The sequence below is a fragment of the Rhinoraja longicauda genome, unplaced genomic scaffold (genome assembly GCF_053455715.1).
Source record: "Rhinoraja longicauda isolate Sanriku21f unplaced genomic scaffold, sRhiLon1.1 Scf000452, whole genome shotgun sequence".
In the NCBI taxonomy this organism is placed as follows: Eukaryota; Metazoa; Chordata; class Chondrichthyes; order Rajiformes; family Arhynchobatidae; genus Rhinoraja; species Rhinoraja longicauda.
In genome coordinates, this window is record NW_027601669.1 from 1 (window position 1) to 72,089 (window position 72,089).

The following is a 72,089-nucleotide window of genomic DNA, read 5'->3' on the forward strand; positions in this document are numbered from 1 at the left end:
GACTGCCTGTAAACCTCTTCCCGGTGTCAGGGAGACTCCTCCGGGACCGGGTCCGTCTCACCCTCTTCCGATCCTCAGACACCTCGAGCTCCGGATGCGCTGTTTCCACATCCAGGGTGACGGAGACTGGGGGGAGAAGCAGAGAATCAGAGAGTCCCCGGGGGTCGGGGGGAGACTCGGGCAGCGCGGCCCCGTGACCGGGGGAGAGGCCGCTCGGCCTCAGGCACAGGCGGGCGGACAACTGAAACCCTGCCCGGGGTTTCACCCACAACCACATCGGGTGGACCACAGACATCTCCCCCGGAGTTTATAATCCAGAGATGGCGGGGGGGATTTCGTGAGGTGGGGGAGGGTGGACGGGGAGGACGAGTGTGGAGAGTGAGGAGGATTGCGAGATTGCGGTGGTGAAGGAGAAACGAAAGGGGGGGGGGTACTCATATATGGAGGCAGATCGGAGCAAGCGGATATTGAGGTTAGCGGTAATTTGAGGTTGTTAAAGAGGAGGTAGAGGCGCGTGGTGGGGTCGTCATGATCACAGTGAAAGGGGGCAGACACGAGGGGGCAGATGACCTGCCCCTGTTTCTTTGAGTGGATAATGAGAGAGAGGAAAGGGTGGCTTGGACCATGGAAGGAAGCAGAGGTTGAATGAGCGCGTGATGGACAGAATGGGTGGAGACTTGTGGTTGTGGGGTCGATGAAAGAGAGCGGATTCACGGGTGGATTTGATGGGTGTGTACAACTAACACACTGATCTCATTGTGAACCAACATATGAACTTCACTGAGGGACTTGACAATGTTCCGCGTGCAAGGCTGGTGCAGAAAGCGAAGGCAGGTGGGATGCAAGGCGAGCTGGTGAAATGGATCCAGAAGTGGCTTGGTGGTTGGAGGTAGCGGTAGAATGATGATTTTTCTGCTTGGAGGTCTGTGGCTGGTGGTGTGCAGCAGAGATCGCTGCAACCGTTGCTGTTTATGTTATATGATCATGGCTTGGATGTGAATGTGGGAGGTGTGATTAGTAAGTTTGGGGAGGTAGCAAAAATTGTGGATAGTGGGGAAGGTTGTCAAAATCTGCAGCAGGATGCAGGGTAATTATCTAAACCTTATTCGCATGCAGGGATATCAAATCACGATCGTGCAGGTTTATATTGAGAGCAAAGAATTTTAAAGTATATCTGAGATTTTTGTTTTACTAGACCAAGTGGACACGTTGCGCCCAAACCTCTCCTGCATTGGTGCAGCACTCTCTCCCCCCCTCTCTCCTACCCCCTCCCTCCTCCTCCTCCCTCTTTCAACCCCCCCCCCCTCTCTCCCTCCCTCCCCCCAACCTCCCTCGGAGATAGATTTAAACCTTAAAATGTGAATAACTTTAAAAATATAACACCGATTTCAATGAAACTTCTTCTATTAGCACCAAAGGGATGACGGTGAGTAAGGTGGGCATAAAATCGTCATGCTATCATGTACTATTTTGGCTGTAGTTCAGGAACAAACAAACAAACGAGAGGTTTAGTACATAGATTTACACTGAGAGTGGGTGATATCGGGAACATGCTACAGAGGAGGTGGTGGAGTGAGATATCATCAATATATTGGAGATACTTAAATAGGTGAAGTGGAGAAGAATGCCGATGGAATGTGGGCAAATCGATTAGTATAGCTGGGGAAAAGATGGTCATGGACACGATGGGCTGAAGGGCCAGACTCTGTAATGTACAACCACGGCTCTCAGCTCCAAGAGCACTGAATAACTGAGTCTCCATAGCCACCGGTGCAGGGTCGTTCCCCAGTCTCTGCGTGCAGTAATGTTTCCTTATCTCTGTGCTACACGGTGTAGCCCACATTCTGAGAGAGTGCCCGCTCTCCAGACCCCTCTGACAGGGGAACCATCCTCCCTGCATCCAGCCCACTGAGCCCTGTAAGAACTCTGGGTTTCACTGAGATCTCCTCTAATACACTGAAACACTCAAGTACACAGGCTTAGTAGACTCAATCTCACCCCGCACAACAAACTCATTGCCGCAGGGACAAGTATTGTTAATCTTTGCTGCATTCCCTCTGCGTCAAGTCTGTCAATTTATCGATGCACAGGAGGAAAGGAACACAAGAAAACAGGAGCAGGGTTAGGATCCGCTCCTCAGGCTTGCCCCTCCATTCAATGTGATCATGGCTGATCTAAGCTGGCACCAATTCCTCTTCTACGAGTTCCCCATAATCTTATATTTTCGATCTATCAACTATTTATTTGTAGCCAAGTTGCACATATCCAACAACTCAGCTTTTTACCACCACCCTGGGCACAACATGCCAGATATTCACTGCCCTCCAAGAGATGCAACTTCTACACACCGTATGGGAGGCCGCTCTGGAAGGTTGGATCTCATGGAATCCGGGGTGAACTAGTGGATGGAACACAACATTACCTGAAGGTCGCAGACAGAGGATGTTGGTAGAGGGTTGATTTTCAGACAGGAAACAGAGCCCACTGTTGTTCCTTGTTTATATACATGATTGAGTGTGTATGTAGGTTGCACGGTTAGTCAGTTTGCAGATGGAAGTAAAATTGGTGACATTGTGGAGAGTGAAGAATGTAACCTGAGAGTAAATGGGATCCCTGTGAACTGGGCCAATGGGTTCAGGAACGGCAGGTGGGATTTATTCATGTGAAGGTGAGGCGATGCACTTTGCTGAGACAAACCAGGGCAGGACATACACAGTAAATGGAGAGTCATAGAGTCATAGAGTCCGACAGCACAGAAAGAGGCCCTTCGGCCCATCGTGTCCGCGCCGCCCGTTACCAAACACAGTCTAATTTTAATCCCATTTTCCCGCATTTGGACCGTAGCCCTGAATGTTGTAGCATTTCAAGTGCCCATCCAAATGCCTCTTAAAGGTTGTGAGTGTTCCAGACTCCAACCACCCTCTGGGTGAAAAAGTTATTTCTCACATCCCCCCGAAACCTCCCTCCCCTTACCCTGTATCTATGTCCCCTCGTTGTTGAACCTTCCACCAGTGGAAGAAGTTCCCCGCCATCTACCTTATCTATGCCCCTCATGATCTTGTACACCTCGATCATGTCCCCTCTCAGCCTTCTCTGCTCCATGGAAAATAACCCCAGTCTGCTCAGTCTCTCCTCATAGCCGAGGCCCTTCATCCCTGGCAGCATCCTGGAGAATCTCCTCTGCACCCTCTCCAAAGCTATCACATCCTTTCTATAATGTGGTGACCAGAACTGTACACAATACTCCAGCTGTGGCCTCACCAGTGTTCTGTACAATTCCATCATTACCCCCCTACTTTTATATTCGATGCCCTGGCTAATGAAGGCCAGTAACCCATATGCCTTTTTGACCACCCTGTCCACCTGTCCTGCTGCCTTCAAGGACTTGTGTACCTGTACTCCAAGGTCCCTCTGTACCCCTGTCTTCCCTAGGGTCCTTCCATTCATGGTGTACTCCCCCTGCAAGTTATTTCTGCCAAAGTGCATCACCTCGCACTTTTCAGGATTAAATTCCATCTGCCACTGCTCTGCCCATCTGACCATCTCATCTATATCTTCCTGCAGCTTGCAGATCCCTTCCTCGCTATTCACCACCTCCCCTACCTTTGTGTCATCTGCAAACTTGCTGATCATGCCCTGTACGTTAACATCCAGATCATTTATGTAGATTACAAACAGTAAGGGACCCAACACCGATCCACCAGTCACAGAAGCACCCTTCTACCATCACCCTCTGCCTTCTGTCACTAAGCCAGTTTTTTTATCCCTTTTGCCAAGGTGCCCTGGATCCCATGGGTTCTTACCTTCTTGACTAGTCTCCTGTGTGGGACCTTGTCAAAAGCCTTACTGAAATCCATGTATACCACATCCACTGCACTACCCCCATCTACCTCCTTGGTCACCCCTTCAAAAAATTCAATCAAGTTAGTCAGACACGACCTTCCCTTAACAAAGCCATGTTGACTATCCTTAATTAACCCTCGATCCTCCAAGTGAAGACTGATTCTGTCCCTCAGAATCTTTTCTAGCAGCTTCCCCACCACCGATGTCAGACTCACCGGCCTGTAGTTCCCAGGTTTATCCCTACTGCCCTTTTTAAATAATGGCACTACATTAGCTATCCTCCAGTCCTCCGGTACATCACCTGTTGCAAGAGAGGCTCTGAAAATTTGTGCCAGAGCCCCCGCAATCTCCTCCCTTGCCTCTCTCAGCATCCTGGGATACATCTCGTCAGGGCCCGGAGACTTATCCACTTTTAAGCCTGCCAGAGCCTCCAGCACCGCCTCCCTGTCAATAGCAATATGCTCAAGAACATCACAACCCTCCTTCTCCATTTCTAAGTCCGCATCGCCCTCCTCCCTCGTAAAAACAGATGCAAAAAAATCATTTAAATCATCTCCTACATCCTCTGGCTCCACACACAGCTTTCCACTATGGTCCCTGATGGGCCCCACTCTTTCCCTCGTTATCCTCTTACCCTTGATATACTTATAGAACACTTTGTGATTTTATTTTATTTTGCCCGCTAGTGCTATCTCATGGCCCCTTTTTGCTCTCCTAATTTCTTTTTTAAGAACCGCCCTACACCTTCTGTATTCCTCTAATGATGTCTGTGCCTTAAGTTCTTTATGCCTTCCAAAAGCCCCCCCTTTTTTTTCGAATCAATCCTACTATATCGTTCGACATCCAAGGTTCTTTGGACTTGTTTGTCCCACCCTTAAACTTTAGAGGAACATGCTTCCTCTGTACTTTTTCAATTATTCCTTTGAATGACTCCCACTGTTCTGATGTGGTCCTCCCCACGAGAAGCTGATCCCAGTCCACCATGGCCAACTTCTGCCTTATCAGATTAAAATCGGCCTTGCCCCAATTTAGAAATTTTCCTCTTTCCTCTGGTCCCTCTTTATCCTTTTCCATTACCACCTTAAATATCACTGAATTGTGATCAGAGCTTTATAGAACGGAGAGATGTCGGGGTGCAGGTGCACAGTGCCATGGAAGATGCAACGGTGACAGGCAGGGAGGTGAAGAATGTGTTTGTCGCTCATGCGTTCATAGGTCAGGATATTAAATACAGCGTTTGACACAATGAGGTTGTTTGTAAATTGGAGAGGGTGCAAAAGGATCTACGACAATTTCATCAGGTCTGAAGGGAGACGTTGGACAGGCAGGGACATTTGTCTTTGGAGCCCATCAGGGTGCTTTAACAGTCGTGTATAAGATCTATATAAGGTGCACAGATGAGGTGAATAGCCACAGTATTTTACCCAAGGTAGGAGAGTCTAAACCTAGAGTGCATCAGTTCAAGGTGAGAATGGAAACAGTAAAAAGGAGCAGCTTTTTCAGTCAATGCGTTGTGTATGTACGGAACGAACTGACAGAGGAAATGGTGGAGGGAGGTACAATGACGACCTTTTACAGACAGTTGGGTGGATACGTGGATCAGAAAGACTTGGAAGAATATGTGTCAGACTCAGGCAAGTGGGACAAGCTCGGTTGGGCAACTTAGTTGGCATGGTCATGTCGAGTCAAAGGGCCTGTTTCTGTGTGTCACAGCTCTTTGGCTCTGTCATGCTTTTTTGCAGCTGTGTTTGGTGGAAGATCAAATCTTCAATTTCCCTTCAGTCCAAAATACCATTAATGCTTGTATCTACACATTACTTAAAGATGTCAGAAACAAGAACAATGGAAAAGGTATAAGCTTTACCTTGCTTGATGGCATCAGATGTTTCTGCCAATACCGTGTTGTACAAAAAAGGAGTTTCAAACTTTTCAATCAGCAAGTTACCATCTACCACCGACTGTGGTTTGGCTTCATCACCAACTCTGCAAATATTTAACAGCTGGTTATAAACTGAGCGTTAGAAATATATTGGGCTGTTCAACAAAACCTTACAATGTTTCTGTCAAGAGCATGTCCTACCTTCGCTTGCGACCAGCTTCACCCTGAAAGAAATAAAACACAAATCTCAATTGACTGAGATGGACCGTCCTCATCCCGACAGCAGGAATTTCTCCACATTTTTACAACCCTCCGATAATTACCATTTCCCAACTCTTATCGCCGCTGTCATGCAGATAGAAAGCGGATATTGCCATCGAGACGTAGAACGATGGGGAAAAGCACAAGGAATGTTCATGTGAATGACTCCATAACTGAGAGGATGGAACTCAATGCAAAGATTGGGCAGGTTGTGGGATTTTATCTGGAGAAGATGTCAGGAGTGAAGAGATAGGATTTAAGTTTATCGGTGGATTTAAATGGGTGAGGATGAAATAATATCTCTAATCAATGGGAGAGCAAAAATCAAAGCTGAAATGTAACGCGGTCTTCAACAAATACTGAAAGGAATGCAGTTATGAGAACATGGACCTCACTTGCATTGGAGGGACTGAAGCCAACAGCAGAGATAAATTGATGGGCGAGCGGGATAAACACGTGAGCACTCCTGGAATTCGGGGTATTGTTACCGGGTGTGGTGAGTAGATGGGAGGGATGTTGAGTGGAGCAGAAATCTTGAGTGGATACAATGGGCCAAATGGCCTGTCTATGATGTAGAATGGGATGTCATTCTATGGTGAACAAAGGTGGGTAAAACAAACGAAGCAAATTCCCCCAAGGTGACCGCCCACTGCTGATGGGAACCGGACATAGAAGATGATTCTGCTATGTGCGCCACGTTCTAGATTTCAATGTTAATCCCCACAATGTGGTCATGGCTGATCTAGCCCAGGACTAAACTCCTCCGCTTTGTCCCATTTCCTTTGATTTCAGTTCCCCGAATTTTCAAAAATGTATCTTCCTCTGGTATAAATACGTCTAACAGGTTAAACCTCTCAGAGTCTCTGGGTTGGAGAGTCCCAGAGATTTACTGCCATCTGTCCATTCGTGGCCCTTGGGATCAGATATAGGATCACCCGTCGTAGTTCTGAACTCCACAGAATAGAAACACCTCTCTACATTCCGGCCAGGCAGTCCTGAGATCCCATAGATTATGCGAGAGGCCAATTAGTTTGGGAACAACAACAACTGGATGAAACATTTACCCCATTCTGAATTACTGGTAAATACAGCATTCATTTCAGAAATGTCACCCACCATTTTGTGACTGCACTTTCACTTTGCCAGACTGTAGTGAAACCCCTCACCTTCAGAAACACCACACTGTCCTTTTGATCCATCTGTTGCTGCAATTTAAAGAGTTCCTCCTGAATGGAATTTAAATTCTCCTCAATTTCTTGAAGATTTTTCTCCATTACATTTAGAATCTTCTTCTCTTCCTCCCGGATATCTGCCAGTACGCGCTGCTCTTTCTCAGTGAGAATCTGGTGCAGTTCAACAAACTGGGATGTGATCTTAGACTGAAGGTTGTGTGACTGTTCCTGTGAAATGAAATGTGAAGATCAATATTTCCTCAATATCTCAAAGTGTGGAGTTGTGCATTTTTGGCGTAGGAATAAAGCATAGGTTATTTTCTAGATGGGGTGAGAATCCAGAAAACGGAGGTGCAAAGGGACTTGGGAGTGCTGGTGCTGGATTCCCAAAACGTTAATCTGAAAGTCGAATCGATAGTAAGGAAAGCAAACTCAGTGCCAGCATTTATTTCAAGAGGGCTTCTATACAAAAACCGGGATGTAATGTTGAGGCTCCATAAGGCGCTGGGAAGGCCGTATTTGTAATATTGTGAGCAATTTTGGGCACCATATCTGTGGAAAGATGTGCTGGCTCTGGAGAGGGTCCAGAAGAGGTTTACAAGAATGAGCCCAGGAATGAGTGGGTTAACCTATGATGACCGTTTGTCAGCACTGGGCCAGTACTCGCTGAAGTTTTGGAGAATGAGGAGGACCTAATTGAAACATACAGAATAGTGAAAGGCTTGGATAGAATGGATGTGGAGAGGATGTTTCCACTAGTGGGAGAATCCAGGACTCAAGTCATAGCCTCAGAATTAAAGGACGCTCTTTTGGGAAGATGAAGAGAAATTGCTTTGGTCAGAGCTTGGTGAATCTGTGGAATAGTTTGCCACACAAGGCCAAGTAGGGCTATGTAGGGCAGCACGGTAGCGCAGCGCACGGTAGCGCACGGTAGAGTTGCTGCTTTACAGCGAATGCAGCGCCGGAGACTCAGGTTCGATCCTGACTATGGGTGCTGTACTGTAAGGAGTTTGCACGTTCTCCCCTTGACCTGCGTGGGTTTTCTCCGAGATCTTCGGTTTCCTCCCACACTCCAAAGACGTACAGGTATGTAGGTTAATTGGCTGGGTTAATTAAATGTAAAAATTGTCCCTAGTGTGTGTAGGATAGTGCTAATGTGCAGGGATCACTGGGCGGCGCGGACCCGGTGGGCCGAAGGGCATGTTTCCGCGCTGTATCTCTAAAAAAAAAATTAACACTATCCCATACACACTAGGGATATTTCACGTTTCCACCAAGCCAATTAACCTACATACAATAGACAATAGGTGCAGGAGGAGGCCATTCGGCCCTTCGAGCCAGCATCGCCATTCACAATCAGTGATCATGGCTGACCATTCACAATCACTACCCCGTTCCTGCCTTCTCCCCATACCCCCTGACTCTGCTACCATTAAGAGCTCTATCCAGCTCTCTCTTGAAAGCTTCCAGAGAATTGGCCTCCACTGCCTTCTGCTGCAGGGAATTCAACAGATTCACAACTCTCTGAGTGAAAAAGTTTTTCCTCATCTCTGCTATAAATGGCCTACCGCTTATTCTTAAACTGTGGCCCCTGGTTCTGGACTCCAACATTGGGAACATGTTTCCTGCCTCAAGCGTGTCCAATCCCTTAATCATTTTTATATGTTTCAATAAGATCCCCTCTCATCCTTCTAAATTCCAGTGTATACAAGCCCAGTCGCTCCAGTCTTTCAACATTCGACAGTCCCGCCATTCCGGGAATTAACCTGGTGAACCGACGCTGCAGGCTCTCAATGGCAAGAATGTCTTTCCTAAAATTTGGAAAATTTGGTTACCTGTACGTCTTTGGAGTGTGGGAGGGTGGGAGTTATCAAATTAAAACATTGTTGGGCCGAAGAGCGTGTTTCCAGTGTTTCACTCAGTGTGTCACATGTGGCGCCGCCGTAATGGCTGCGGCTCGCTGGCTGTCTGTTTGTCCTTTTTCCTTTTTTTGTTTGTGTGTTGGTGTTGGGGTGGTTTGTTTTTGGCTGTGTATGTGTGGGGGGTGTGGGGGGTAGTGGGGTGGGGGAAATCTTTCTTTTTTTAGGTCTCTTCCTCGGGGCGAGGCTCGGCCGCGGGACTTAACAGCGCCCGGTGCAGCTCGGCCACGGGATTTTCCATCGCACGGTGTGGCTCGGCCGCGGGACTTAACAGCGCCCGGTGCGGCTCGGCCGCGGGGCCTTCCATCGCCTGGTGCAGCTCGGCTGCGGGATTTTCCATCGCCCGGTACGGCCGTAGGATATTCCATCGACGGTGCGGCTCGGCCGCGGGGCCTTCCTTCGCACGGTACGGCTCGGCCGCGGGACTTACCATCGACGGCGCGGCTCGGCCGCGGGGCCTTCCATCGCCCGGTGTGGCTCGGCCGCGGGGCCTTCCATCGCCCGGTACGGCCGCGGTATTTTCCAGCGCTCGGTGCGGCTCGGCCGCGGGACCTTCCATCTCCTTGCGAGTCGGTCGCCTCGGTATGCGTCGAGCTGTCTGTCCGTGGGTGGGGCATAGGGGAAGAGAGAGGAAGTTTTTTGGCCTCCATTACAGAGAGAGGGTGTTTGGAGTCACTGTGATGGATGTTTGTGTTGGGGTTGTGTGTCTTGTGTTCTTTGTTTTTTTTTGCTCTGTGACTGCTGGCAAATTAATTTTGATCAGTAAAACGAATGACAATAAAGCTATTCTGTATTCTGTATGACTCCATAACACATAGAGATTCATGTACCCCATTGCCGAGGAAGAAGCCCGATTTATATGAAAATTCAAGTCTCTCTCCCGCTATCAATACAATACAATATATCTTTATTGTCATTGTACAGGGGTACAACGAGATTGGGAATGCGCCTCCCATACGATGCAATAATTTAATTAGCTAGTCAGTATTAATTTAAACAACCCAATGAAACAAATTGTAACAGTTTTAAAACAGAATAAAGTGCAAGGAGATCTGTGCCGGTTCACTGTGCGATATGACCATCTGGCTCAGCAGGACCGGTTCATAGCAGCTATGGCCCTGGGGATGAAGCTGTTCCTGAGTCTGGAGGTGCGGGCGTATAAGGCCTTGTATCGTCTGCCCGATGGTAGAAGTGCGAACAGACTGTTACAGGGGTGTGAAGAGTCTTTGTGGATGCTGGTGGCTTTTCTGAGGCATCGTGTGTTGTAGATGCCCTCCAAGGCTGGTAGCTGTGTTCCGATGGTCCTCTGAGCTCTATGGACTACCCGCTGAAGAGCTCTCCTCTCTGCCTCCGTGCAGCTGAGATACCACACAGGGATCCCATGTGTTAGGATGCTCTCTATGGTGCAGCGGTAGAAGGTCACCAGGTGAGTCAGGACAGTGTGAAGAGCCAGGGAGATGGCTCATCACACTCCCAGGGAAGGAACAAAGGAGGATTCGGCGTGGGGGGGGGGGGGGGGGGGGGCGCCGTGAGGGGGGAGGGGGGGAAGAAAGGGGGACCTGGCGCAAGGGTAGCTTTGTAAACACCCTTTATGTGGTGACTACTTGCATACCTTGGTTATGCAAGCAAAGAATGTCACTGGCACTCGAGGTGAGAAGAAACTTTTTCCACCCAGAGGATTTGTCGTGAATTTGTGGAATTCTCTGCCACAGAGGGCAGTGTAGGCCAATTCACTGGACGAATTTAAGAGAGAGTTGGATAGAGCTTTGGGGGCTAGCGGAATAACGAGTATGGGGAGAAGGCGGGCACGGGTCACTGATTGTGGACGATCAGCCATGATCACAATGAATGGCGGTGCCGGCTCGAAGGGCCGAATAGCCTCCTCCTGCACCGATTTTCTATGTTTCCATATGTCAATAGAGTATTAATTAATTAATTCATTCATTAATGTGTTGCTGTTGTCAAATCAGGAAAACCAATCTAACTTGAGGAGGAATTCCCACTGATGATGAAAGTCGCTGGAAATAGTGACGGTTTTACTTTCTAAAGACCTTTTGTCACAAGCTCTGCATTTCTCTTTAATCTGCCACATCTTTGTCATAGATTCATAGAGTCGTGGAGTGGTACAGCGGGGAAACAGGCCCTTTGGCCCATCTTGCCCACACCGGCCTTTATCCCCCTTGTTCCCACTCGACTTTCAAAACCCTTTACCCCTGACATTCCTCACCACTGCTTCTGTCTCACTCGGCTCATTCAGACCACCCCAGTCCCCCACTTCTCTCATTCATTTATGTGACCCTCTCACTCTCTAAGCCTCTCGCTTGCACATTATCACCTCTCTCTCCCTCCCTCCCCTCTCTCTCTCTCTCTCTCCCTCTACCTCTCCCACCCTCTCTCTCTCTCTCCCTCTTCCTCTCCCTCTCTCTCTCTCTCCCCCTCTCCCTCCCCCTCCCCTCTCCCTCTCGCTCCCTCCTCCTCTCTCTCTCACTCCCTTTCCCCTTTCTCTCTCTCTCCCTCTCTTTTTCTCTCTCTCTCCCTCTTCCCCTCTCTCTCCCTCTTCCTCTCCCTGTCTCTCCCTCTTCCTTCCTCTCTCTCTCTCTCTCCCTCCCTCCTTCCCTCATGCCCTCCTTCCCTCCCTCCCTCCTTCCCTCTCTCTCTCTCTCTCTCACTACCCCTCTCTCACTACCCCCGTCTCTCTCCCTCCCTCTCTCTTTCCCCACTGTTGCTTGTACATGCCTCTCGAGGCCTGGGTAGAGTAGATGTGGAGAGGATGTTTCCACTAGTGGGAGAGTCAAGGATTAGAGGCCATAGCCTCAGAATTAAAGGACGTTCCTTTAGGAAGCAAATGAGGAGGAACCTGTGGAATTCTTTGCCACAGAAGGCTATGAAGGCTGCCAATGGATATTTTTAAGGCAGGGTTAGATAGATTCTTGATTGGTGTGGGTGTCAGGGGTTATGGGGAGAAGGCAGGAGAATTGGGTTAGGAGGGAGAGATAGATCAGCCATGATTGAATGGCAGAGTAGACTTAATGGGCCGAATGGCCTAATTCTACTCCTATCACTTATGACCTTTTGAGCCAACCACAGCAATATGGGCTGACGGGATTTTTCTCCAGCTGTTTTAATGCTGCCTAAAGGTGGCATGTTACTGCATGTGAGAATCACCCTTTGCAAGCAGGATAGCCTGGGGTCTTGTGAATCAGTGAGTCACCCAGCTGCACAGAGTTGTTTATGTTGAATTCTAATATTAGATATCCAATAAATAAATGCAAAGTCAGTTGTGCAATCAATGCAGGATATGACCAACCCATCATCTAAAACGCTGTCTAAAGTCAGGAACAAGACCAGTTGCAGTTGTCCTGCAATGGAGAAGCATTTCTCAAGATAAAAGTGACACAAACAGTGGTTGGAAATAAAAACTCCTAGTGCTAGTTGGCATCTTGCTCAAGCAAGCATTGCTACTGGTAACCACGAGACCAAACGCAGGATCGGCGATCGTTTCGCTCAACGCCCTCGCTCAGTCTGCCTTAGCCAACCTGATCTCCCGGTGGCTGAGCACTTCAACTCCCCCTCCCACTCCCAGTCTGGCCTTTCTGTCCTGGGCCTCCTCCATTGTCAGAGTGAGGCCCAGCGCAAATTGGAGGAACAGCATCTCATATTTCGTTTGCAGCCCAGTGGTGTGAACATTGATTTCTCTAACTTCAGATAGTTCCTCTGTCCCTCTCTTCCCCCCCCCCCCCCTCCTCCTTCCCAGTTCTCCCACTAGTCTTCCTGTCTCCAACTACATCCTATCTTTGTCCCTCCACCTCCCCTGACATCAGTCTGAAGAACGGTCTCGACCCAAAACGTCACCCGTTCCTCCTCTCCTGAGATGCTGCCTGACCCGCTGAGTTGCTCCAGCGTTTTGTGATTGCTACTGGTACTAAGCTTGCTGGAGCGTTACACTGTGGTTCGTGTGGTCCCATGTGGTGCTGTCTCTTCTGCAAACTCAGCGGGCTGCGAAACCTCGCAAAGACGCATTGATCAGGCACCTGGTGCCATTTAGTGTCATCGAGTCATACAGCACGGAAACAGGCCCTTCAGCCCAACTTCCCCATGCCGACCAAGAAGCCCCACCTACGCTTGTCTCAGCTGCCCGCGTTTGGCCGACACCCTTCCAAACCTTTCCTATCCATGGGCATAGAGTCATACAGCACGGAAACGGGCCTTTCAGCCCAACTTCCCCATGCCATAGAGTCAGACAGTTATAGTGTCATACAACACAGAAACAACTTCCCCATGCCAACCATGACGCCCCATCTACGCTAGTCCCACCTTCCATCATCAATTTTCTCCTGGTAGGAACATCTTCTTGGGCAAGTCCTGCCCTTCCTCAATGTTCAATGGTTCAATGGTCTCCATCTTATCTTGTGCGCCAAGGTACCGCGAGACTATTTTCTGCGTGCAGATCAGTGAGATCATTCATAGTCACAGAGTCATACAATGTGCAAACAGGCCCTTCAGCCCAAGTTGCCCATGCTGACCAACATGCTCCATCGAGCGGCACGGTGGCGCAGCGGTAGAGTTTTAAAAAAAAAATTTTTTAAGATACAGCGCGGAAACAGGCCCTTCGGCCCACCGTCAGGGGTCAGGGAAGAGTGGGGGGAGGGAGGAAAAGGTGGGTGAGGGGGAAGGGGACAGTGAGAGTGAAAGGAAGGTAATTTAAAAGAGTGTTAGGGGGAGAGGCGGAGAAGAGAGGTAGATCACATGCACCAAGGCAAACATTCAGTGTCTCTGTAGGAAAATAAACTGCAGGTACTGGTTAAAATGGAAGGTAGACACAAAATGCTGGAGTAACTCAGCGGGTCAGGCAGCATCTCGGGAGAGAAGGAACGGGGTGAGACCCTTCTTCACACTGAAGTGCAGACACAAAATGGTAGACATTCAGTACCAGCTCACCAACAGGAAGCTATGGTCTTTAAGATGTGGTGGAGACGTTCTTGATCCTCTGCTCTGATGGTAAAGGCGAGGCGGAGGCGAAAGAACTGCAGAAAAGTTGCAAGACCGCACTGCATCTAGGGCACTTCAGAAAAACCTCATCTTTCTGCACTTTTGCTGTGTAATAATTAGCTTTGCAACAAGCGGGTGTCAATATTACACGGTTGATTTAGGCAACTACTCAGCCCCTTTGTCCCTTGTTCACTGGGGAAGAGGTGGTAACGAAGGGGTACAAGGATGTAAACAGAGGAAATACAAGGGCGGCTGGAGTGGGGGGGGGGGGGGGGGGGGGGGGAAGGGGGGGCAGAGGAAAGGAATCCAAGGGGCCACCTGAAATCTGAAAAATCAACGTTCATACTGCTGGGGTATGAGCTGCCCAAACGAAATATGAGGTGTTGTTCCTCCAATTTGCGTGTTGCCCCACTCTGAGAGTGGAAGGACGAGACCCAGGACAGAAAGGTCAGTCGGGGAATGGGAAGGGGAGTTAAAATGTTTGGCAACCGGCTAAAACTGAGCGAGACAACCTTGGTTCTCCTGACTGGGGAGACTGACTTTCAGTCTGAGGAAGGGTCTCGACCCGAAAAAGTTCACCTATTCCCTTTCTCCAGGGAGGCAGTCTGACCCGCTGAGTTACTCCAGCCTTCTCTCCACTGGCTCCCAATACAGTACAGAATCAACTTCAAGATCCTCCTATTCACATACAAAGCCCTAAATGGGCTTGCCCCCCCCCCCCCCCCCCAATATCAAATATCTTCTAACCCATCACTCTATCTCCAGGTCCCTCAGGTCGGCCGACTTGGGGCTACTGACTATCCCACGGTCTAGGCTTAAGCTCAGGGGTGATCGCGCTTTTGCGGTTGCAGCTCTTAGACTGTGGAACAGCATCCCTCTCCCCATCAGAACTCCCCCCCCCCATCGACTCCTTTAAGTCCAGGCTCAAAACCTACTTCTATTCCCTAGCGTTTGAGGCCCTCTGAAGGGGCGTTGTGAACTGTAAACTGTTTATGTATGTGTTGTTAGGTTCGTGTGCTGTTGTATGTTCTTTTTTTAGTAGCAGCTGCATTGATGTACAGCACTTTGGTCGACGTGGGTTGTGTTTAAATGTGCTACACTAATAAAATTGACTTGACTTGACTTTTGTGTCTGTCTTCTGAACTGTCCTTCTGAACTAGTTGCTGTTGGGACCCTGCCACCAGATTGAAAAAAAACCTCATGAAGATGTAGAAATGGTGTGATCCGAGTGGGGGCATTTGTGTCGGCTCATACAGAAAGTATCATTATTCACTTCCGTGTGACAGCTCGAGGACATTTTCCCTTTCCCACAGCAAGCAGTTGCATTTGGGAAACTCCTTCTCAGTTGCACTTCTATGCTCCTGGGTTCGATTCTGTTGCCTTTTTGTTTTTTTAAGTACTTTATCGAAACTAAATTTGTCCAATTGTTCACAATAATAATATTTATGAAACATTAATAATGACAGCCCACCGCCACAATACCAAAATCACCAAGTAATCTTATTACTAAACGAAACCAAGTGGACCTGTTGGGCCCAAACCCCTCCTGCATTGGCGTAGCACCCTCTCCTCGCCCCCCCTCCTTCATTAAAATGTGAATAACATAAAAAATATAACACCGATTTCAATTAAACTTCTTCCATTAGCACCAAAGGGACGACGGTGAGTAAGGTGGGCCTAAAATTGTCGTGCTATTGTGTACCATTTTGGCTGTAGTTCAGGAACAAACAAACAAACAAACGAGAGTTTTGGTATACAAGTGACTATTTGAAAAGGTCGGCATGGCGGCGCAGCGGTAGAGTTGCTGCGTTAGAGCGCCAGAGACCCGGGTTTGATCTTGACTATGGGTGCCAGTCTGTACGGAGTTTGTACGTTCTCCCCGTGACCTGCGTGGGTTTTCTCCATGTCTTCGGTTTCCTCCCACACTCCAAAGACATACAGGTTTGTTGGCTAATTGGCTTTGTAAAATTGTAAATTGTCCCTCGTGTGTGTAGGATAGTGCTAGTGTGTGGGGATCGATGGTCGGCACGGACTCGGTGGGCCGAAGGGCCTGTTTCCGTGCTGTATCTCAAAGCTAAACTTCGGAGATGCTGCCTGACTCGCCGAGTTACTCCAGCTCCTAGCAGGCATCTGCAGTTCCTTGTTGCTACCTGATCCTTTCTCAAAGGTTTAGAGGGATAAGGGTCAGAGGCAGTCAAATAGCTCAGATCGGCTGCTGAATTAGCATGGAACATTGGGCCTGAAGACCTGTTTCCATGTTCTATCACGCTAATACTCACTTTTTATCCGTCCGATAGACACCACGTAAACTAGAATCACCGTTTCGCAACATCAGTGTCTAAGGGCTTGTGAGTCATGGACCAGTTGTGAAATGTGTTTGTGTTGCATTTTAGGCAATTAGCTAACCAATAAACAATGCAGGATATGACCAATTCATCATCTGTCACCTTCTAAGGATAGGAAAAAGACCAGGACCAGTGACTGACTAACAAGACCTCTTGCGAAGGGTTCCCACCCAAAACATCACCCATCCTTTTTCACCAGAGATGGGACAGGTTTGGAGGGATATGGGCCAAATGCAGGCAGGTGGGACTAGTGCAGCCGGGACACGTTGGCCCAGTGTTGGCGAGTTGGGATGAAGGGCCTGTTTCCACGCTGTATCAAGAGGGATATGGGCCAAACGCAGGCAGGTGGGACTAGCGTAGATGGGGCATCATGGTTGGCATGGGGAGGTTGGGCCAAAAGGCCTGTTTCTGTGCTGTATGAATCTATGCCCGTGGGTAGGAAAGGCTTGGTGGGATATGGGCCAAAAGCGGGCAGGTGGGACTAGCGTAGATGGGGCGTCATGGTTGGCATGGGGAGGTTGGGCCGAAAGGCCTGTTTCTGTGCTGTATGAATCTATGCTCATGGGTAGGAAAGGCTTGGTGGGATATGGGCCAAACGTGGGCAGGTGGGACTAGCGTAGATGGGGCACCATGGTTGGCATGGGGAGGTTGGGTCAAAAGGCCTGTTTCTGTGCTGTATGAATCTATGCCCGTGGGTAGGAAAGGCTTGGTGGGATATGGGCCAAACGCGGGCAGGTGAGACTAGCGTAGATGGGGCATCATGGTTGACATGGGGAAGTTGTTTCTGTGTTGTATGACACTATAACTCTATGACTCTATGGCATGGGGAAGTTGGACTGAAAGGCCTGTTTCCGTGCTGTATGACTCTATGCCCATGGATAGGAAAGGTTCGGAAGGGTGTCAGCCAAACGCGGGCAGCTGAGACATGCGTAGGTGGGGCTTCTTGGTCGGCATGGGGAAGTTGGGCCGAAGGGCCTGTTTCCGTGCTGTATGACTCGATGACACTAAATGGCACCAGGTGCCTGATCAATGCGTCTTTGCGAGGTTTCGCAGCCCGCTGAGTTTGCAGAAGAGACAGCACCACATGGGACCACACGAACCACAGTGTAACGCTCCAGCAAGCTTAGTACCAGTAGCAATCACAAAACGCTGGAGCAACTCAGCGGGTCAGGCAGCATCTCAGGAGAGGAAGAACGGTGACGTTTCGGGTCGAGACCGTTCTTCAGACTGATGTCAGGGGAGGTGGAGGGACAAAGATAGGATGTAGTTGGAGACAGGAAGATTAGTGGGAGAACTGGGAAGGAGGAGGAGGGGGGGGAAGAGAGGGACCGAGGAACTATCTGAAGTTAGAGAAATCAATGTTCATACCGCTGGGCTGCAAGATGCCCAAACGAAATGTGAGGTGCTGTTCCTCCAATTTGCGCTGGGCCTCACTCTGACAATGGAGGAGGCCCAGGACAGAAAGGCCAGACTGGGGGTGGGAGGGGGAGTTGAAGTGCTCAGCCACTGGGAGATCAGGTTGGCTAAGGCGGACTGAGCGAGGGCATTGAGCGAAACGATCGCCGATCCTGCGTTTGGTCTCGTGGTTACCAGTAGCAATGCTTGTTTGAGCAAGATGCCAACTAGCACGAGGAGTTTTTATTTCCAACCACTGTTTGTGTCACTTTTATCTTGAGAAATGCTTCTCCATTGCACGACAACTGCAACTGGTCTTGTTCCTGACTTTAGACAGCGTTTTAGATGATGGATTGCTCATATCCTGCATTGATTGCACAACTGACTTTGCATTTATTTATTGGATATCTAATATTAGAATTCAACATAAACAACTCTGTGTAGCTGGGTGACTCACTGATTCACAAGACCCCAGGCTATCCTGCTTGCAAAGGGTGATTCTCACATGCAGTAACATGCCACCTTTAGGCAGCAGTAAAACAGCTGGAGAAAAAGCCAGATGGGGAGAGAGAGAGAGAAAGAGAAAGAGAGAAAGAGAGAAAGAGAGAGAGAGAGAGAGAGAGAGAGAGAGAGAGAGAGAGAGAGAGAGAGGGAGAGGTGTAGAGAGAGGTGTCGAGAGAGGTGTAGAGAGAGGTAGAGAGAGAGGTAGAGAGAGAGGTAGAGAGAGAGGTAGAGAGGCAGAGAGAGAGGTAGAGAGGTAGAGAGAGAGAGGTAGAGAGAGAGGTAGAGAGAGAGAGGTAGAGCGAGAGAGGTAGAGAGAGAGAGGTAGAGAGAGAGAGGTAGAGAGAGAGGTAGAGAGAGAGAGAGAGAGAGAGAGGTAGAGAGAGAGAGGTCGAGAGAGAGAGGTAGAGAGAGAGAGGTAGAGAGAGGTAGAGAGAGAGAGGTAGAGGGAGAGAGGTAGAGAGAGAGAGGTAGAGAGAGAGAGAGAGAGAGAGAGAGAGAGAGAGAGAGAGAGAGAGAGAGAGAGAGAGAGAGAGAGAGAGAGTAATGAGTTGCGAGAGAGAGAGAGAGAGAGAGAGAGAGAGAGAGAGAGAGAGAGAGAGAGAGAGAGAGAGAGAGAGAGAGAGAGAGAGAGAGAGAGTAATGAGTTGCAAGCGAGAGGGAGAGAGAGAGAGTAATGAGTTGCAAGCGAGAGGCTTAGAGAGTGAGAGGGTCACATAAATGAATAGGAGAAGTGGGGGACTGGGGTGGTCTGAATGAGCCGAGTGAGACAGAAGCAGTGGTGAGGAATGTCAGGACAGGGGTAAAGGGTGGGGAGAGTCGAGTGGGAACAAATGGGAAAAAGGCCGGTGTGGGCAAGATGGGCCGAAGGGTCTGTTTCCATGCTGTACCACTCCACGACTCTATGAATCTATGACAAAGATGTGGCAGATTAAAGAGAAATGCAGAGCTTGTGACAAAAGGTCTTTAGAAAGTAAGACCGTCACTATTTACAGCGACTTTCATCATCAGTGGGAATTTCTCCCCTGACTACTTCTTCCTCAAGTTAGATTGGTTTTCCTGATTTCACAACAGCAACACATTAATGAATGAATGAATGAATTAATTAATACTCTATTGACATATGGAAACATAGAAAATAGGTGCAGGAGGCCATTTATAGCGGAGATGAGGAAAAAAGTTTTCACTCAGAGAGTTGTAAATCTGTGGAATTCTCTGCCCCAGAAGGCAGTGGAGGCCAATTCTCTGAATGCATTCAAGAGAGAGTTAGATAGAGCTCTTAATGATAGCGGAGTCAGGGGGTATGGGGATAGGGCAGGAACGGGGTACTGATTATGAATGGTCAGCCATGATCACATTAAATGGCGATGCTGGCTCGAAGGGCCGAATGGTCTATTCCTGCACCTATTGTCTACTGTCTATTGTATGTAGGTTAATTGGCTTAGTGGAAACGTAAATTGTCCCCAGTGTGTGCAGGATAGTGTTAATGTGCGGGGATCGCTGGTCGGTGCGGACTCGGTGGGCCGAAGGGCTTGTTTCCGCGCTGTATCTCCAAACTGAACCAAACAGCTTGATTGTAAAGTGCCAAATGGCAGTCTTGATTTTGTTACTACTCTGTATTTGTGTATAATTGAAATAAAGCATTTTGGATGATATTTTTTTTAAACACAGGGCAAGGGTTAGATGAAGAATGAAGTTCCCTCTGCACTGACCTGTTACACACTCCCTGGTAGACACGGAGAGAAGCCCCCTCTACCCAGTCCCATCACCCCCTCAGCAAGCAGCAAACAGCTTTGCAAGGCAAGGCGGCTGACCTAAGATAGACACCAAATGCTGGAGTAACTCAGCAAGACAGGCAGCATCTCTGTCTGGACAGAAGGAATGGGTGACATTTGCGGGTCGAGACCCTTCATCAGAGTCTTCTCCTTCTCTCCAGAGATGCTGCCTGGCCCGCTGAGTCACTCCAGCATTTTGTGCCTATTCTCCGATTTAACGCAGCACCTGCAGTTGTTTCCTGCCCATGTGACTGACCTAGTTTGCGTCTCGGTTTCCTGTTCGTTTTGGGACTAAGGTAAACCACAATCGAGTAAGGGAGGAAGATACCACAGGTTTTGCTTTTCCTGCTGAAACCGTTACATCTCAGAGCTGTGCTGAAGGTTGAGGACAATAGACAATAGGTGCAGGAGTAGGCCATTCGGCCCTTCGAGCCAGCACCGCCATTCAATGTGGTCATGGCTGATCATTCTCAATCAGTACCCCGTTCCCGCCTTCTCCCCGTACCCCCTGACTCCGCTATCCTTAAGAGCTCCATCTAGCTCTCTCTTGAATGCATTCAGAGAACTGGCCTCCATTGCCTTCTGAGGGGGGTCGGGGAAGGGGGTCAATGAGAGAGGGAGTCACTGAGATGGGAGGGGGGGGGGCAGTTTCGGAAGGGGGTCTGTGAGAGGGAGAGTAGGTTTGGGGGAAGCTCGGAGAGTGGGAAAGAGGTTCACAGGGTCACAGGAAGCACGTACAAACTCCGAACAGACAGCACCGGTGGTCAGGATCGAACCCGGGAACAGCTCTGCCCAGGACAGGAAGGCTCTGCGGAGAGTAGTGCGTTCGGCTGAACGCACTATGGGAACTACACTCGCTCCCCTGCAGGACCTATACATCAGGAGGTGCAGATCCAGAGCCAGCAACATTATGGGGGACCCCTACCACCCCAGCAACGGACTGTTCCAGCTGCTACGGTCAGGCAAACGCCTCCGCTGTCACGCTGTGAAAACAGAGAGGATGAGACGGAGTTTCTTCCCACAGGCCATCAGGACTGTTAACTCTCATATCACCAGGGACTAATTTAATTTACTGTTTTAATTTATTTTTTATGTTAAATTTTTTTTTTCTATTGTGTTTTGTAGTTTAGCACAATCCGCAGGCGTTGCCACTTTCATTTCACTGCACATCTTGTATATGTGTGACAAATAAACTTGACTTGACTCTCCGTGACCCGCGTGGGTTTTCTGCGGGTGCTCATGTTTCCTCCCACATTCCAAAGACGACAGGTTTGCAGGTTAATTAGCCTCGGTAAAATTGTAAATTGTCCCGAGTGCGTGTGTAGGGTCGTGTTAATGTGCGGGGATCGCTGGTCGGTGCGGACTAGGTGGGCCAAAGAGCCTGCTTCCGCGCTGTATCTCGAAACTAAACTAAACTTGTTACTCCTTGACTGACTGCCCGAATTAATTCCCGGAATGGTGGGACTGTCGTCTGTTGAAAGACTGGAGCGACTGGGCTTGTGTACGCTGCAATTTAGAAGGATGAGAGGGGATCTTATTGAAACATGTAAGAGTATTAAGGGACTGGACACGCTAGAGGCAGGAACGGGGTACTGATTGAGAATGATCAGCCGTGATCACATTGAATGGCGGTGCTGGCTCGAGGGGCCGAATGGCCTACTCCTGCACCTATTGTCTATTGAAATGTAAGGTCTGTTTCACCTTGCAGATGCTCCCTGACCTGCTGAGTTTTGCGGGCAATTTCTGCTTTTATTCCACATTTTAAGCCATGCATGTGGTTTTGGTCGCAGGTATGGTAGCAGGTGAGAAATGTCACTTATTAAATCAGATTCCAGCTGTTGTCAAAGTTAATACTCAAAGTTACAGCTGGTCTGTGGTCGCACCGCGTGACGTTGCTGCCATCTAGTGGCGGGACCAAGAAGTGACGTGGTTAACGTGTTGAAATGAACAGATCGACAGCTCTGATTCCACTTGCTGTTTATTTCTCTCTTCCCACATTTACATTCCCCCTGGTTTTATTTCCGCGCTCACTGGGGTTTTTTTACGACGCGGAATTTGGGGATTAAATGGGAGCCGTTCAGCGCCGACCTGTTGTCCACCGGGTTTCTGCCCCACAGCCCCTGAGCCCCGCTCCTGACGCCGGTCCCGGGACCCGACCCTTTTACACACCCGGAGCGGAACCGGAGCAGATTCTCAGCCACTGGCCATCGCAAGGCCAGAAGAAAGGATAAAGTTTCTCCGTGAATTTATTCCCAGTGAAGGTGTGGAGATGGGACGTGGTGTCCGCGTCGTAAAATGAAACTGTCCCGGACTCGTAACTGAGATAAACCCCCACCCTCCCGGGGATGGGACGGGCGGGGAGAGGGGATGGAGGGTCGGTCTCTGCATCAAACTGGTCCTCCCACCAACTGATGCTCCAGAATCCAGTCTCCGGGGTCAGTGTGATCTCTCCCTTCCTCTCCACAGACTCTGCGGCGACTCCCAGACTCCAGCCCTCACTCCCCGCCACCTCCACCTCCCAGTAATGTCTCCCCGATGTGAATCCCTCCGATCCCAGCACACACGGCCAGTCTGTAAACCTCTTCCCGGTGTCAGGGAGACTCCTCCAGGTCCGGGTCCATCTCACCCTCTTCCGATCCTCAGACACCTCGAGCTGCGCATGCGCTGTTTCCACATCCAGGGTGACGGAGACTGGGGGGAGAAGCAGAGAATCAGAGAGTCCCCGGGGGTCGGGGGGAGACTCGGGCAGCGCGGCCCCGAGACCGGGGGAGAGGCCGCTCGGCCTCAGGCACAGGCGGGCGGACAACTGAAACCCTGCCCGGGGTTTCACCCACAACCATATCGGGTGGACAACAGACATCTTTACCGGCGTTTTTAACCGGGTTGTAGAGGGAAAATCCCGCGGGTTATCGGGAATGGGAGGGAGTGGTGCATGCGGACGGGGAAAACAAATGCGGAAAGTGAGAATGAACGAGAAATTGCGGGTGGGGATGGAGAAATAAGGCGGGCAGTCAAATATCTTGCCAGTAGATGGCGAGGGAGAGGCAGATCGGAAGATGAGGAGACTGGTGTGAGGGGTAATTAGAGGTGGTTAAAGAGGAGGTAGAGATGTGGGGTGGAGTTGCGGTGATCACACTGAACGAGAGTGGACTGGACGGGCGAGGCAATCTGCTACTGGTTACTTGCTTTATTTATTGGAGGGTGGATTTAATGCGTCTGTGCAACCAAGAACACTCTGGTCTCGTTGTGAACCAATATATGAACTTCACTGAGGGACTTGACAATGTTCCGCATGTAAGGCTGGTCCAGAAAGCGAAGTCAGGTGGGATCCAAGACGAGTTGGTAAAATGGACCCGTAATTGGTTTGGTGGTTAGAGGTAGAAGGTGTGATTACTAAGTTTGTGGAGAACGGGTATTGTTGTGGACAGCAAGGAAGTCTGTCAAAGTCTGCAGCAGAATATAGGCTAGATCACCGATACTTTATTGTCATGAAGTAGGTGGTGGAATCAGATGTCATCACGACATTTCAGAGGCATTGCAATTTAGCCATCAAGGTGTAAAATAACACGGTTCTAATGCGAGCAAATGGGATTTGTTTGGCCGGGACAAAAGATGGAGATGGGCACGATGGGCTGAAGGGCCTGACCCTGTAATGTACAACCATGGCACTCTGGCTCCAAGAGTACTGAAAGACTGAGTCTTCTCAGCCACCAGTGCAGGGAATTCCTAAGGTTCCCCAGACTTTGCGTGCAGCAATGACTCCTTATCTCTGTCCTAAATGGTCCAGCCCACATTCTGAGAGGGTGGCTGCTGGCTTCAGACCCCTCAGACATGGGAGAAATCCTCCCTACACCCAGCCCACTGAACAGTCAGATCTCCCCAAATACAACTGAACTCTCGAGTACACAGGCCAAGTCTACTCAACACAGGCCCGCACAACACATATCATTACAGAAACAAGTATTGTCTATCGTTGCTGCATTCCCTCTGCGCAGAGCTTATCTTTGTTTAAGTAGGAAAAAAATAAGACAGAACGAAAGTAGATACGGGAGTAGGCGCCGCCCCTCAGGCACATCCTCTGTTCAATGTGATCATGGCTGATCTAAGCTGGCTCCAATTCCTCTTCAGTGTGACTTCACCATAACCCTCAGTTTAATGATCTTCCCAATATCCAACTATTTTCCCTTCACATATATCCAAAAATCTGGCCTGTCGCCATTAATCAGGTCACACAATTCCAGATATTTACTGCTATGCTGGAGAAACAACTTCAACCCTCTGCGTGGTACGCGGGCTGGATGTTTGGATCTGAGCGAATACAGGGCGAGTTACACAATGGAGCAGAGCCGTGGCCTGAAGTCAGAAGACAGCGGGTTGGTGGAGGGATGCACACTGGAGTCTCTCAAAAGGTGTGCCACAGACCTTGATGCTCTGTCCATTGTTGGTCGTTATTTATATGGGCGCTTTGTATGAGTATGTGGGTGGCATGGTTAGTAGTTTTGTGGAGGACATTAACATTGATGGCGTCATGGACAGGGAAGAAGGTTATCTGAGATGAAGAGTGATCTTAATTAGCGGGTGTAATGGGCTGAAGAATGAAAGACGGAATTTTCTGAAGTCTAAAGATTGAGGGCATCAATTTAAGGTGAGATGGTAAAATTGGGAAAGGCAGTGAAGGTCAATGTTTTCAGACGGTGAATGGTCGAGAGATAGAACGAGATGCCAGAGGCGGAGGCGGGTACAATTACTGCGTAATGCTTACATTTGTGGTGTAAACAATAAGAAGAATGGAAACTGAACATGTTTTACCTCGTTGAATGACACAGGTTTCTCTCCACAACGTGTTCAACACAAAGTGGTTATGAATCTTTTCAATCGGCAAGGCCCTGTCTGTCACTGACAATGTATTAACCTCATCACGAACCCTGCAAATATTTAACAGCTGGTTAGAATCTGACCTTCAACAATTTCGGAGCTGTTCTACGAAAACATCACCGTTTTAATCAAGAGTGTATCCTACCTCCTTTTCCGACCAGCTGCCTCCTGAAAGAAACAAAACACAAATCTGAATAACTGGGCCAGAATATCTGCATCCCAACAACCGAAATGGCAAGCAAATTGACACAAGATTCGTATTTACCAACTCTTATTGCGGCAGGCACACATAAAGTGGATACAGTATTTCTGTAGGGACAAAGAACACACGGAAAGCACATGAAAATTATGCCATAATTGAGAGGGGGCATGTTACGGGGAAGAATGCGAAGATGGTGGGGTGTTATCTGAAGAAGATGGCAGGGAATGAAGGGGTGGAATGATTTAAGATTATCTGTGGATTTAAATGGGTGGGGCGAATAATAGTATTCCTACTTTTAGGGAGAACAAAATTCAAAGATGAAATATGGGATGGCCTTTAATAAATCCCATTAGTAATGCAGCAAAGGGAACGTGGAACTCAATCGCACAAAAGTGGCTGAAGCCATTACTGGAGATACATTGAAGGGGAAGCTGGATAAGCACAAGAGTTTTCCCCCTGTGTGCCCCATTCCCTTCAGATCCAATTCATGGATGACAGATGACAAACGATGATGTGTGTGCCACATTCTAGATTTCAATGCTAACCCCCACAATGTGGCCATGGCTAATCTTGCCCAGGACAGAACTCCCCCTTTTCCCCCATTCCCCTCATGTTCATTTCCTGGAAGTTTCAACAACAAAAAAAGTCTCTCCTCCTGGTTCAAATACTGCCAACAGTTTAAATCCCCAAATGTCTCTGGGTTAGAGAATTCCAGAGATTCACTGCCCTCTGTCCAGTCGTGGACCTTGGAGACAATGGTAAAACGACTGTTCATCCTTTTAAACTGCAAGGAATATCGATCCAACCTCGATAAGGACAGCTGATGAGACCAGCCCCTCATCCTGCAATGATCCCGATGATTCACTTTTGTGTTGCCTCCATTACTGTAACATCATTTCATGGTTAACGTCATGAAATCTCTGCAAGGTGCTCATGATGTAGGTCGGATAATTGTGACAACCTCCTCGACAAGATTCTACGAGTGTATTACCAGCAAAAGAATAACCGGCGGAGAACATTCCCCTTTAAGAGCAGAAGGATAACTAGGGATAGGACAGGTCCAATTAAGTGCTGTTGAGGAGGTCAGATTCCAATGTGTATCCCAGACTAAAATCATTAGACTGCCTTCACGGGGATGCTCTAACGCCACAAACTCCTTTTCCTCTAATGCTGACCATACAAAAGACTTTCCCCTTGGTCTTATGATCCCTGCAGATTTTCCTTCTTTTCGGGGAAATATTACACGTTCACTAACTCAGTGACAAGGTCACAGCGACTCTTTCTCAAGGAGTTTGCAGGCCGTGTTGAGATCACACAGTTTAATCAGGAGGTCCTTTCATTTGGGAAGAACAGCGGCACGGCGCTGGAACAGACGGAACATTGACCCAGCTCTGAATTACGGGTGAATGATGCATTAATTTCAGAAATGTCACCCACCATGTTGTGACTGTGCAGTTTCACTTCGCCTAACAGCAGGGTAACCCCTCACCTTCAGAAATATCCCGTTGTCTTTTTGATCCATCTGTTTCTGCAACGTTGAGAGTTCCTTTTGGATGGAATTTAAATTCGCTTGAATCTCTTGAAGACTTTTCTCCATTGGGTGTCGAATCTTCTCCTCTTCTTCCCGGATATCCGCCAGCACGCGCCGCTCTTTCTCAGTGAGAATCTGGTGCAGGTCAGCAAAATGGGATGTCATCTGTGACTGAAGGTCGTGTGACTGTTCCTGTGAAAGGGAAGGTGACGATCAATATGTAATATTACTCTATTGTGTTTCCTAACGATATGGGAGGGGGTAGTTGGTAAATCACCCTTGTGGCATGGAGCACAATAATAATCTATTTGGCCCACCATGTCCATGCTGCCCTTTGTAGACATCTACGATAGTCCCATTCACTTGGGTTTAATCCGTGTGTTTAATTACCGTGGCAATTCAAAAGCTTGTCTTAATGCTTATTCCATTTCGCCTGCCCGTTCATTCCCACTCATTCGCCCACCGCCCACTTTCACGAGCATAACATGCAGTTGCCATCTGGTCATCTAACCCATCTGACTTTGGGATGTGATTTGAATCCCTCGCTGTCACAGGGAGAATGCATGAATAACACGGACAGCACCGAGATCAGACTAGAACCATGTCACCAGAAGAAGGAGACACCAGCAAATCGTAGAGTCACATAGGTGACTGTGTGGAAACAAGTCAATAGACAATAGGTGCAGGAGGAGGCCATTCGGCCCTTTGAGCCAGCACCACCATTCAATGTGATCATGGCTGATCATTCTCAATCAGTACCCCGTTCCTGCCTTCTCCCCATACCCCCTGACTCTGCTATCCTTAAGAGCTCTATCTAGCTCTCTCTTGAATGCATTCAGAGAATTGGCCTCCACTGCCTTCTGAGGCAGAGAATTCCACAGATTCACAACTCTCTGACTGAAAAACGTTTTCCTCATCTCAGTTCTAAATGGCCTCCCCCTTATTCTTAAACTGTGGCCCCTTGTTCTGGACTCCCCAACATTGGGAACATGTTTCCTGCCTCTAACGTGTCCAACCCCTTAATAATCTTATACGTTTTGATAAGATCTCCTCTCATCCATCTAAATTCCAGTGTATACAAGCCTAGTCGCTCCAGTCTTTCAACATATGACAGTCCCTCCATTCCGGGAATTAACCTAGTAAACCTACGCTGCACGCCCTCAATAGCAGTCCAACTTGCCCAAGGTGACTCACCTACTCTGGTTCCACCTGCCCGCTTTTGGTCCCAGTCATTCTAAACCTTTCTAATCCATATCGCGGTCCAAATCTATATATTACTAAACCTCTCATCTTGTATATATACATATTTGTACCCGAAATTGAGCCAAAACAGTACCCGATCGCACAACAATAAGGCACATCTTACTCACCATTGCCGTCTGGTTCAAATGTTTGTTATATTTTAAAAGTTATTCACTTTTTAAACTTAAATATCACTTTTTAAACTTTAATAAATGCCTTTTCCACCCTCCCTGCGCGTCAGCCGCCCCTGCGCAGTAATACCTCCGTCCGATGTCACAATGGGAAGCTCGGGTCCGCGCCTGCGCAGTTGGGGCCCGTTGATGTTAAGGGGGTCGGAGTGGGTGAGTTGGGGGGGGAGGGGGGAGCGGGAGAGGGGACGATGCTACACAAATGCAGGAGATGTTTTGACCCAACGGGTCCACAGCAGCTTGTGTATTGTATATGTTGTTATACCTGACTCAACCACCTCCTCTGGCAGTCTGTCCCATACCCCCACCATATGCTGTGTGAAAAATATTCGTAGTAAATCTTTCCCCTCACACATTAAGCATATGTCCCCTGGTTATTGATTCTGCTAGTAGGGATAAAAGGGGAAAGTTGACAGGAGTGGAATTGGGCCATTCGGCTGATCAAGTCTACACCGCCGCTCATTCATGGTCTAATCCCATATTCCTGCCTTCACCCCATAACAATTGACACCGTTCCAATAGGGAATTTGTCTCTCTCTGCCTCAAAAATATCCGCTGGCCTCTACAGCCCTCCACGCAGTGAGTTACACAGATTAACTCCCCTCTTCCTCACTGCCTTCTCTGCCTCAGAAGGCAGTGGAGGCCAATTCTCCGAATGCATTCAAGAGAGAGCTAGATAGAGCTCTTAAGGATAGTGGAGTCAGGGGGTATGGGGAGAAGGCAGGAACGGGGTACTGATTGAGAATGATCAGCCATACGAAGGGGAAATCATGCTTGACAAATCTACTGGAATTTTTTGAGGATGTAACTAGGAAAATTGACAGGGGAGAGTCAGTGGATGTGGTGTACCTCGACTTTCAGAAAGCCTTCGACAAGGTCCCACATAGGAGATTAGTGGGCAAAATTAGAGCACATGGTATTGGGGGTAGGGTACTGACATGGATAGAAAATTGGTTGACAGACAGAAAGCAAAGAGTGGGGATAAACGGGCCCCTTTCGGAATGGCAGGCAGAGACCAGTGGGGTACCGCAAGGTTCGGTGCTGGGACCCCAGCTATTTACGATATACATTAATGACTTATATGAAGGCATTAAAAGTACCATTAGCAAATTTGCAGAAGATACTAAACTGGGGGGTAGTGTGAAATGTGAGGAAGATGCAATAATGCTGCAGGGTGACTTGGACAGGTTGTGTGAGTGGGCGGGTACATGGCAGAAGCAGTTTAATGTAGATAAGTGTGAGGTTATTCACTTTGGAAGTAAGAATAGAAAGGCAGATTATTATCTGAATGGTGTCAAGTTAGGTAGAGGGGATGTTCAACGAGATCTGGGTGTCCTAGTGCATCAGTCACTGAAAGGAAGCATGCAGGTACAGCAGGCAGTGAAGAAAGCCAATGGAATGTTGGCCTTCATAACAAGAGGAGTTGAGTATAGGAGCAAAGAGGTCCTTCTACAGTTGTACCGGGCACTGGTGAGACCGCACCTGGAGTACTGTGTGCAGTTTTGGTCTCCAAATTTGAGGAAGGATATTCTTGCTATTGAGGGCGTGCAGCGTAGGTTCACTAGGTTAATTACCGGAATGGCGGGACTGTCGTATGTTGAAAGGCTGGAGCAATTAGGCTTGTATACACTGGAATATAGAAGGATGAGGGGGGATCTTATTGAAACATATAAGATAATTAGGGGATTGGACACATTAGAGGCAGGAAACATGTTCCCAATGTTGGGGGAGTCCAGAACAAGGGGCCACAGTTTAAGAATAAGGGGTAGGCAATTTAGAATGGAGATGAGGAAGAACTTTTTCAGTCCGTGAGTGGTGAAGGTGTGGAATTCTCTGCCTCAGAAGGCAGTGGAGGCCAGTTCGTTGGATGCTTTCAAGAGAGAGCTGGATAGAGCTCTTAAGGATAGCGGAGTGAGGGGGTATGGGGAGAAGGCATGAAAGGGGTACTGATTGAGAGTGATCAGTCATGATCGCATTGAATGGTGGTGCTGGCTCGAAGGGCTGAATGGCCTACTCCTGCACCTATTGTCTATTGTCTATCAATTGAATAGTGGTGCTGGCTCGAAGGGGCCGAATTGCCTACTCCTGCATCTATTATCTATTTTCTATATTGTCTGACTAAAGAAGTTCCTCCTCACCTCCTTTATGAAAGAGCGCACTTTAGTGCAGTGGCAATGATCTCTGGGCCTGGACTGTCCCACCAGTGGAAACATCCTTTCCACATCCACTCCATCTCAGTGCCTTCCCACCCAGTGTCTCTCCATAGCCCCAACCCTCGACTCCTGAACTGTAGAGAGGTGCCCTCACGTGACACACACATCACGTTGACGAAAACTGCACAAGATGTGGTAATCGAAATTGGAAAACCTCACCAGAACTCCAGAAATCTTCTCTTGCTGTTGCTGCTCCATTTGCTGCATCTCTGATTTCTTTTTTGTGAGAGATTCGAAGGATGATTTCACCTGATTCTGGCATTGGGTGTGAGATCAGAGAAGAAATTTGTTAGCCAATAAAGAAGAGATCACACAATGATGCGATCAAAATCGGTTTGCTTTTACCTTGTAGATTCCAACAGCTTCTTCTATCGGTAAGAAGCTGTGAGTCTTGTGTTCCATCGCATCTCGACAGATCACACAGATCAGTTTCTTATCAGTCTCACAAAACAGCTTCAGTTCTTCCTGATGTTTCTCGCAGTGAAGTTTACTTTCCTTCTCTGTCCGATTCAGGCTCAGTGCTCGAGCTTTCTCAGCCAGTCTAACTAAGGCCCGATTTACTTTGAGGGTGCGGTCTGCAAACTGCTCTCTACATTCCGGGCAGGAGTTTCTCTCCTCCCTGTCCCAACTCTGTGTGATACAGGGGCGGCAGAAGTTGTGCCCGCACTCCAGTATAACCGGATCGGTGAAGAAATCGAGGCAGATGGAACAAACTGCCTCCTCTGTCCAACTCTCGACCTGGTCTTTCGCAGCCATTGTAACTCCGCCTCTTCCTGGTTCAGTGTTTTCCACTGCGCGCGCTGCCGTCTCGGGCAATGACGTTATTTGGCTGCAAATGTTCAGTGTGAAGGTGTCCTGGCCACTTCCAACTAATCACTCGAGGGAGGGTCACTTAGACATTAAACCGGCCTGAATATAAATTAGATGAAAGCGGAGAGATTGTCCTGGGATTGTCCAAGGCAGGACAGAAGTCAAGTCAAGTCAATTTTATTTGTATAGCACATTTAAAAACAACCCACGTTGACCAAAGTGCTGAACATCAGTCCAGGTACTAAGAAAAGAACGTACAATGGCACACAAACATAACAGCCCATACATAAACAGTTCACAGCGCCCCCTCAGAGGGCCTCAAACGCTAGGGAGTAGAAATAGGTTTTGAGCCTGGACTTAAAGGAGTCGATGGAGGGGGCAGTTCTGATGGGGAGAGGTATGCTGTTCCACAGTCTCGGAGCTGCAACCGCAAAGGCGCGGTCACCGCTGAGCTTAAGCCTAGACCGCGGGATAGTGAGTAGCCCCAAGTCGGCCGACCGGAGAGACCTGGAGTTAGAGTGGTGGGTTAGAAGATTTTTGATAGGGGGGGGGGGGGGGGGCAAGCCCGTTTAGGGCTTTGTATGTGAATAGTAGGAGCTTGAAGTTGATTCTGTACTGTACTGGGAGCCAGTGGGGAGAGGCCAGAATCGGGGTGATGTGGTCCCTTTTACGGGTACAGGAACAATAGACAATAGACAATAGACAATAGACAATAGGTGCAGGAGTAGGCCATTCAGCCCTTCGAGCCAGCACCGCCATTCAATGCGATCATGGCTGATCACTCTCAATCAGTACCCCGTTCCTGCCTTCTCCCCATACCCCCTAACTGCACTATCCTTAAGAGCTCTATCCAGCTCTCTCTTGAAAGCATCCAACGAACTGGCCTCCACTGCCTTCTGAGGCAGAGAATTCCATACCTTCACCACCCTCTGACTGAAAAAGTTCTTCCTCATCTCCGTTCTAAATGGCCTACCCCTTATTCTCAAACTGTGGCCCCTTGTTCTGGACTCCCCCAACATTGGGAACATGTTATCTGCCTCTAATGTGTCCAATCCCCTAATTATCTTATATGTTTCAATAAGAGGCAGTCAATTCCACAGATTCACAACTCTCTGACTGAAAGGGTTTTTCCTCGTCTCCGTTCTAAATGGCCTACCCCTTATTCTTAAACTGCCCGCCCCGAGCAGGTGGACTACGGAATGACCGGCTCGGGTAAGTCTTTGACTATGTTGGTTGCTTTGCCGAGTTGGCGTGAAGCCCAGGTGAAGTCAATGGTGGGATTTTGGTCTGTCTGATGGACTTGGGTTACGCCCACAACTTCCTGCAATTTTGTGTGGTCCTGGGCATTCTTAAACTGTGGCCCCTTGTTCTGGACTCCCCCAACATTGGGAACATGTTATCTGCCTCTAATGTGTCCAATCCCCTAATTATCTTATATGTTTCAATAAGATCCCCCCTCATCCTTCTAAATTCCAGTGTATACAAGCCCAATCGCTCCAGCCTTTCAACATACGACAGTCCCGCCATTCCGGGAATTAACCTAGTGAACCTACGCTGCACGCCCTCCATAGCAAGAATATCCTTCCTCAAATTTGGAGACCAAAACTGCACACAGTACTCCAGATGCGGTCTCACCAGGGCCCGGTACAACTGTAGAAGGACCTCTTTGCTCCTATACTCAACTCCTCTTGTTACGAAGGCCAACATTCCATTGGCTTTCTTCACTGCCTGCTGTACCTGCATGCTTCCTTTCATTGACTGATGCACTAGGACACCCAGATCTCGTTGAACTCCCCCTCCTCCTAACTTGACACCATTCAGATAATAATCTGCCTTTCTATTCTTGCTTCCAAAGTGAATAACCTCACACTTATCTACATTAAACTGCATCTGCCATGTATCCGCCCACTCACACAACCTGTCCAAGTCACCCTGCAGCCTTATTGTATCTTCCTCACAATTCACACTACCCCCCAACTTAGTATCATCTGCAAATTTGCTAATGGTACTTTTAATCCCTTCGTCTAAGTCATTAATGTATATTGTAAATAGCTGGGGTCCCAGCACCGAACCTTGCGGTACCCCACTGGTCACTGCCTGCCATTCCGAAAGGGACCCATTTATCCCCGCTCTTTGCTTTCTGTCTGTCAACCAATTTTCTATCCATGTCAGTACCCTACCCCCAATACCATGTGCCCTAATTTTGCCCACTAATCTCCTATGTGGGACCTTGTCGAAGGCTTTCTGAAAGTCGAGGTACACCACATCCACTGACTCTCCCTTGTCAATTTTCCTAGTTACATCCTCAAAAAATTCCAGTAGATTTGTCAAGCATGATTTCCCCTTCGTAAATCCATGCTGACTCGGAATGATCCCGTTACTGCTATCCAAATGCTCAGCAATTTCGTCTTTTATAATTGACTCCAGCATCTTCCCCACCACTGATGTCAGACTAACTGGTCTATAATTACCCGTTTTCTCTCTCCCTCCTTTCTTAAAAAGTGGGATAACATTTGCTATCCTCCAATCCACAGGAACTGATCCTGAATCTATAGAACATTGAAAAATGATCTCCAATGCTTCCACTATTTCTAGAGCCACCTCCTTAAGTACTCTGGGATGCAGACCATCAGGCCCTGGGGATTTATCAGCCTTCAGTCCCATCAGTCTACCCAAAACCATTTCCTGCCTAATGTGGATTTCCTTCAGTTCCTCCATCACCCTAGGTTCTCCGGCCCCTAGAACATTTGGGAGATTGTGTGTATCTTCCTCAGTGAAGACAGATCCAAAGTAACGGTTTAACTCGTCTGCCATTTCTTTGTTCCCCATAATAAATTCCCCTGCTTCTGTCTTCAAGGGACCCACATTTGCCTTGACTATTTTTTTCCTCTTCACGTACCTAAAAAAACTTTTGCTATCCTCCTTTATATTATTGGCTAGTTTACCCTCGTACCTCATCTTTTCTCCCCGTATTGCCTTTTTAGTTAACTTGTGTTGCTCTTTAAAAGAGTCCCAGGGACAGGGACAGGGACCAGCGCTCAGGAGGTGTAACTGAGGGCAGTGGAACCCGCCGCCCGCATCTCCGTTCACAGCCCGGGATCAGGATGGAAGTCAACACATTTTCATCCACATCAGTACACTCGTCTCTCACGCTCCACTCTTCAGGTCCATCTATATTTGGAGAAACCGTGCATCATTTCATATAAGGATGGCCAGTGTGGACCAATGTGTTCAGCTTTGTTCACTCTGCTGTATGAAGAATGTGGATACATTGGAAAGGGTGTAGATATACTTATGAGGACGTTGCCAGGGCCTGAGGGCCTCACTGTAGGGAGAGATTGGGCAGACCTTATTTCTTGGAGGATGAGGGGTGATTTTATAGAGGTGTGTGAGATCGTGACGGGAATAATCCCGGTTTTGGACATGGTTATTAACTGACGGGCCGCAATCCCACAGGAACTGGTGAACTGCTGAGAGCGGCGCGGTCACTCTGCAAACCAGCGGGACAGACCGGCTTCCGTCTTTCTTTCTCTCTTTCTTACTTTCGTCCTTCCCTAAACTCAAATTAACACATTTACCATGCGGGAGATCGTGCACATACAAGCCGGCCAATGTGGCAACCAGATCGGAGCCAAGGTAATTATTGTATCCGAGGCTTCTATTGTTGTAATTTTTTTTAATCCCCGGAGAAAGACGGAAGCCGGACTGCATATTAGGCTACTAAATTACATATTAGGCAACTAAATTTAAGGCAGCTCTTCGTCTCCAAGGAGCCCTTCTTGCTTAAGTCCATACTACGCCACCTCCAGTTTAAATTCCATTTGGAATATTTTGGAGGACAATAGACAATAGACAATAGGTGCAGGAGGAGGCCATTCAGCCCTTCGAGCCAGCACCGCCATTCAATGCGATCATGGCTGATCACTCTCAATCAGTACCCCGTTCCTGCCTTCTCCCCATACCCCCTCACTCCTCTATCCTTAAGAGCTCTATCCAGCTCTCTCTTGAAAGCATCCAACGAACTGGCCTCCACTGCCTTCTGAGGCAGAGAATTCCACACCTTTACCACTCTCTGACTGAAAAAGTTCTTTCTCATCTCCGTTCTAAATGGCCTACCCCTTATTCTTAAACTGTGGCCCCTTGTTCTGGACTCCCCCAACATTGGGAACATGTTTCCTGCCTCTAATGTGTCCAATCCCCTAATTATCTTATATAGGACCAAGAAACAAGAACTCGAGGCATCAACTAGAGGTTGGAGTGCGGTGGCGAGGCACCGATTTAATTATCGAACGAGGAATCCAGTGGCACAATCCAGGGACACAATGTAAATTATTTTTCCGCACCTTAAATACAGTTAATCGCCTCGAATACTTGAAAAAAATAAACTGTCTGAAAAACGATGAGCGCAACACTCTTATTTTGTTAAAGATCCAACTCGGTCAAAGTGGTTGAAGATCAAATGTCCTTGGAAATGGCCGAGCGATCTACTCAGAGGGCAATTAGTGATATGAAATAAATGCTTTTTGTGCCGCGACATCTACGTCCTGAGAAATTGACCACCGACTTACATTAATTCCTTAATAAGAAGGTTAAGTTTTGTTTATTAAGAACAGCATTGTATTAACTCACGAAGCTGATGAAAAACAATGCAAATAATAGCACAATGTATTACTCAAGTTATAGAAACATAGAAACATAGAAAATAGGTGCAGGAATAGGCCATTCGGCCCTTCGAGCCTGCTGTCTCTTCTGTTCATTTCTCTCGTCATACCGGAGTGTGTTTCAGTCACCGCCACTCCTCCCACGTCGATGCCGGCCTCCAGCATCGGAATCTGTTCATTCTCGCAGCCCCAGATCCACTTTCCCCGCGGGTAACGGGTTAATATATCGGCCGATACCGCAGTACCTGATTTTACCTCTGTCTTCTGTGGCAGAGAATTCCACAAATAGCGGAGTCAGGGGGTATGGGGAGAAGGCAGGAACGGGGTACTGATTGGGAATGATCAGCCATGATCACATTGAATGGCGGTGCTGGCTCGAAGGGCCGAATGGCCTCCTCCTGCACCTATTGTCTATTGTCTATTGAATTGACTGGACATTCTTTTTAAAATCACAACAGCAGGAATGCCATGCAAAGTACTACAAGCCTCTGGCGCCACACAGACAGAACGTGCATATGGTTCTGGGGACAGAGAACCAGGTTTGAAAGCACCAGCAATGTTCACGAAAATCATGCCCCAACTGAGAGGAAGCATCTTACAGGAAAGACTGAGCAGGTCTGGAGAATATGTCAGGGAGGATGGGATGATGCCGGAATGCGAGATTAGCCATTTATTAAAAGAGGTGGGGGTGTAGAAATAGTACTTATGGGAAGTCCAAAACTCGAAGATGAAATTTAACATAGATCCCAGAGTAAATCCAGTAAATATAATGTCAGGCTAAACCATGATTGTAACAATATCGAGAGCAGGGCAGACCCAAGTGGACTGAGGACACAAGACTCAGGAGTGGGTCAAAACTCAAAGAGCTTTTATTAAAATCCTGGTCGAGAAAACAGGCCGCAGATTCGAAATCCGCAAATGCAAAGGCGGAGGAATCGAGGTCGAGCGTTTAGAAAAAAAAGGTCGAAAACACGAGTGAAGCGAACAAGAGCACAAGTCAGTGCACGAGAAACTCCTAGACTGCACAACGATAGAGACAAACATCAGAAATTAAACGGGGAACTCAATTGGTAGCACAAATTACAGTGATACACAGATGGAAATAAACATAACTAGACCAAATGGGGGACAAACGTCTCCTGTATTGGTGCAGCACCCTCCCCTCACTCCCCCTTCACCACTCCCCTCCGCCCCTCCCCCTCCTCCTTCCTCTCCTTTCCCTCCCCCCTCCCCCCCACTCCATCCCTCTCAACCCCCCTTATCCCCCCTGCCTCCACACCCCTTCCTCCCTCCCTCCCCCTCCCTCCCTAGGAGATAGATTTAAACATTAAAATGTGAATAACTAAAAATATAACACCGATTTCAATAAACAATAGACAATAGGTGCAGGAGGAGGCCATTCGGCACTTCGAGCCAGCACCGCCATTCAATGTGATCATGGCTGATAATTCTCAATCAGTACCCCGTTCCTGCCTTCTCCCCATACCCCCTGACTCCACTATCCTTAAGAGCTCTATCTAGCTCTCTCTTGAATGCATTCAGAGAATTGGCCTCCACTGCCTTCTGAGGCAGAGAATTCCACAGATTCACAACTCTCTGACCGAAAAAGTTTTTCCTCATCTCAGTTCTAAATGGCCTACCCCTTATTCTTAAACTGTGGCCCCTTGTTCTGGACTCCCCCAACATTGGGAACATGTTTCCTGCCTCTAACGTGTCCAACCCCTTAATAATCTTATACGTTTCGATAAGATCTCCTCTCATCCTTCTAAATTCCAGTGTATACAAGCCTAGTCGCTCCAGTCTTTCAGCATATGACAGTCCCGCCATTCTGGGAATTAACCTAGTAAACCTACGCTGCACGTCGCCAATAGCAAATAATATCCTTCCTCAAATTTGGAGACCAAAACTGCTTCCATTAACACCAAAATGGACGGCGGTGTGTAAGGTGGGCCTAAAATTGTCGCGCTATCGTGTACTGTTTTGGCTGTAGTTCAGGAACAAACAAACAAACAAACGAGAGTTTTAGCATAGAGATGAACACAAAAGAAGACACTGACTACACCGCCCTCAAGCGGTCAGAAGTGGAAGCAGCAGGCACCGTGACAAATATCTGGGAATACTTTCAGAGAAAGCGGGATAAACACATTTGGAATTCGGGGCATTGTGGCAATTAGATGAGAGGGATGTTTAGTGGAACAGAAGAATTGACAGAAGGTGATGGGCCGAATGGCCTGTCAATGATTAGAATGGGATGTCATTCGACGTTGAGCGCATATAGACAAAACAAACAGAGCAAATACCCCCACGGTGAGCACCCACTGCTGATATGAACTGGATACAGATGATAATTCTGCTGTGTGTAACATTTCAATGTTAATGCCCACAATGTGGTCGTGGCTGATCCAGCTCTGGTCTGAACTCTTCCTCTTTGCCATATTCCCTAAGTCTTCGGTTTCCCTGAATTTTTGGGAAAAAAATGTCTCGCACTAGTTTAAGTACCTCCAACATGTGAAACCTCCCAAAGTGTCTGAGTTGGAGATTTCCAGAAATTCGTTGACCTCTGTCCGGTCGTGGACTTAAGGGTCTGGTTTTGGACCACTCTTCATTCATCTAAACTCCAAAGAATACAAATACAAGAAGGGCCTCGACCCGAAACATCACCCATCCCTTCTATCCAGAGATGATGCTTAGCCCGCCGAGTTACTCCAGCATTTTAGTGACTATTTACGTTTTTACCTTCACCTGACAAGACAATACCTTGATCCCAGGAATTGGGAACGTGCGTGCTGCCTTCAATGCTATCACATACGTTCTTAGTTAGCACAATGCTGGAGTATCCCACATTCCCTCCTGTCCCTCTCTCCCCTCCCCTCCACTAGTCGCCCTACCAGTTCCACTGTTTGCATCCTTATATCCTTCTCGTTAGCACTCCTTTCCCAGCCAACAATGGGCCATTATGAGCTCTACCCTCCCTGAGGTCATTCTGGTATGTTATGGTCTTTTCTTCTCTAATATCTACATTCCAGCCCTTTAACAAAAATGGTCAAAGCGCCATTTTCTCTTTTGCTCATCTTTTGTGATTCGAGCACAAGAACGCATAGACAAGCCCGCCTTCCATTCATCAGACGGTCTCTTTCCATTTCAATAATGATCTCGTGTTTGGTTTATATTTACTGAAGTGCATAATTTTACACTTTCCGACATTGAAAATATACTTGCATGCTCGCTGAAAATGTCATATGCTATTCCTATGTCACAATGATTTCCTGATAACGTGCCGCATATTTTGCCCCTTTCCTCTGCTCATGAACATAAGTTGCAAATAGCCCAGAATTGAATATTCCTGTGAGAGTGAAGGGCAAGGCTGGAAGGATGAGGGAACCACAAAGGGAGCGAGGCACTGGTCGGGCAAAGGCTGCTATCATCAAGCTATTTGTTTAGGAGTATAAAAACCTGCAGGAGCAAATTAAAAGGAAAATCAGTGGAACAAAACAGTCACGAGTCACGACAAACAAGAGAATCCCCAGAGATACGACAAGCATATTAATAGCAAAATAATAACTCGGGGGAGAATGGCTCCCTCGGATGCCAACAACTAGAGAGAGAATAACTGTGTAGGAAAGAACTGCAGATGCTGGTTTAAATCGAAGGTAGACACAAAACGCTGAAGCAACTCAATGGAATTTAGTTTTTTCTTGAATCTCTTGAAGATTTTTCTCCAGGGTATTTAGAATCTTCTCTTCCTCTAAGACAGGACGGAAAGGGACAGGGCCCATTAATTCCCACTCGTTTGCCCTCCACTCACATTCACAGTGATAATTTATAGTTCACGATTCACTATCCAACCAGCGTGTTTTGGGGAGGTGGAAGGGCTCCACAGGGTCAACACGCAACACAAGTAAAACACCCGAGGTCAAGTTCGAAGTAGGTCACCAGAACACGCCAGAGACCAGGGTGGTTGAATCTGTGGAGTTCATTGCCACCGAAGGCTGTGGAGGCCAGGTTAATGGATATCTTTTAAGTCAGAGATAAATAGATTTTTGATGAGTTTACGTGGAGAAGGCAGGAGAATGGGGATCAGGGGAAAGGATGGCGAATGGCGAAGACGATGGCCCGAATGGCCTAATTCTGCTCCTATCACTTATGAAATTGTGAATTGTGTCCTATTTGTCCATGCCGACCAAGGTGCACCATCTCTGCCAGATCCACCAGCCTGAATTTGGCCCAGTTTGCTCCAAACCCATGTCTGGCCAAATGTCTTGCATGTTGTTATCGTATTTATTTAAACTACCTACTCTGGCAATTTCTTCCACATACCGATAACACTCTGTTGAAAATACTGCCGACTAGTTTCCCTGAAATCCTTCCACTCTCACTATAAAACGATGTCCTAACAAACAGTCAACAATGAAAATAACTGCAGATGCTGGTACAAATCGAAGGTATTTATTCACATGGAGTTACACCAGCATTTTGTGAATAAATAGCTTCGATTTGTACCAGCATCTGCAGTTATTTTCTTACACTAGAGAGATAAATGTCAATGAATGAAAGATATGCACAAAAGTAACGATGATAAAGGAAACAGGCCATTGTTGACTGTTTGTTGGGTGAAAACGAGAAGCTGGTGCGACTTGGGTAAAGAAGGGATTGAGAAAGAGGGAATGCCGGGGCTACCTGAAGTTAGAAAAATCAATATATTGTTACCACTGGGCTGTCGGCTGTAAACACGATGCGTTGCCCCCTGGAACCCGCCGCCCGCATCTCGGTTCACAGACAGGGCTCAGGGTGGATGGAGATCTCCCTCCGGCCTCATTTTAGGCCACAACAATGCAATGGCCACTGGTCAATCTATAATCGGAGGCACGGCGTATCGTTTGATAAAGGATGTTATGGGATGCTCTGCCTTTTATCCCAGTATTTTAAGCAAGATGCGTTGCTCCAGTCTTACCATGGACCCCAAACGCTTCGTCCCCGAAACCATCCCAGTAAATATCTGCATCCTCCAGAAGATCCATTTCTATTCCTTATATTTGGTGACTAGAAAATGACACATGCTTCTCCATTTGCCACATGCGGACACGGTCGGGGAGATGGGTTAAAGGCCGGGCGAAACACTGGGGACTTCTCCGGCAGACCCTAGTGACTCGGGTGTGACTCGCTTCCACTCCAGTTCAGTTGAGGTGGTTGATTGGGCCAGTTGCAGACGCGCAGTGGAACGCGTAATGTCGAGTGGCATCCCAGCTTGGTTTGGGAACATTAGTGCCCAGGACCACACAAAAATGCAGGAAGTTGTGGGCGTAACCCAAGTCCATCACACAGACCAAAATCCCACCATTGACTTCACCTGGGCTTCACGCCAACTCGGCAAAGCAACCAACATAGTCAAAGACTTACCCGAGCCGGTCATTTCGTGGTCCACCTGCTCGGGGCAGGCAGTTTAAGAATAAGGGGTAGGCCATTTAGAACGGAGACGAGGAAAAACCCTTTCAGTCAGAGAGTTGTGAATCTGTGGAATTGACTGCCTCTCATTGAAACATATAAGATAATTAGGGGATTGGACACATTAGAGGCAGATAACATGTTCCCAATGTTGGGGGAGTCCAGAACAAGGGGCCACAGTTTGAGAATAAGGGGTAGGCCATTTAGAACGGAGATGAGGAAGAACTTTTTCAGTCAGAGGGTGGTGAAGGTGTGGAATTCTCTGCCTCAGAAGGCAGTGGAGGCCAGTTCGTTGGATGCTTTCAAGAGAGAGCTGGATAGAGCTCTTAAGGATAGCGGAGTGAGGGGGTATGGGGAGAAGGCAGGGACGGGGTACTGATTGAGAGTGATCAGCCATGATCGCATTGAATGGCGGTGCTGGCTCGAAGGGCTGAATGGCCTACTCCTGCACCTATTGTCTATTATTGTCTATTGGAAGGCGGTGGAGGCCAAGTCTCTGAATGCATTCAAAAGAGAGCTAGATATAGCTCTTAAGGATAGCGGAGTCAGGGGGTATGGGGAGAAGGCAGGAACGGGGTACTGATTGAGGATGATCAGCCATGATCACATTGATTGGTGGTGCTGGCTCGAAGTGCCGAATGGCCTCCTCCTGCACCTATTGTCTATTGTCTAAAATACAGAAGCTTGAAAGCGCGCACCCCCCAGACTCTGGAACAGCTTCTTCCTCCCTGATGAACAGTCCTTCCATAAGTAAGGATGCAGTCCAATTCCCGTCTATCTAATTGGGGTATATTGGACGTTGCCTTTGAAACCGTTACGCTGCAATGCTGGGAACTATATTCTGCACATTGTATCGTTCCCCCCACTCTATCGCTGGGGTCACTTCAAGCAGCCAATTAAACAAAAACTCCAAAAAACGCGCGCCTGGAGGAAGTAGCAGGAAACCGAGGCACCTGGGGGGAGGAAATCGCGTGATCGTGGGAGAATGAACAACCTCCACACAGGCCGAAACCGGAGGTCAGGATCGAACCCATGTCGCTGGAGCTGGCAATAGACCATAGACAATAGGTGCAGGAGTAGGCCATTCGGCCCTTCGAGCCAGCACCGCCATTCAATGTGATCATGGCTGATCATTCTCAATCAGTACCCCGTTCTAGCCTTCTCCCCATACCCCCTGACTCCGCTATCCTTAAGAGCTCTATCTTGCTCTCTCGTGAATGCATTCAGAGAAGTGGCCTCCACTGCCTTCTGAGGCAGAGAATTCCAGAGATTCACAACTCTCTGACTGAAAAAGTTTTTCCTCATCTCCGTTCTAAATGTCCTACCCGTTATTCTTAAACTGTGGCCCCTTGTTCTGGACTCCCCCCAACATTGGGAACATGTTTCCTGCCTCTAACGTGTCCAACCCCTTAATAATCTTATACGTTTCGATAAGATCCCCTCTCATCCTTCTAAATTCCAGTGTATACAAGCCTAGTCGCTCCAGTCTTTCAACATATGACAGTCCCGCCATTCCGGGAATTAACCTAGTAAACCTACGCTGCGCGCCCTCAAAAGCAAGAATATCCTTCCTCAAATTTGGAGACCAAATTTTGTGGCAGGTGCAACCACTGGAACACTCTGCGAGCCACAGCGGCGCTTGTCTTGGGGGGCAGTGCAGCAAATTTGCCAATTAAATAAGATGCACGACACCCAGGTAAGTCATTCTCCCTTTTTATTCCAGATATGCAACTTTAATCACAGAATTTCCAAAGGTCTGCGTGATGCTGTTGATGGCAAGGTTTTTTTTAAAATCGCAGCTATTCCTTACAGTCCTTGTGCAATTGACAATTAATTCGACTTGAATTAATTCTAAATCTATTTTAGACAATAGACAATAGGTGCAGGAGGAGGCCATTCGGCCCTTCGAGCCAGCACAGCCATTCAAATGTGATCATGACTGATCATTCTCAATCAGTACCCCGTTTCTGCCTTCTCCCCATACCCCCTGACTCCGCTATCCTTAAGAGCTCTATCTAGCTCTCTCTTGAATGCATTCAGAGAATTGGCCTCCACTGCCTTCTGAGGCAGAGAATTCCACAGATTCACAACTCTCAGACTGAAAAGGTTTTTCCTCATCTCAGTTCTAAATGGCCTACCCCTTATTCTTAAACTGTGGGCACTTGTTCTGGACTCCCCCAACATTGGGAACATGTTTCCTGCCTCTAACGTGTCCAACCCCTTAATAATCTTATACGTTTCGATAAGATCTCCTCTCATCCTCCTTTTTAACCATCGTTTTACACCCAGGTCAGTCTCCTTTTAGGTCTCCGCCCCGCTCCGGACAGTCTTCAGCGCATTCTCTGCACCTTCACGCTGAACAATTGCAGCGGAATTTCCCGTTATACGTGCGCAATGGACACTCGCAGTATTGCAGGGGTTCAGCAACAGAAGGTGACAGGATTTCGAATCAGTGCAGGGAGATAAAATGGCTTCTCAATGTCAGTTCGTGGCGGAGGCACTTCTGTCCCATTTGCCAGGATTTCGTCGCCGATCTGGTTATACTGGAGTGCGGGCACAGCTTCTGCTGATCCTGTACCACACAGAGTTGGGACAGGGAGGGGAGAAACTCCTGCCCGGAATGCAGAGAGGAGTTTGCAGACCGCACGGTTCGGGATAATCGGGCCTTGGCGAGTATCACTGAGAAAGCTCGAACACTGAGCCTGAATTTGGAAGATAAGGAAAGTAAACTTCACTGCGGGCAACATCGGGAAGAACTGAAGCTGTTTTGTGAAACGGACGAGAAACAGGCCTGCCTGGATTGTCGAGACGAGCGGGAACACGAGTCTCACAGCTTGATGCCGATTAAAGAAGCGGTTAAAATCTATAAGGTAAAAGCAAACCGACTGCGATCACTTGCTTGAATGTACAGTTGAAAGTTCACTGTGTAACCCCCTTTCCATCTGATTCCCAGAATCGGGTTAAATCATCCATACAGTCTCTGACAAAAAATAAATCAGCCGTCCAGGAAATGGAAGAGAAACAGAGGCAGAAGATTTCCCAAGTCCGGGTGAGACCTTGTTGGGTGGCATTTCTGATCTTGTTGTGTAGTTTTGTATTTTGGGTAATGCACTGCAACAGTTAGTTTCCCAGTTATTGCAGCTTTAATTACCATGGTTCGACCCTGAGTCCTCTCTGCGCGAAACTGCCATCGCTGTGACCAGGATGGGCACCGCCCTCATCTACATAACACGTCGATTTAATTTGTGTGGGGAAGAAATGCAGATGCTGGTTTAAATCGAAGGTAGACACAAAATGCTAGAGTAACTCAGTCTGAAGAAGGGTCTCGACCCGAAACGGATCAGTCTGAAGAAGGGTCTCGATAGGAAACATCACCCATTCCTTCTCTCCAGAGATGCTGCCTGTCCCGCTGAGTTACTCCAGCATTTTGTGTCTACGTCGATTTAATTGTCTCCTGTAATTAACCCACTGAATGCGGGATCTGGCAATCGGTTGGAGTTAGTGTGAACGTGAGGGCGGATATATTTCATGGAAAAAGATTCCGACAACCCTTACTTTTCATTGTACAGGAACAGTCACAAGGCCTTGAGTCTCACATCACGTCGCAGTTTGCTGAACTGCACCAGTTTCTCGTGATGAAATAATGAAGGGGTAGACTTGATGGGCCGAATAGCCTAATTCTGCTCCTCTCACTTATGAGCTTCTGACATTATTCAGCAGAAAATTCACGACACGTTACGACTTTCTTGCACCTCTGAGTTATAGCATAATTTTCAGACATGTATCATACCTCCTACATCGGTTCCAACGCTGTGGTTCCTCCTGCATTGGTTCCATCGCTGTGGCGTTCTCTGCGTGTCAACAGTGGAGGGAGGGAGAAAATGGGAATTTTCAACTCTGTGAAATAACTTGGGTGAAATTGCTGCCCCCTCAGTCAATCTCTGCTTTATTTATTTCAGGAGGAGGCTGGTCGCAGGAGGAGGTAGGACATGATCTTCAGTTAAACTCTACACGGATCTGTAAAGTCACATTAACATGTCGACGAGCAGGTTTTATCGGTTGTTAAATAATTGCAGGGTTAGTGATGATGCCCAGACATTGTCACTGAGGGAGGGTGCCGTGCCGGCTGAAAATTTGAATCTCCCCTTCTGGCTGAATGCAATGTTGAGAGAACCCTTTGTTGCGATTAACCAAGGTAAAACGTGTGGATTACTTTCTTCTTATGTGGATGACATATTGAAATTGTAAAAAGATGCAAAGATCGACCGCAATGATGAAATGAAGGGGAACTAAAGTTTTATACCAGCACCAATCTCACCTGATGGGAAGCTTGACAGTCAAGTGGTCAGCTGGAGATGTCAGAACCCTGAACACATCCAACACAGGAACGCAAAACAACCAAGGCACAGATTGCTAGATGATATAATATATCTTAATCCCATCCGCATCGCAAAATCACGCCACGATACGAGTTTGAATTCTACCAGTTAGCCAGCAAAGACAACTTGACTTAATTAAATCAGAGGTATTGAAAACTGGTAGGAATTTGATGACCAAGATTGTCATAAAACCCACAGGGTTGCATCAGAGAAAGAAATATATGCCACTGATCCTCCTTGTCCTGTCAGTGACGACTGACTTTGGTTAACTCAGGCCTGTCCCCTGCTGGAGTTACAAACTTCATTGTTATTGACTATCCACCACATTGAAGCATGGTATGAATGAGGCTAGTCAGACAAACTAGCATAGACCTTAGCCCAGTATTTCGTCTCGGAGGAAAACACCTAGCTACTTGTCCAGTTGAGTTAAATTTGATTTAACCTAACTCATAAGGATTGAAATCTGGTATTAATGTACTGATCAGGATTATTATCAAAATATATGGGCGATCTTAAGGAAGGGAAATCTGTGCCATAAATCTGTCTGACCTTTCCTTGATCTTTGTTACTTTTTTGCATATCTTTCATTCATTGCTCTTTATCTGTCTACATCATCGTCGATAGCTCTCGTTTCCCTTATCCCTAATCAGTCTGAAGAAGGTTCTCGACCCGAAACGTCACCCACACCTTCTCTCCAGTGATGCAGCCTATCCCGCAAAGTTACTCCAGCTTTTTGTGTCTACTCTGCCTGGCCTGTCAGTGACTGGACTCAGGGTTGCCCCATGTTGGAATCGCGAGGTTCACTGTTATTAACTGTCTATCATATTGAGGCATTGTTTGAATTAGATTCGCCAGGGAAACTTGCATTGAACTCAGGCTAGGCTTTTGTCTCAGTGGAAAACGCTCAGCTACCTGTCCATGCAAAGATCCTCTTACATACATGCACCTGAAAAATTGAGGATTTTGCGCCGAATTTCTCCCCATAACGAAAGTTTACCAACACAAGCAACATCCCAACGAATCTCCTCAGTTCACCCTCCAGCACAAACCCATCCTTCCTTGAGCGTGTCGACCTGCACACAATACACCAAGTGAGGCTGACCAGTATTTTGTAAAGTTGCATCATTGTGTACCAACTCCTATATTTTACACCCCCATCTATGTGCGTAAGCATGTCATGTGCCTTCCGAACTTTATGCAGTCAGTGCAACTTTCAGGGAACTATGGACTCAGAGCCCGGGGCCATTCTGTTTATCAACATTTCTCAATGTCCAGCCACTTCTGGCATATGACAAGAAATATGTGCCACTGATCCTCCTTGTCCTGTCAGTGACGACTGATTTGGTTAACTCAGGTCTGTCCCCTGCTGGAGATACAAACTTCATTGTTATTAACTACCCACCACATTAAAGCATGGTATGAATGAGACTAGTCAGACAAACTAGCATAGACCTTAGCCCAGTATTTCGTCTCAGAGGAAAGCACCTAGCTACTTGTCCAGTTGAGTTAAATTTGATTTAACCTAACTCATAAGGATTGAAATCTGGTACTGCGGGACTTTTCACCGCTGGTGCGGCTCGGCTGCGGGACTTAGCTGCGCAAAGCTTGGTCGCGGGCCTTTCATCGCCCGGTTCGGCCGCGAGACGTTTCAGCGCCCGGTGCGGGGACTGTGCGGGTCGGTCGGGGACGAGCTGTCTGTCCGTGGGCGTGGGGAAGAGAGGGGAAGTTTTGTTGCCTCCATCACAGTGAGGGGGTGTTTGGAGTCACTGTGATGGACGTTTGTGTTGGGGTCATGTGTCTTGTGTGCTTTTTTTTTCTATGACTGCTATGTAGTTTCGTTCGGTACTTCGGTACCGAACGACAAATAAAGCTCTGTTATACTGTTATACTGTTATGTACTGATAAGGATTGTTATAAAAATATATGGGCGATCTTCAGAGAGGGAAATCTGTGCCATAAATCTATCTGACCTTTCCTTGGTTTTCGTTACTTTTTTGCATATCATTCATTCATTCTTCTTTATCTCTACATCATGGTCTATAGCTCTCGTTTCCCTTAACCCTAATCAGTCTGAAGAAGGTTCTCGACCCGAAACGTCACCCATTCCTTCTCTCCTGAGATGCTGCCTGCCCTGCTGAGTTACTCCAGCATTTTGTGAATAAATACCTTCACTGTTATTAACTGTCTATCATATTGAGGCATTGTTTGAATTAGATTCACTAGGGAAACTGGCATTGACCTCAGGCTAGGCTTTTGTCCCCGCTCTTTGCTTTCTGTCTGCCAGCCAATTTTCTATCCATGTCAGCACCCTACCCCCAATACCATGTGCTCGAATCTTGCCCACTAATCTCTTATGTGGGACCTTGTCGAAGGCTTTCTGAAAGTCAAGGTACACTACATCCATTGGCTCTCCCTTGTCCATTTTCCTAGTTACATCCTCAAAAAATTCCAGAAGATTAGTCAAGCATGATTTCCCCTTTGTAAATCCATGCTGACCTGAAACGATCCTATTACCGCTATCCAAATGCTCCGCAATTTCGTCTTTTATAATTGACTCCAGCATCTTCCCCACCACTGATCCTCCGACATTTTCGCGACCTGCCAGGGGATCCCATCATTGGTCACTTCTACCCATCTCCACCCCTTTCCGCTTTCCACAGAGAACATTCCCTCCGCAACTTCCTGGTGAACTCGTCCCTTCCCACCCAGACTACCCCTCCCCAGGTACCTTCCCCCGCATCAGCAGAAGATGTAACACAGTCACAATCACAAACACAATCATATTTTATTGGCCAAGTATGTTTTGCAACATACGAGGAACAGAAACATAGAAACATAGAAAATAGGTGCAGGAGTAGGCCATTCGGCCCTTCGAGCCTGCACCGCCATTCAATATGATCATGGCTGATCATCCAACTCAGTATCCTGTACTTGCCTTCTCTCCATACCCCCTGATCCCTTTAACCACAAGGGCCACATCTAACTCCCTCTTAAATATAGCCAATGAACTGGCCTCAACTACCTTCTGTGGCAGAGAATTCCACAGCCTCACCACTCTCTGTGTGAAGAAATGTTTTCTCATCTCGGTCCTAAAAGACTTCCCCCTTATCCTTAAGCTGTGACCCCTGGTTCTGGACTCCCCCAACATCGGGAAGAATCTTCCCGCATCTAGCCTCTCCAACCCCTTAAGAATTTTATATGTTTCTATAAGATCCCCCCTCAATCTTCTAAATTCCAGCGAGTACAAGCCGAGTCTATCCAGTCTTTCTTCATATGAAAGTCCCGCCATCCCAGGGATCAATCTAGTGAACCTTCTCTGTACTCCCTCTAAGGCAAGAACGTCTTTCCTCAGATTAGGAGACCAAAACTGCACACGAAACTCCAGGTGCGGTCTCACCAAGGCCCTGTACAACTGCAGTAGAACCTCCCTGCTCTTAAACTCAAATCCTCTTGCTATGAATGCCAACATACCATTCGCTTTCCTCACTGCCTGCTGCACCTGTACGCTTGCTTTTAATGACTGGTGCACCATGACACCCAGGTCACGTTGCGTCTCCCCTTCTCCTAATCGTTCACCATTCGGGTAATACCCTGCTTTCCTGTTCTTGCCGCCAAAGTGGATAACCTCACATTTATCCACATTATATTGCATCTGCCATGCATTTGCCCACTCGCCTAATCTATCCAAGTCACTCTGCAGCCTCCTAGCATCCTCCTCGCAGCTAACACTGCCACCCAGCTTCGTGTCATCCGCAAACTTAGAGATGTTGCATTCAATTCCCTCGCCAAATCATTAATATACACTGTAAATAACTGGGGTCCCAGCACTGAGCCTTGCGGTACCCCACTAGTCACTGCCTGTCATTCAGTCAGAGAGTGGTGAAGGTGTGGAATTCTCTGCCTCAGAAGGCAGTGGAGGCCAGTTCGTTGGATGCTTTCAAGAGAGAGCTGGATAGAGCTCTTAAGGATAGCGGAGTGAGGGGGTATGGGGAGAAGGCAGGAACGGGGTACTGATTGAGAGTGATCTGCCATGATCGCATTGAATGGCGGTGCTGGCTCGAAGGGCTGAATGGCCTATTCCTGCACCTATTGTCTATTGTCTATTGACCCGTTTATTCCAACTCATTGCTTCCTGTCCGCCAACCAATTTTCTATCCACCTCAACACTGAACCCTCAATACCGTGTGCTTTAAGTTTGTACATCAATCTCCTATGTGGGACCTTGTCGAAGGCCTTCTGAAAGTCCAGATATAACACATCGACTGGTTCTCCCTTATCCACTCTACTAGTTACATCCTCGAAAAATTCTATAAGATTCGTCAGACATGATTTGCCTTTTGTAAATCTATGCTGACTTTGTCCGATGATTTCACCACTTTCCAAATGTGATGTTATCTCATCCTTAATAACTGACTCTAGCATTTTCCCCACTACCGATGTTAGGCTAACTGGTCTATAATTCCCCGTTTTCTCTCTTCCTCCCTTTTTAAAAAGTGGGGTTACATTAGCTACCCTCCAGTCCTCAGGAACTACTCCAGAATCTAAGGAGTTTTGAAAAATTATCACTAATGCATCCACTATTTCTGAGGCTACTTCCTTAAGCACTCTGGGATGCAGCCTATCTGGCCCTGGGGATTTATCTGCCTTTAATCCATTTAATTTACCTAACATCACTTCCCGACTAACCTGGATTTCCCTCAGTCCCTCCATCTCATTAGACCCCCGGTCCCCCGCTATTTCCGGCAGACGGTTTATGTCTTCCCTAGAGAAGACAGAACCAAAGTATTTGTTCAATTGGTCTGCCATCTCCTTGTTCCGTATGATCAATTCCCCTGTTTCCGACTGCAAGGGACCTACATTTGTCTTAACTAATCTTTTTCTCTTCACATATCTATAAAAGCTTTTGCAGTCAGTTTTTATGTTCCTTGCCAGTTTTCCCTCATAATCTATTTTCCCTTTCCTAATTAAGGCCTTTGTCCTCCTCTGCTGGACTCTGAATTTCTCCCAGTCCTCTGGTATGCTACTTTTTCTGGCTAATCTGTATGCTTCATCTTTTGTTTTAATACTATCCTTGATTTCCCTTGTTAGCCACGGATGCACTACCTTTCCTGGTTTGTTCTTTTGCCAAACTGGGATGAACACTTGTTGTAGTTCATCCATGCGACGTTTAAATGCCTTCCATTGCATGTCCACCGTCAACCCTTTCAGCATCAATTGCCAGTCTATCTTGGACAATTCACGCCTCATACCCTCAAAGCTACCTTTCTTTAAGTTCAGAACACTTGTTGCTGTATTGACTTTGTCACTCTCCATCCTAATGAAGAACTCCACCATATTATGATCACTCTTGCCCAAGAGGCCTCGCACAACAAGACTGCTAACTAACCCTTCCTCATTACTCAATACCCAGTCTAGAATGGCCTGCTCTCTCGTTGGTTCCTCGACATGTTGGTTTAGAAAATCATCTCGCAAACATTTTCTGAGGCATCATGTGTTGTAGATGCCCTCCAAGGCTGGTAGCTGTGTTCCGATGGTCCTCTGAGCTCTATGGACTACCCGCTGAAGAGATTTCCTCTCTGCCTCCGTGCAGCTGAGATACCACACAGGGATGCCATGTGTTAGGATGCTCTCTATGGTGCAGCGGTAGAATATCGTCAGCAGCTGTTGGGGTAGTCCAGACTTCTTCAGTGTTCTCAGGTAGAACAGTCGTTGCTGCGCCTTCTTGACCAGCGCATCAGTGTTATTGGACCATGTGAGGTCCTCCGAAATGTGAGTGCCCAGAAACCTGAAGATGAACACTCTCTCCACACTGTCCCCGTTGATAAAAATCGGGGCGTATTCCCCGTTGTGTGAACTACGGAAGTTGATGATCAGCTCCTTGGTCTTGGTGGTATTTAAGGACAGGTTGTTATCAGAGCACCAGTCCGCCAGGTTCTGCACCTCGACTCTGTATTTTGTTTCATCACCGTTGGTGATCAGCCCGATCACCGTTGTGTCGTCTGCAAACTTGACAATGGTGTTGGTGTCGAATGCAGGAACACAGTCGTGTGTGAAGAGGGAGTAGAACATGGGGCTCAGAACACAGCCCTGTGGTGTGCCGGTATTCAGGGTGATAGTGTCTATCATATTGAGATATTGCTTGAATTAGATTCAAAGATCCTCTTACACATTTGCACCTGGTATATTGAGATTTTGTGCCGAATCTCTCCCTGTAACGAAAGTCCACCAACACAAGCAACATCCCAATTAATCTGTATAAGAAAATAACTGCAGATGCTGGTACAAATCGATTTATTCACAAAATGCTGGAGTAACTCAGCAGGTCAGGCAGCATCTCGGGACAGAATGAATGGGTGACGTTTCGGGTCGAGACCCTTCTTCAGTCTGAAGAAGGGTCTCGACCCGAAATGCTGCCTGACCTGCAGAGTTACTGCAGCATTTTGTGAATAAATCCCAATGAATCTCCTCTGTTCCCCCTACAGCACAAACCCATCCTTTCTTGAATGTGTCGACCTGCACACAATGCACCAGGTGAGGCTGGCCGGTATTTTGTAAAGTTGCATCGTTATGTACCAACTCTGATATTTTACACCCCCATAAAGAGTGTGCCTTCCGAACTTTCAGGGAACTATGGACTCAGAGCCCCGAGGCTATTCTGTTTATCAACATTTCTCAGTGTCCAGCCACTTCTGGCATATATGACCTCAAGTCAAGTCAAGTTTATTTGTCACATACACATACAAGATGTGCAGTGAAATGAAAGGTCACCCACAGTCCAGCAATAGAGCAATAAAAATAAGCAATAACACACACACAATCACAAACCAACACAAAAAACAAAAAAAAAGAAACATCCATCACAGTGAGTCTCCTCCAGTCACCTCCTCACTGTGATGGAAGGCCAGAATGTATTTTCTCTTCCCCTGCCGTCTTCTCCCGCGGTCAGGCTGTTGAAGTTGCCACGTTCCAGGCCGCGCCGGACGGTGAATGGTCCGCAGCGGGCCGACCCAAGCCCCGCGATCCAGGCGGGCGAAGACGCTGCCGGAGCTCCTGATGTCGGCCCCCGCCCAGGGGGCTGCGAGCTTCCGATATCCACGCGGCCGAAGCCTCCGGGGCCTCCGAAGGCGAGTCGCAGCCGCTCTCGCAGCGCCACCACAGCCTCCGAAGGCAGCCAGCTCCGCAGATGGTAAGTACAGTCCGGTCCGCGGGCTCTGCGAACCAGAGCCCAGGTGGTCCCAGCTGGAGGCCGCCAGCTCCAGATGTTTGGCCGATGGTAGGGCGCAGCGGGAACGGAGACACCACCCAGATAAAAAGGTCGCGTCTCCGTTCGGAAGAGACAATTTTCAAGTCAAGTCAAGTTTATTTGTCACATACACACATACACGCGCACCCCCCCCCCCCCCCACACACGCACACATAGTCCACAACCACAAAAAAAACACTACATCACATCTAAACACTACAATCAAGACAGAAAAACAACAAAAAACACAAAAGACAGACGGACTGCAGGTAAGCCACAGCTGTTAGGGTTATCTGTATAACTCGTGATCGTATAAACGTATATAATGTCACCCCTCAGCTTCCCGCTGTGCAAGAAAAAAAATACCCAGCCTCTTGTTTTGTCTCAGCCCCCTCCACACCGCTAAAATAATTGTCCATTTTTATTGCACAATCCCGTTTCGTGACACCCTTCTTAACAAAGAGGCGCACCATAAATCGACACAGGACTTTACACGTTGCCTCGCTAATGTCTTGTACAATTGTATCAAATCCTGTATGTCATTCTAAACCTGGCTGTCTCTCTCTGTCTAAGCCTGCCTGTCTGCGTCCCAACTTTTGTGGAACTAGAATATTCGCTCCCAGATCGAGTGCGTACAACAACAACCCGCATACATTTACACTGCGTCCTCGCATCCCTTTTGGGAGACCCCAAATTTCTTTACAGGCGTAAATCTCTTGGAAGTGCAGCCACGAATAGCAACTGAAATGCAGGTATTTATAAAATTCACAAAATGCTGGAGTAACTCAGCGGGTCAGGCTGCATCTCAGGAGAGAAGTAATGGGTGACGTTTCGGGTCGAGATCCTTCTTCAGACTGATGTCAGGTGGGCGGGACAAAGGAAGGATATAGGTGGAGACAGGAAAACAGTAGGTAAACAGGGAAGGGGGAGGGGAGGAGAGGGACAGAGGAACTATGAAAAGTTGGAGAAGTCAATGGAAAAGGCACCAACTGAAATGCAGGAGTCAATCTGCAGGCAAGAACATTCACAAACAGAGTTTAAAAGCAAGCTATACCGTCCAAAGTGATTTGGGTTTATTTCAATTGCAGTATTAGAAGCACCAAGCACACAATTCGAACAAACACAATCTTTCTATTCGGTTCTTGTGAATGTTACTACTGGTCGTGCGAATTATCCAAAATCAACAAAGGGGATTAAATATATCTGTTGCATCAATCTCATAATGTATAATTTTGTCATGTTTAGGGGGTCTTTACCCTCAAAGAGGATCCGCTCTTAGCTCCCACAAATGTTTCTTGATCAATTTAATTCTACCAGAAGTTATCTTCTCGCTCCTGCATTGAGGGTCTCTCCACTATTCCATTTCATGCATGTGCCGTATCTGCACACTCGTGTGTCTCCGTGAATTCAGGATATTAAACAACGATGAACCAAGCATTATAAATTATTACGTTGTAGTGTGTCCAGACGAGTGGTATTATCCAAATACTTTATTGGTATAAAACCCGTAACAAACGCAACAGACTTCTTTCTGGACGAACACTAACTTCACTCACTAATCTAATCTCTAATCTAACGTTTGGCGCCAAGCATTTAAATACCCCGCGCTTCCTCACCCCGTGACCGTAACCCAATCCGAGGGTTCTATTACCTGGCCAATCCCTATGTCCCTACATGACCCCCCCCCCCCCCCCCCCCCCAGAACCCTCGAAACCATACCTCACGGGCGGCCGAACCTCCCGCCCAGAACGTGTACGGATAGGGGAAACCGATACCCCCAGCGTGACAGGAGGCGGGGTGGACGCCGCCGCTGGAGGCGATGGGGGGTCCACTGGAGCGGAGGGTGCAGGTGACGGGGGGCACTTGATGAACAACGGCAGCCCGGGACCAACCATAGGCGGCGGAGGCCCAAGAGGTGGTAAACTGGGCGCCGCTGACGGGACCAGTCGAGCAGCCAGAGGCCGGCCCCGGCGCGGCGGCTGAGCCACCGACACGGGGAGGTCCTCGTCTTCCTCCACCTTTTTAAGATGGAACTGTGATTCTGCCTGCACAAACCACAGGTGCGGCTGATGGGCCCAGAACGGCGGTAGATGGATTTCGCCCGCGCTCGCTCCCGCCTGCGACATGCTGCTGCTTTCTTCCTACGTTCGAGGTCACCAATGTAGTGAGTCCAGACGAGTGGTATTATCCAAATACTTTATTGGTATAAAACCCGTAACAAACGCAACAGACTTCTTTCTGGACGAACACTAACTTCACTCACTAATCTAATCTAACGTTTGGCGCCAAGCATTTAAATACCCCGCGCTTCTTCACCCCGTGACCGTAACCCAATCCGAGGGTTCTATTACCTGGCCAATCCCTATGTCCCTACAACGTTAAACAAATCTCATGCTTGTAGAACTTCAAAATAGCAGAATATGTTCTAAAAATATGCAGCACTCCAAGAAGGTCAGTATAAATTTCACGCAACCTCATGCATGTCAGTAAGTTCAGTTCACCGCAGTGCCGCTTTCAACCACCAGATGGTGACGCCGAGCTGTCAAAATGTTTGCGCGGCGCAGGTCCCCCATCTGCTAGTAAACACAGGTACTGCGGATGCGGCCGATATATTAACCCGTTACCCGCGGGGAAAGTGGATCTGGGGCTGCGAGAATGAACAGATTCCGATGCTGGAGGCCGGCATTGACGTGGGAGCAGTGGCGGCGACTGAAACACAGTCCAGCATGACGAGAGAAATGAAAAGGAGAGACCGCAAGATCTACCTGGCTGAATAACTTGAGTAATACATTGTGCTATTATTTGCATTGTTTTTCATTAGCTTCGTGAGTTAATACAATGCTGTTCTTAATAAACACAACTTATCCTTCTTATTAAGGAATTAATCTAAGTAGGTGATCATTTTCTCAGGATGTAGCTGGCGCGGCACGAACAGCATTTATTGCACATCACTAATTGCCCTCTGAGTAGATCGCTCGGACATTTCCAAGGACATTTGATCTTCAACCACTTTGACCGAGTTGGATCTTTAACAAAATAAGAGTGTTGCGCTCATTGTTTTTCAGACACTTTATTTTTTTCAAGTATTCGAGGCGATGAACTGTATTTAAGGTGCGGAAAAATAATTTACATTGTGTCCCTGGATTGTGCCACTGGATTCCTCGTTCGATAATTAAACCTCCAGTTGATGCCTCGAGTTCTTGTTTCTTGATCCTCCAAAATATTCCAAATGGAATTTAAACTGGGGGTGGCGGAGTATGGACTTAAGCAAGAATGGCTTCTTGGAGACGAAGAGCTGCCATAAATTTAGTTGCCTAATATGTAATTTGGTGGCCTAATATGCAAACCGCCGGGGATTCAAAAAAATTACAATAGAAGTCTCGGATACAATAATTACCTTGGCTCCGATCTGGTTGCCACATTGGCCGGCTTGTATGTGCACGATCTCCCGCATGGTAAATGTATTAATTTGAGTTTAGGGAAGGAACGAAAGTAAGAAAAAGAGAAAGAAAGACGGAAGGCGGACTGTCCCGCTGGTTTGCAGAGTGACCGCGCCGCTCTCAGCAGTTCACCAGTTCCCGTGGGATTGCGGCCCTTCAATTAATAACCATGTCGAAAACCTGGATTATTCCCGTCACGATCTCACACACCTTTATAAGATAACCCCTCATCCCGCAGGAGTCCCCTGAGGTCATCTCCCTCCTAAACAGATATGCCATTTTGGATACTGTTGGGGGAGATGGCTCATCAGGGGAAGGCAGCAGCAGCCAAGTTCATGGCACAGTGGGTGGCTCTGCGGCAAAAGAGGTGAGGAAAAAGAGTGGAAGGGCTATAGTGATAGGGGATTCAATTGTAAGGGGAATAGATAGGCGTTTCTGCGGCCGCAAACGAGACTCCAGGATGGTATGTTGCCTCCCTGGTGCAAGGGTCAGGGATATCTCTGAGCGGCTGCAGGACGTTCTGAAGGGGGAGGGTGAGCAGCCAGTTGTCGTGGTGCACGTTGGCACCAACGATTTAGGTAAAAAACGGGATGAGGTCCTACAAGGTGAATTTAGAGAGCTAGGAGATAAACTAAAAAGTAGGACCTCAAAGGTAATAATCTCTGGATTACTACCAGTGCCACGTGCTAGTCAGAGTAGGAATAGGAGGATATTTCAGATGAATACGTGGCTTGAAAAATGGTGCAAGGGGGAGGGATTCAAATTTTTAGGACATTGGAACCAGTTCTGGGGGAGGTGGGACCAGTACAAACAGGACGGTCTGCACCTGAGCTGGAATGGAACCAATGTCCTAGGGGGAGTGTTTGCTAGTGCTGTCGGGGAGGATTTAAACTAATGTGGCAGGGGGATGGGAGCAGGAGCAGAGAGAAAGAGGGGTGTAAAATGAGGGTAGAAGCAACAGGTAGCAAGGTGAAAAGTAAAAGTGGTAAGCAGACAAATCCAGGGCAAAAATCAAAAAGGGCCACTTTTCAACATAATTGTATAAGGGGTAAGAGAGTTGTAAAAACAAGCCTGAAGGCTTTGTGTCTCAATGCAAGGAGTATACGTAATAAGGTGGATGAATTAAATGTGGAGATAGTTATTAATGATTATGATATAGTTGGGATTACGGAGACATGGCTCCAGGGTGACCAAGGCTGGGAGCTCAACATCCAGGGATATTCTATATTCAGGCGGGATAGAGAGAAAGGAAAAGGAGGTGGGGTAGCGTTACTGGTTAGAGAGGAGATTAAAGCAGTGGAAAGGAAGGACATTAGCTTGGAGGAAGTGGAATCGATATGGGTAGAGCTACGAAACACTAAGGGGCAGAAAACGCTAGTGGGAGTTGTGTACAGGCCACCTAACAGCAGTAGTGAGGTTGGGGATGGCATCAAGCAGGAAATTAGAAATGCATGCACTAAAGATGCAGCAGTTATAATGGGTGACTTCAATCTACATATAGATTGGGTGAACAAAACTGGCAGGGGTGCTGAGGAAGAGGATTTCTTGGAATGTTTGAGAGATGGTTTTCTAAACCAACATGTCGAGGAACCAACGAGAGAACAGGCCATTCTAGACTGGGTATTGAGTAATGAGGAAGGGTTAGTTAGCAGTCTTGTTGTGCGAGGCCCCTTGGGCAAGAGTGATCATAATATGGTAGAGTTCTTCATTAGGATGGAGAGTGACAAAGTCGATACAGAAACAAGTGTTCTGAACTTAAAGAAAGGTAACTTTGAGGGTATGAGGCGTGAATTGTCCAAGATAGACTGGCGATTGATGTTGAAAGGGTTGACGGTGGACATGCAATGGAAGGCATTTAAAGGTCGCATGGATGAACTACAACAAGTGTTCATCCCAGTTTGGCAAAAGAACAAACCAGGAAAGGTAGTGCATCCGTGGCTAACAAGGGAAATCAAGGATAGTATTAAAACAAAAGATGAAGCATACAGATTAGCCAGAAAAAGTAGCATACCAGAGGACTGGGAGAAATTCAGAGTCCAGCAGAGGAGGACAAAGGCCTTAATAAGGAAAGGGAGAATAGATTATGAGGGAAAACTGGCAAGGAACATAAAAACAGACTGCAAAGGCTTTTATAGATATGTCAAGACAAAAAGATTAGTTAAGGTAAATGTAGGTCCCTTGCAGTCGGAAACAGGTGAATTGATCATAGGGAACAAGGAGATGGCAGACCAATTGAACAAATACTTTGGTTCTGTTTTCACTAAGGAAGACATAAACCGTCTGCCGGAAATAGCGGGGGACCGGTGGTCTAATGAGATGGAGGAACTGAGGGAAATCCAGGTTAGTCGGGAAGTGGTGTTAGGTAAATTAAATGGATTAAAGGCAGATAAATCCCCAGGGCCATATAGGCTGCATCCCAGAGTGCTTAAGGAAGTAGCCTCAGAAATAGTGGATGCATTAGTGATAATTTTTCAAAACTCTTTAGATTCTGGAGTAGTTCCTGAGGACTGGAGGGTAGCTAATGTAACCCCACTTTTTAAAAAGGGAGGGAGAGAGAAAACGGGGAATTATAGACCAGTTAGCCTAACATCGGTAGTTGGGAAAATGCTAGTGTCAGTTATTAAAGATGTGATAGCATCATATTTGGAAAGTGGTGAAATCATCGGACAAAGTCAGCATGGATTTACCAAAGGCAAATCATGTCTGACGAATCTTATAGAATTTTTCGAGGATGTAACTAGTAGAGTGGATAAGGGAGAACCAGTCGATGTGTTATATCCGGACTTTCAGAAGGCCTTCGACAAGGTCCCACATAGGAGATTGGTGTACAAACTTAAAGCACACGGTATTGAGGGTTCAGTTTTGAGGTGGATAGAAAATTGGTTGGCGGACAGGAAGCAAAGTGTAGGAATAAACGGGTCCTTTTCGGAATGGCAGGCAGTGACTAGTGGGGTACCGCAAGGCTCAGTGCTGGGACCCCAGTTATTAATGATTTGGACGAGGGAATTGAATGCAACATCTCTAAGTTTGCGGATGACACGAAGCTGGGTGGCAGTGTTAGCTGCGAGGAGGATGCTAGGAGGCTGCAGAGTGACTTGGATAGATTAGGCGAGTGGGCAAATGCATGGCAGATGCAATATAATGTGGATAAATGTGAGGTTATCCACTTTGGCGGCAAGAACAGCAAAGCAGAGTATTACCTGAATGGTGACCGATTGGGAGAAGGGGAGATGCAACGTGACCTGGGTGTCATGGTGCACCAGTCATTGAAAGCAAGCATGCAGGTGCAGCAGGCAGTGAAGAAAGCGAATGGTATGTTGGCATTCATAGCAAGAGGATTTGAGTTTAGGAGCAGGGAGTTTCTGCTGCAGTTGTACAGGGCCTTGGTGAGACCGCACCTGGAGTATTGTGTGCAGTTTTGGTCTCCTAACCTGAGGAAAGACGTTCTTGCCTTAGAGGGAGTACAGAGAAGGTTCACCAGATTAATCCCTGGGATGGCGGGACTTGCATATGAGGAAAGACTGGATAGACTGGGCTTGTACTCGCTGGAATTTAGAAGACCGAGGGGGGATCTTATAGAAACATATAAAATTCTTAAGGGGTTGGAGAGGCTAGATGCGGGAAGATTGTTCCCGATGTTGGGGGAATCCAGAACCAGGGGTCAGAGCTTAAGGATAAGGGGGAAGTCTTTTAGGACCGAGATGAGAAAACATTTCTTCACACAGAGTCTGTGGAATTCTCTGCCACAGAAGGTAGTTGAGGCCAGTTCATTGGCTATATTTAAGAGGGAGTTAGATGTGGCCCTTTTTGCTAAAGGGATCAGGGGGTATGGAGAGAAGGCAGGTACAGGCTACTGAGCTGGATGATCAGCCATGATCATATTGAATGGCGGTGCAGGCTCGAAGGGCCGAATGGCCTACTCCTGCACCTATTTTCTATGTTTCTATGTTTCTATCCTCCTGCGCTCCAAGGAATAAGGTCCTAGTCTGCCCAATCTCTCCCTACAGTGAGACCCTCAAGCCCTGGCAACGTCCTCATAAGTATCTCTACACCCTTTCCAATGTATCCACATTCTCCATACAGCAGAGTGAACAAAACTGAACACATTGGTCCACACTGGCCATCCTTATAACAGTATAACAGTATAACAGAGCTTTATTTGTCATTCGGTACCAAGGTACCGAACGAAACTACATAGCAGTCACACAAAAAAGAACACAAGACACATAACCCCAACACAAACGTCCATCACAGTGACTCCAAACACCCCCTCACTGTGATGGAGGCAACAAAACTTCCACTCTCTTCCCCACGCCCACGGACAGACAGCTCGTCCCCGACCGACCCGCACAGTCCCCGCAAGGGGATGGAAGTCCCCGCGGCCGAGTCGCACCGGGCGATGAAACGTCTCGCGGCCGAGCCGGGCGATGAAAGGCCCCGCGACCGAGCCTTGCGCAGCTAAGTTGCGCACGGTTTCTCCAAATATAGACGGACCTGAAGACTGGAGCGTGAGAGACGAGTGTACTGATGTGGATGACAATGTGTTTACGTCCATCCTGATCCCGGGCTGTAAACGGAGATGCGGGCGGCGGGTTCCACTGCCCAACAGGTGCAACGCCTCCTCAGTTACACCTCCTTAGCGCTAGTCCCTGCCCCTTTCTGTCCCGCCTTACACAATCCCAGGGCAATCTCTCCGCTTTCGTCTATATTCAGGCCGGTTTAATGTCTAAGTGACCTCTCCCTCGAGTGATTAGTTGGAAGTGGCCAGGACACCTTCACACTGAACCCTTGCAGCCAAATAAGGTCATTGCCGGAGACGGCAGCGCGCGCAGTGGAAAACACTGAACCAGGAAGAGGCGGAGTTGTCTCGACCCGAAACGTCAACCATTCCTTCTCTCCCGAGATGCTGCCTGACCTGCTGAGTTACTCCAGCATTTTGTGAATAGAGGCGGAGTTAAAATGGCTTCGAAAGATCCGGTCGAGAGTTTAACCGAGGAGGCAGTTTGTCCCATCTGCCTGGATTTCTTCACCGATCCGGTGGCACTGGAGTGTGGCCACTACTTCTGCCGCTCCTGTATCACACAGAGTTGGGACCGGGAGGGGAGAAACTCCTGCCCGGAATGTAGAGAGGTGTTTACAGACCGCACCCTCAGGGTGAGTCGGGCCTTGGCGAGACTGGCTGAGAAAGCTCGAAAACTGAGCCTGAATCGGACAAAGGGAAGTAAACTTCACTGCGTGAATCATCAGGAAGAACTGAAGCTGTTTTGTGAAACTGACAAGAAGCTGATCTGTGTGGTTTGTGCAGCTGCGCGGGAACACAAGTCTCACAGCTTCATGCTGATAGAAGAAGCTGTTGAAATCTACAAGGTAAAACCAAATCGTTTTTCATCACATCATTGTGTAATCTATTCTTTATTATCTGACATTTTTATTCTCTGATCTGAAACCCAACCCTAGGATCAGGTGAAATCCTCTTTCGAATCTCTCACAGAAAATAAATCAGAGATCGAGTACATGGAACAGCGACAGGAAGAGAGCATTTCTGGAGTTCAGGTGAGGCTTTGTCTTATTGATTTAAGGTTTTTGTGTAGATTTAATCCCCGTGTTGCGTGTAATAAGTGGGCACTTGTAGAGAGCTCAGTGGTCGAGGGCCCGAGCTATTGGCAGAGGTTGGACAGGCAAGGACTTTACTAATTGGAGCGCAGGAGTCTGAATAATGATCTATTGCACGTGTATAATATCATGAAACGAAATGTTCGGGTGAATACTCAGTCCTTTACCCTGAGTAGGGCGTCGAGAGTGCGAGGGCATGGGTTTAAGGTGAGAGGGAACAGAGTTAATACGAACATTAAGGGCAACTTTGGTAGTGGGTATATGGAACGAGCTGCCAGAGGTAGTTGAGTCAGGTACCAAAACAACAGTTTAAATGTCTTTGAACAAATTCCTGGAGAGAAAAGTTTTAGAACTATCTGGGCCAAATGTGGACTTGTGGAAATAGTGCAGATGGGACGTCTTGGTCGGTATCTAACACCCCTTGCTGTATGACTATGTGAAATCTGTCATTCTAAGTGGTGCTGCTGTCTGCTAGTCCTGGTGACCTGGTTCTGTCCAGTGAGGGTTAATGGACACATGAAATAGAACAGGTTGCAAGGAACTGTACTGGGGAAATGGGAATGATGTGCTCGTACATTACTTTCACCAACTATTTCAGACTTATTAAGATGAGCTCTTGAATTGCCAACGTAATGAAAGCTATGGATTAAATAAATTAGATGTAAATGGGATTAGTGTAGATACGTACAGAGCCCAGCATGAACATGTTGGTCTGCACTGCAGGACTCGACATTGACTAGCCAAATGTCACCTTCAATGTCATGCGGAAACACAGCAGAGTGACACAATATATTGATTTTAAATTTTCATCTGACAGGAAGAGTCACACAAACTTCAGTCACAGATCACATCCCAGTTTGCTGAACTGCACCAGATTCTCGCTGAGAAAGAGCAGCGCTTACTGGGGGAGATCCGGGAGGAAGAGAAGAAGATTGTACAAACAATGGAGAAAAATCTTCAAAAGATTCAAGAGAATTTAAAGTCTATTCAGGAGGAACTCTCAAAGCTACAGGAACAGATAGATCACAAGGACGGTGTGATATTTCTGAAGGTGAGGGGTTACACTACAGTTTGGCGAAGTGAAAGTGCACAGGCACAATAGACAATAGACAATAGACAATAGACAATAGGTGCAGGAGTAGGCCATTCAGCCCTTCGAGCCAGCACCGCCATTCAATGCGATCATGGCTGATCACTCTCAATCAGTACCCCGTTCCTGCCTTCTCCCCATACCCCCTCACTCCGCTATCCTTAAGAGCTCTATCCAGCTCCCTCTTGAAAGCATCCAACGAACTGGCCTCCACTGCCTTCTGAGGCATAGAATTCCACACCTTCACCACCCTCTGACTGAAAAAGTTCTTCCTCATCTCGGTTCTAAATGGCCTACCCCTTATTCTTAAACTGTGGCCCCTTGTTCTGGACTCCCCCAACATTGGGAACATGTTCGTCTAAGTCATTAATGTATATCTTAAATAGCTAGGGTCCCAGCACCGAACCTTGCGGTACCCCACTGGTCACTGCCTGCCATTCCGAAAGGGACCCATTTATCCCCACTCTTTGCTTTCTGTCTGTCAACCAATTTTCTATCCATGTCAGTACCCTACCCCCAATACCATGTGCCCTAATTTTGCCCACTAATCTCCTATGTGGGACCTTGTCGGAGGCTTTCTGAAAGTCGAGGTACACCACATCCACTGACTCTCCCTTGTGAATTTTCCTAGTTACATCCTCAAAAAATTCCAGTAGATTTGTCAAGCATGATTTCCCCTTCGTAAATCCATGCTGACTCGGAATGATCCCGTTACTGCTATCCAAATGCTCAGCAATTTCGTCTTTTATAATTGACTCCAGCATCTTCCCCACCACTGATGTCAGACTAACTGGTCTATAATTACCCGTTTTCTCTCTCCCTCCTTTCTTAAAAAGTGGGATAACATTTGCTATCCTCCAATCCACAGGAACTGATCCTGAATCTATAGAACATTGAAAAATGATCTCCAATGCTTCCACTATTTCTAGAGCCACCTCCTTAAGTACCCTGGGATGCAGACCATCAGGCCCTGGGGATTTATCAGCCTTCAGTCCCATCAGTCTACCCAAAACCATTTCCTGCCTAATGTCGATTTCCTTCAGTTCCTCCATCACCCTAGGTTCTCCGGCCCCTAGAACATTTGGGAGATTGTGTGTATCTTCCTCAGTGAAGTCAGATCCAAAGTAACGGGTTAACTCGTCTGCCATTTCTTTGTTCCCCATAATAAATTCCCCTGCTTCTGTCTTCATGGGACCCACATTTGCCTTGACTATTTTTTTCCTCTTCACGTACCTAAAAAAACTTTTGCTATCCTCCTTTATATTATTGGCTAGTTTACCCTCGTACCTCATCTTTTCTCCCCGTATTGCCTTTTTAGTTAACTTTTGTTGCTCTTTAAAAGAGTCCCAATCCTCTGTCTTCCCACTCTTCTTTGCTATGTTATACTTCCTCTCCTTAATTTTTATGCTGTCCCTGACTTCCCTTGTCAGCCACAGGTGTCTCTTACTCCCCTTAGAGTCTTTCCACCTCTTTGGAATAAATTGATCCTGCAACCTCTGCATTATTCCCAGGAATACCTGCCATTGCTGTTCTACCGTCTTCCCTGCTAGGGCCTCCTTCCAGTCAATTTTGGCCAGCTCCTGCCTCATGCCTCTGTAATCCCCTTTGCTATACTGTAATACCGACACTTCCGATTTTCCCTTCTGCCTTTCCATTTGCAGAGTAAAACTTATCATGTTGTGATCACTGCCTCCTAATGGCTCTTTTACCTCTAGTCCCCTTATCAGATCAGGATCATTACACAACACTAAATCCAGAATTGCCTTCTCCCTGGTAGGCTCCAGTACAAGCTGTTCTAAGAATCCATCTCGAAGGCACTCTACAAACTCTCTTTCCTGGGGTCCATTTCCAACCTGATTTTCCCAGTCTACCTGCATGTTGAAATCTCCCATAACCACCGTAGTATTACATTTTTTTTTTTTTTTTTTTTTTTTTTTTTTTTTTTTAAATAAAATTTTATTGGGGATAGGTACATAACCTGTTTACATCTTTACAGTCATACATTTTTGAATTGATAATATTGTCAATTATTATTATATACCTTTTACCCCTTTTTTTTAATTTATTTTATATAAACTAAATAAAGCTAACGAAGTAGATGAAGTGAAGAAAGAAAAGAGAGAGAAGAAAACTAAAAACAAAAACCAATTTAAAAGAAAAAATAACTAAAAACAAAAAAAATAAATAAAAATAAGGAAAAAATTAGTTAAAGAAGAATGGAAAAATTTATTAAAATAACAAAAACTTCATTCGAGATATATTCGTACATTCCAAAGTATAGCATTTCATTCATTCTTTAGTCCGAGTGCTAGTCAGGTTCCTGTGCTGAACTATTCTGACCCTTTAAGTAATCAATAAAAGGAGACCATGTTTCAATGAATAATTCCTGTTTGTCCAACAGGGAAAATCTGATTCTTTCCACGTTTAAGGTCTCCGTCATTTCTATAATCCACATTTTAATTGTGGGGGCCGTAGGGCCTTTCCAAAATTTTAGAATTAATTTTTTTCCTGTTATTAAACTATAATCAATAAAGTTTTTTTGTGTTGTTCTGAATGTTTTATTTAATTCTAATTCTAATATTCCGAGTATAATTAATTTTGGATCTGGGTCCAATTGTGTGCTGGTTATTTTAGATATTATACTAAAAATATTTACCCAAAATTTTTTAATTTTTATACAGTTTGCAAACATATGAGATAATGTAGCTTCTAAATGTTGACATTTATCACATTTAGGTGAAATATGTTGGAAAATTTTATGTAGTTTTGTTTTGGAATAATGTAACCTATGTAATACTTTAAATTGTATTAGAGAATGTCTGGCGTTTAGTGAACACTGATCTATATGTTGCAAACTTTCTTCCCAAGTATCTTTCGTTATTACTTGATTTAATTCTTTTTCCCATTTTTGTCTATATAAATCCGTAGAAGGCATGTCACTGTCTAATAAAATATTATATATATAAGATATTAATTTTTCTGTATTAGGATGTTTGTTCCAACATTCGTCAAGAATTTCTGAATTTCTAATTTGAAAATTTTGGGAGTTCGACTTTACGTAATCTCTAAGTTGAAGATATCTGAAATAATCATTTCCACGAAGACCATAAATCTGTTGCAACTCCTGAAATGTCAGAAAGGTGCCTTCCTTATAAAGTTGTCCCATATTTTTAATTCCATAATTCTTCCACTGTGTAAAACCCCGGTCTAACCATGAAGGCTTAAACAAAGGATTATTCACAATTGGAAGAAAAAGCGATAAATTATCTAGTTTTAATGTCTTTTTTAATTGTTTCCAAATTCGTATAGCACTAAATATTATAGGGTTTTCCCTATAAATTTTTTTGTTTAATTTAGACGTGGCAAATAATATCGAACCAATATCAAAAGGCAAACAATCTTCCTTTTCCATTTTTAACCAGTCTGGTTGAAGATCTATTTCTTCCAACCAGAAATTCATATTTTTAATATTAACTGCCCAGAAATAAAACAAAAAATTGGGTAAAGCCAGGCCTCCATTTATTTTTGATTTACACAAGTGTCTTTTATTTATCCTATGATTCTTATAATCCCAGATGAAATCATTAACAATAGAGTCCAATTTTTTAAAAAAGTTTTTTGTCAAATATATCGGAATTGTCTGAAAAAGGTATAATATTTGCGGTAAAAAAATCATTTTTATGCCAATTTTATCTCCTGATTCAACTTGCACCCTATGTCGAGGCTACTGTTTGGGGGCCTATAGATAACTCCCATTAGGGTCTTTTTACCCTTACAATTTCTCATTTCTATCCATACTGATTCAACATCTCCTGATTCTATGTCACCCCTTGCAAGGGAATGAATATCATTCCTTACCATCAGAGCAACCCCACCCCCTCTGCCCACCTGTCTGTCTTTTCTATACGTTGTGTACCCCTGAATATTCAGTTCCCAGCCCTGGTCCTCTTGTAGCCATGTCTCCGTGATCCCTACAACATCATACTTGCCCATGACTAACTGAGCCTCAAGCTCATCCACTTTATTTTTTATACTACGCGCATTTAAGTACAACACTTTAACTTCTGTATTTACCTCCCCTCTCACATCGTTCACAATTGGCCCTGCCCTTAATTTCTTTTCCCCTCCAGAACTTCTGTTCCCATTCTTCCGAGAGTCTTTTGCAATATCTCCTGTATTCCCTTTTACCTCATCTTCATATTCACAATTTGTTAACCCCTCCCCCCCACTACTTAGTTTAAAGCCACAGGTGTCACACTAGCAAACCTGCCTGCCAGAATGTTTGTCCCCCTGCTGTTAAGATGCAACCCGTCCCTTTTGTACAAGTCACCCCTAGCCCAGAAGAGATCCCAGTGGTCCAGAAATCTAAATCCCTGCTCTCTGCACCAGTCCCTCAGCCATAAATTCATACCCTCTATCTCTCTGTTCCTGGCCTCACCAGCACGAGGTACCGGTAGCAGTCCAGAGATAACCACCTTCGACGTCCTACTTCTCAGTGTTTTTCCCAACTCTCTAAACTCCCGCTGTAGCACCTCCTTCCTCTTCCGCCCGACGTCATTCGTGCCCACGTGCACAACGACTTCAGGTTGATCGCCTTCCCTCACTAGGATTTTCTGAAGCCGGTCAGTGATGTGTTGAACCCTGGCACCAGGGAGGCAACAGACCATCCTCAAGTCCCTCCTGCTGCCACAGAATCTTCTGTCCGTCCCTCGGACTATGGAGTCACCGACCACTACGGCTCTTCCAGACTTCGGTCTCCCCTGTCGAGTATCCTTGCCAACAGGTCCGCCACTCGGACTGGAAACGTCTTCTGCCCCGACAGTTCCCAAGAGGGTATACCTATTTGCAATAGGCACAGCCACTGGGGTCTCCTGTAGTCCACGTCCACTCCTCCCTGAAACAGTCTCCCACCTTCGCTCGACCTGGACCCTGGGCGTGACAGCCTCACAATAGGTCCAGTCGAGGAAACTCTCGCATTCCCGGATGGCCCTGAGGTCATCCAACTGCCTCTCCAACTCCACCACACGTCCCTTCAGGAGCTGCACCTGGACACAGTTCTTGCAGGTGTAGCTCCCAGAAGCTCCAGCGACGTCCCTGTCTTCCCACATCCTGCAGGAAACACACTGCACCAACTTTTCCGCCATCACCTTGTGTCTATAACCAGCTCTGGCTTAAAACAATTGTATCCTCCTCACCTCAGCCTCCTCGCCGAAAACTCACAGCCAAAGACTCGCACTTTTCTCACTGGGCACTTCCCTCACTGGGCTGCACCTGAACAGGTCTGCACCCTTTTGCAAGTCTTGCTTATATCACCAATTAAATTGCCTGATTGTCCAATTTACCTGACTTCTCACTTAATGGTGGGTTACATTTTCTGCAATGAATGCCACATTTACCAGTAATTCAGAACTGGGTCAATGTTCCGTCTGTTCCAACTACTCCCCACATCCGACAACAATGCCCCAAATTCCAGGAATCCTCATGTATTCATCCCACTTCAACCTAAATTTATCTGCAATATTGTCTTCAGGCCGTCCTGTGAGTTCCACGTTCTCTTTACTGCATTTCTTATGGAATTTATCAAAAGGTCATCTTACATTTCAGCTTTGATTTTTGTTCCACCCACAAGTAGTTATAATATTTCCATCCCCCACCCATTTAAATCCGACGCTGATCCTAAAATATTCCATCCCATTTTCTCTGACATCTTCGCCAGGTAAAATCCCACGACCTGCTCGGTCTTACTCGTGAGTTGCATGATCGTGCCTATTTTCATCAACATTCCTAATGCTTTGCCCCGTGTTCGAAGTCTTTACCATAATATCCACTTTCTGTCTGTGGCAGGGGCAAAGAGTTGGGAAATGGGAATTATCAGTGGTTTTTTTTGTAGCAATTTGGCGAAATACCCGCTGTCAGGATCATGACGATCCATCTCAGTCTATTGACATTTGTGTTTTATTTATTTCAGGAGGTAGCTGGTCGCAAGACGAGGTAGGACATGCTTTTGACTGAAACAACGTATATTTTAAAAGAACGGCTCAAATGCTCAGTTTATAACCAGCTGCTAAATATTTGCAGGTTTAGTGATGAAGCCAAACCAATGTTGGTGGTAGATGAGGCGTTGCCGATTGAAACATTTGATCACACCTTTTTCTACAACATGGCATTGAGAGAAACATGTGATCTGATCAAGCGAGGTAAAACTGATACCTCTTAACAACTCTTTGTGTGAAGAAAACTGTGTTTATCAGAATTGATATCCCTGCATGAAAATAATGTTTCGATGATCCAGCCTTCCCTTTCTGGACCAGCCTTACATGCAGAACATTGTCAAGTCCCTCAGTTCATATATTGGTTCACAATGAGATCAGAGTGTTCTTGGTTGCACAGACGCATCAAATCCACCCTCCAATAAATAAAGCAAGTAACCAGTAGCAGATTGCCTTGCCGGCCAGTCCACTCCCGTTCAGTGTGATCACGGCAACTCCACCCCACATCTCTACCTCCTCTTTAACCACCTCCAATTACCCCTCACACCAGTCTCCTCATCTTCCAATCTGCCTCTCCCTCGCCATCTACCGGCAAGATATTTGAATACCCGCCTTATTTCTCCATCCCCACCCGCAATCTCTTGTTCATCCTCACTTTCCGCATTCGTCCTCCCCTTCCGCATGCACCACCCCCTCCCGTTCCCGATAACCCGCGGGATTTCCCCTCTCCAGTTCGGTTAAAAACGCCGGCAAAGGTGTCTGTTGTCCACCCGATGTGGTTGTGGGTGAAACCCCGGGCAGGGTTTCAGTTGTCCGCCCGTCTGTGCCTGAGGCCGAGCGGCCTCTCCCCCGGTCCCGGGGCCGCGCTGCCCGAGTCTCCCCCCGACCCCCGGGGACTCTCTGATTCTCTGTTCTCCCCCCAGTCTCCGTCACCCTGGATGTGGAAGCAGCGCATCCGCGGCTCGAGGTGTCTGAGGATCGGAAGAGAATGAGATGGACCCGGATCTGGAGGAGTCCCCTTGACACCGGGAAGAGGTTTACAGACAGTCCGTGTGTGCTGGGATCGGAGGGATTCACATCGGGGAGAAATTACTGGGAGGTGGAGGTGGCGGGGAGTGGGGGTTGGAGTCTGGGAGTCGCCGCAGAGTCTGTGGAGAGGAAGAGACCGGTCACACTGTCCCCGGAGACTGGAGTCTGGAGCATCTGGCGGTGGGATGACGTGTTTGATGCACTCCCCTCCCCTCCATCCCGTCTCCCCGCCCGTCCCATCCCCGGGAGGGTGGGAGTTTATCTCAGTTACGAGTCCGGGACAGTTTCATTTTATGACGCGGCCACCAAGTCCCATCTCCACACCTTCACTGGGAATAAATTCACGGAGAAACTTTATCCTTTCTTCTGGACTTGGGAGGAAGACCACTGGCTGAGAATCTGCTCCGGTTCCGCTCCGGGTGTGTAAAAGGGTCGGGTCCCGGGACCGGCGTCAGGAGCGGGGCTCAGGGGCTGTGGGGCAGAAACCCGGTGGACAACAGGTCGGCGCTGAACGGCTCCCATTTAATCCCAAAATTGCGCGTCGTTGAACCCCAGTGAGCGCGGAATTAAAACCAGGGGGAATGTAAATGTGGGAAGAGTGTAATAAACAGCAAGTGGAATCAGAGCTGTCGATCCATTAATTTCAACTCGTTAACCGCGTCCGGCAACGGAACAGAAATTACTTTTGTGAAAATATAAAGATTGAAACAATCGCCCTTCCCGCGGGTTCAGCAGCGGCCGCGGGCGGCGGGTCCTGAGCTCCGTCTTCTTAACGTGTTTACATTGAGTTTGCAGCTTTTCCACTTTCAACAACAGGTACATTTTGCTTGGAATGGATGATTCAATGAATGGGTGCGTTAGAAATTCCAGGTCCCAGGTGAAAACTTGCGGGAATCAGGCTCCGCCTTCCTGTCTGTAGGAGAAGTGGACCATTGCTTATTTCACTCACAGCCAGACTGCACCCTCGCCTCTCTCTCTCTCTCGCACCTCATTAACACCTCTCTCTCTCCCCCCTCTCTCTCCCCCCCTCTCCCTCACTCCCTCTTCCCCTACCTCTAACCCCCTCTCCCTCTCCCTCTCTTTTTCTCTCTCTCCCCTTCTCTCTCCCCTTCTCTCTCCCCTTCTCCCTCTCACCTCTCCCTCCCCCTCTTTCTCTCTCTCCCCCTCTTCCTCTCCTCCCTCTCTCTTTTTCTTTCTCACTCTCCTCTCTCCCTCCTCCCCTTTCTCCGTCTCTCCCTCTCCCCCCCTCTCTCTCACTCACCCCCCCCCCCCCCCCCCCCCCCGTCTCTCTCTCGGCTACACCATGTCTGCATCTGTGATGTTTGGTGGACCGAGTGGGGTAGGAGGATCCGTTGCTCCTCCCGTGCAGCAGATGGCGCTGCACAGGACGAAGGGGTGGTTATCTCCGCCTGTACACAGTGTGGGAATGTGTAGCCAGACCGTGCGGCTGCAGCCATTGTTGATCGTCTTGCTGCCAGCATTGAGTTAATGTAACAAAGACTTCTGTTGTACCTTGAAGACTCTGACGATTTATGCAGACACAGAACAAAAACATGAAAGTATCAGCGTGGACTCCTGCTCTCGTTTCACCACGTTAATGTACATCTTCCTCGCTGCTAGTTTCCAACCGGCTCCCACTTTCACCGCTTGAGGTCCGTCTCAGACCTTCCCTTTTTCCGCTTCTCGGAATCCATGTCTGGGAAAGGGCGAGTGGCCAGAGTCCATTCCCAGCCCCTGGGCCCCATCGTCCGCGTTGACTGCACTTTGCTCCCCAACCCGCCTCCCGTCAAGGAGCGCAGGAAAAAAACTGCAGATGCAGGTTTAAATCGAAGGAAGACACAAAATGCTGGAGTAACTCAGCAGAACAGTCGGCAGGTTGAAAGGCTGGAGTGATTGGGCTTGTATACACTGGAATTTAGAAGGATGAGGGGGGGATCTTATTGAAACATATAAGATAATTAGGGGATTGGACACATTAGAGGCAGGAAACATGTTCCCAATGTTGGGGGAGTCCAGAACAAGGGGCCACAGTTTAAGAATAAGGGGTAGGCCATTTAGAACT

At 47.3% G+C, this 72,089-nt stretch overlaps 2 protein-coding genes across 2 annotated transcripts; one reads left to right on the forward strand and one right to left on the reverse strand.

Annotated features, from left to right (window-relative positions):
• Positions 1-6: 6 nt before the first annotated feature.
• LOC144590993 (zinc-binding protein A33-like) lies at positions 7-40,819 on the reverse strand (the record flags this gene model as incomplete). Its single annotated transcript, XM_078395342.1, has 7 exons — positions 40,753-40,819; positions 30,676-31,199; positions 30,490-30,585; positions 26,646-26,879; positions 25,100-25,122; positions 24,889-25,004; positions 7-126 (listed from the first exon to the last, which is right to left on the reverse strand). Coding segments are annotated over exons 1-7 (1,180 nt in total), but the record flags the coding sequence as incomplete, so codon positions are not given.
• A 14,526-nt stretch (positions 40,820-55,345) lies between these two features.
• On the forward strand, positions 55,346-69,020 carry LOC144590992 (E3 ubiquitin-protein ligase TRIM17-like). The gene is made up of 5 exons (XM_078395341.1): positions 55,346-55,555; positions 61,553-61,672; positions 61,763-61,858; positions 62,736-62,952; positions 68,977-69,020. The coding sequence occupies exons 1-5, from the start codon at positions 55,346-55,348 to the stop codon at positions 69,018-69,020; spliced, it is 687 nt and encodes a 228-aa protein (XP_078251467.1).
• Positions 69,021-72,089: the final 3,069 nt, after the last annotated feature.

What these genes read in the sequence shown, in the direction of transcription:
- LOC144590992 (XM_078395341.1), top strand. Translation starts at nt 55,346, where the DNA reads ATGTCAGTAAGTTCAGTTCACCGCAGTGCCGCTTTCAACCACCAGATG. An exon ending in TGCTGGAGGCCGGCATTGAC is followed by an intron (nt 55,556 to 61,552) that starts GTGGGAGCAGTG and finishes GTGAATCATCAG; the next exon opens with GAAGAACTGAAGCTGTTTTG. An exon ending in AAGCTGTTGAAATCTACAAG is followed by an intron (nt 61,673 to 61,762) that starts GTAAAACCAAAT and finishes ACCCAACCCTAG; the next exon opens with GATCAGGTGAAATCCTCTTT.